This window comes from Sinohyriopsis cumingii, unplaced genomic scaffold (genome assembly GCF_028554795.1).
Source record: "Sinohyriopsis cumingii isolate HCF-2022 unplaced genomic scaffold, ASM2855479v2 utg001196l, whole genome shotgun sequence".
In the NCBI taxonomy this organism is placed as follows: Eukaryota; Metazoa; Mollusca; class Bivalvia; order Unionida; family Unionidae; genus Sinohyriopsis; species Sinohyriopsis cumingii.
In genome coordinates this window covers 866,862-930,909 of record NW_028315971.1, presented here as the reverse complement: position 1 = coordinate 930,909, position 64,048 = coordinate 866,862, and the positions used below count along the sequence as shown (strand labels likewise).

The 64,048-nt window shown below is 37.9% G+C and overlaps 1 protein-coding gene and 1 long non-coding RNA gene across 2 annotated transcripts; both read left to right on the top strand.

Annotated features, from left to right (window-relative positions):
* The first annotated feature begins 4,060 nt into the window (after window positions 1-4,060).
* Window positions 4,061-31,629, top strand: LOC149772732 (3'-5' exoribonuclease HELZ2-like). Its single transcript, XM_089947447.1, has 20 exons — window positions 4,061-4,199; window positions 7,724-8,734; window positions 9,049-9,240; window positions 9,871-9,910; window positions 11,679-11,779; window positions 12,751-12,960; window positions 13,474-13,510; window positions 14,001-14,125; window positions 14,837-14,962; window positions 15,432-15,492; window positions 15,999-19,749; window positions 21,332-21,417; window positions 22,344-22,487; window positions 24,159-24,296; window positions 25,045-25,413; window positions 25,987-26,240; window positions 26,591-26,857; window positions 27,743-27,899; window positions 28,301-28,468; window positions 28,912-31,629. The coding sequence occupies exons 2-20, from the start codon at window positions 7,952-7,954 to the stop codon at window positions 29,046-29,048; spliced, it is 7,146 nt and encodes a 2,381-aa protein (XP_089803573.1). The 5' UTR covers window positions 4,061-4,199; window positions 7,724-7,951; the 3' UTR covers window positions 29,049-31,629.
* Window positions 31,630-37,827: 6,198 nt separating this feature from the next.
* Window positions 37,828-62,125, top strand: LOC149772731 (uncharacterized). Its single transcript, XR_016417607.1, has 2 exons — window positions 37,828-38,075; window positions 58,354-62,125. It is a non-coding gene; the product is annotated as an uncharacterized LOC149772731 (long non-coding RNA).
* The last annotated feature ends 1,923 nt before the right edge of the window (window positions 62,126-64,048 follow it).

Below are 64,048 nucleotides of genomic sequence, written 5' to 3'. Positions count from 1 at the left end.
TGTTATAAGCATGTACAGGAAATTCTATGTTGCCAAACTTGAGTTCACCTATGTATTGCTGATGTTATTGAGTCCTTTCTGTATTGTCTCCGATGAAATACAACGCGGACGCAAGCGCCTATGCCAAACACATACAGTCATCGTTTATTATGTTTACCGCTGACATCGACGCAACATATTCTGGCGTTGAAACGTAACCTGAACCATGGAATGGTTAGGCTGGAGAAATATGAAGATCGACACCTAATAGTCTGGAAAGAGTCCATCCTGAACCTGTGTTGGCTTATTTTTTTAATGTATAGAGGATCGTTGCCAAAACTGTGTCGATGTCATTATTGATGGTCTTAATGTCTTTCCGGTTCAAGATCAATCGGAGCTGTGATTTTTAACACTTCATTGTCTGGTGGTTACTTTTTTCTGTGGGTTTAACCTGCAAAATCAAGTCAGCACTGAGACGTTCCGGAGGTACCCTCACGCTGAGAGTTTGATATAATTAATTACATTTTCGAGAAGACTTTAGTGGTGTCTTTCCCTGGTTTCTATGAGTCTGGAATGATTGTTTGGTAAAAATTTCGAAATCACCATTGCGTTTATGAACTCGATTGGGCTCGCTGATGAACATACACGGCTGTTTTAGCAACCGATATTGGCTGCAATGCATCAGCGATCACTTGTGCCACTTCGGGTCTTTCGGCTCATGACATGTAACTGTGCTTTTATTTCACGAAGTTGTCTCTCAGTCTGTAGTGCTTCAATCGCGAGTCATAATAGCTCAAGCATAGCAGCTTTTCTGGCGCTTCACTCTATGTGTGTTATGCTCTCACTCGGACTGTTTGAGTTACTTTGCGGTTGCCGTTGCAGTTGCATGGAAAGCATGGAAAAACATTGTCTAATTTTTTGTGTAGTATTAAACGTATTTGTTTTGTAAACAATTGTTTTCATCCTTAACAACAAGATCGTCAGTTGTTTCCTTGACGACCACATTCAAGGCATTGTCGAGCACCCGGACAACACTCAACGTGAGCAGATGTTATTCGCAGCATTCGTAATGACATGTTCTGTTGCAAAGTTCTCGTTTTCTAGGCGTGGATTGCTTCCCAATGCCACTGAATGTCTTACGTTTTTGTTTGTACCCAAGAAGTTTAAACGACTTGTCTAGCGTACACTCATTTGTGTCAGCTATGGCCTCTGATTCTTAATCTTCGTGCATACAGAATCAATTATAGGGGAAGTTGCCATTCTTCTCCATTGTTGTGAATTTTTCATATTTTGTATCAAGATCGGTGAATGTGGATGTCATCCTTATATTAATACCGAAAATATTTATTTAATTGTGGAGATCACTGGTGTACTCACTTGCAATTTCGCTATCTTCAACCGATGGTCCAGGTAATGTCAGCGACTTAAAACTTTCTTGCACATTATCGTATAATGACTTTTCACGCCTCTTGGTATAAGCTTCACCAATTTTACGTCAATATCTGTCCAGTACAACCCCGAACTAGAGTAATCTGTCAAAAAGTTCCGGATAGGCATTTGAAAAAGTTTGTTGAGCTTCTTTGACAAATCTACGCATTTATGCACAATAATGGTTGAATTGTTCATGTGACGTTACGAACACCCCATTGCACGGACAATGCGATTCCCTTATTAGCTATGCTCGTAAATCCTTTCAAAATAAACTACGCATCAATCGGTGAAGTTTTCGCCATTTTAAAATATATACCTCATTAATTATCATCTATAAATTGTTTTCGCAAAAAGGGAACAGTCTCTGCTGAATATATTAGATCCGAATAGTCGAGATCAATATAATAAATTCTCACACAAAGCAAACAATATCACTAAAATATATTATATGCAGTATAGCCGCGATCAATATATAATATTGACATGCAAAAGGAATCTACGCAAAACATGTTATAGCATAGTCGTGATTAATATTCATATTGTTGTAGTAGTGCAATGGTCTGACTGGGACGCTTCACGGTACTTTTGCTTAGAGTTAACAGCTGCGGGATTCTCTCGCGCGAGGCTCACGTGTATTGTGAGGGTAATGTCACGGGGTATAGAAGGCTTTGTTCCAGACCAATAACCGAAATCTAAACTCCCATTAATATACCACTATGATATATATGACGTAGCAGGGTCTAAGAAAATGGAAAAAAATAAATGGAGCCCTACGGGAAAATTGAATGGTAGTCCATCAGCTACCAGGAAAATGTATTACAGAACCATTCATGTCTTATCTGAGCTCATGAGGCTATCAATACATGGTAGCCCAGACTCAAGAGTCTGGTAGGTTCTGGGTTCCGGCCACAAGATTGGTAAGATTGTGGTCTCATGTATACCTTCATAAATTCCAAACTAAATCTTGTCGCAACAGAAGCCTCCGAAAACAAGTAATACTCGTGTCGGAGTTTCTATTGACGCAGGTGAGACAATGTCCCCAATATATACATCGGTTAAGAGAGGAAGCACAAACTGTTTAATTATGAATTGTAAAGGAGGTTGGAAATTGATTGCATTTCGCCTCCAGTATGCTGAGTCAACTCTGTCACACATTAGTTTGGCTTTCAACACACATCAATTCCAACAGAGATTCACCTGTACAAAAACGTAGTCATACTGATACTCATAACGCCTTGACAAATTCAATCGATTCACTGATTTAATAATTTAGTACGAGCAGGACTTTTATACGTATTCACGTTACTTCGTAAAATAATTATCATATTTCAATTGTTTGGTTCAGATTCATGTTAAAATATCTGACATGTGTCGATCGAAATGTAGAGAATAAAGAAACACACATACACACAAAAGTACGAACACGTTATAGGTGACTAAGTTATACACCGGAACCAAATACTCAATACTCTGTATCCACAGTAAACTCTCTCTCTCTCTCTCTCTCTCTCACACACACACGCGCGCGCGCACACACACACGCACACATCATTACAGTAGTTGAAATCACTTCATACTCAAACCATTACACCCGCATTCAGATCACATATAAACGTGGCATATTACGACTCTTCTCTGATACAATTAATTTATCAACAATGCGTATCAATAGGTTCAAAGTAAACTCTAATCACTGTTTCGATTCAAATCAATAAAAATAACCATATTTCCCTGAGTAAGACTCCAACTGTACATCCCTGGTACCATTTGATTAGCGCGAAGTTTGTTCGTCATAGATTATTTTGAATTTTATATTTTATTCTACTTTTCTTCACGATCATGCGTGATAACTTTCTTTCTTTGAAATTCTCTCTGTCGATTGGGATGACATGACAATGAGTCACTAATTGTGCAACATTATTTTACAACTTGCAGGTCAGTGAAACTACGTAGTTTGATAAATTTCCTTGTTATGTTTTGTATATATTAATACGCGTTTATTAGGCGAACGAAATGCGAGTAGGGTCTACCCAGATCTGGCAGAGCAGAGGTTACAATGTGTTCCTGAAATGAAATGCAGAGTGATTAATTTAGTCTCTGATCTGCCGGTGCATAGTGTGACACCACATCTGGGTATATGCTGTTTGCTGTTGTGTGCACGGTATGCACACGAAATCATGGGAAGAATGAATAGAATAGTGCAGAGCATAATGCAGTGGTTGATCTGGGTTAATACTGTTGCCAACCGTGTGCACGATGCATACCAGCTAACATATCAGCTCTCCCTAACCTATACTTACTTTATCGTGCTGTATGTGTGCCTGACAAAATATATTGATTTTAATGTCATAATTATCAAGTCAACGTCTTTAATTAGAAGTAGGAGGGTAATTTAGGGGAAAACTTGCCGATAAAGTACTTCAGTTCGTGACATTACATGGAAATCAAATATATTTTGCCAATGAATAAAGTAAATGGCACTCCCAGCTATAAACAAATACTCTCTCTCTCTCTGTTAATATTAAGCTACCTTCAAGTTCTATGTCAGTTTTATTGAATTTTCTGAAAACAAACATGACATTCCATCAACCAGGAAAACCCTCGCATCCAAAAATAGCAACAACTTCTGGAAAAACGGATCACGTGATTTAAAATATGTTATAAAATGTAAAGGAAGTATTGACAGCGATCATTTGTAAACTCGTGAAAGACAAACATCACTGAAGACATGATGTACTTTGAGATAACTTAAGATCGCAACTAGACGGTAAACAAGGCGTGTTTGATTTGTAAGTATACGTAATATAATTATTTGTATATTGTGTAACAGCAGCGGCAGTGTAAAGTATGTACATGTTAGTCCTATCAAAATAGATTACACAAACGATTGCAGAAAATATTCTCCACCTCTGTGTGTTTGTTTGTCTGTTTTCCAGTCTCTCATTCACACACTTGTGCGCAGACGCATATATACGCAAGGACACGCATAAACACAGTACTTAGGTCAGTGAAGGATGTTAGCAGACTTGTTGAAGTCACTATACTCTACTGTGTCAATATCACGGATTTATAAATGTAATCCGTGAGTTTTCTTGTTGTGAGATCGTCTGTTGTTGTTGTTTTTTTATAACTCTCACGTGATTTGATCATACCTCAGATTAAATAAAATTCAGTAATTTAAGCAAGCAGTTGATCGATCTATCGATATGTCCATCCGTCATCCCTACTTATTTTTAACGAACCAAGCAAGAGTTACTACTACGAAGAGTGTTGTTGTTGTTGTTGTTGTGGGGTTTAACGCCATTTTTCAACACACGATAGGCTATGCCTTTCAAGGTTAAGCTAATGGTTCCGACCAACACAAAAACAACGTAAGTTCCATTATCTGCAACCTATGACTTCTTATCTTTCAGTAACAATAATATTAATGTTGTTGCTGCTCCTGTTTATGCTGATGTCTTTCCTGTTGTCACTAGAGTGTTATTTTTGTGAGACTCTGACCCCCACCTTCACAAGAAAAGTCGGCCTATACACTATGCAAACGTAGATATAAAATGCAAGTTTGACTCAAATTCCCCACTGTTTTGTATTGTTGTCACGCCCAATACGCACTGGAATGGTGTCACTGGGGGTTTTGTGGCTAGCAGGCAACACTTTTCAAGCCTGAGAATTCAATAGGAACACCGAAAACAACGCAATCAAAATTATACAATGTCACTTTATATTTTCTTTCTTCAATTTATTTTTCGAGAATTTAGACAAAATGAGAATTTAAAATAAAATATAAAAATATTTTAAAACATTTGAAATTACTTTGTAGAGTATTGTACCCGACTGGCCGTTAGTGAGCAATGTTTCTAAATATAGAACACTATGTAACCCCCACAAAGCGAAGAATTTAACATTTTATATTTTAAATTATAGTAACGCTTGCCGGACACGATTTTATCATTTAGTGCTTGAGATGACGCACTTGTACAAAAGCTTATCATACTTGAAAATGTATTATAAATTAGTCTGCATGGATTCGTAGGTCTAGTATGTAAACAGTCAAACGAAGACAATCATCGTCACCAGCACATACTACTAATCTTATAACAAGAACAACAACTGCTGTTATAACAGAATCGTAGCCACTGTCTTTTCGCTTAGTGCCAGATGATAAATAATATTTAGCAACAAACATAATATACACATGTGCACTGCTGTTTATTTTAATTCTTTGTGGGAGAGAGAGATAGGGAGAGTGTTATAACAATAAAATAAAAAGGTAAAGACAACCGTCATTATGTGTTTACAAAGTTAATGGGAGGGCGAGCGGAAATAAAAAAACTGGGGGGGGGGGAGGTCTATTTTGATGTAAAGCTACTTTCGATTTCCATGCAAACGAAACTCAGTCGATCGACCTGGAATGCCCCAGATTCTAAAAATAAAACCATCAACATGCTATCTGCTGACGTAATACACAATCTGCTGTAAGATACATCAGAAGAACTGACAGCAATCATTCGTAAGCTGGTGAAAAACAGAGACCACCAAACGCCCGGAATACCTCAAGAGATCATACGGTTTATTGCCTGAAGTCAACAATCAACGTTTAAGATTTGTTTGTAAACGTGAGATCTTTAAAAATATACAAGTACCAGGAGTAGTGACAGTGACAGTACGTCCATGGTAGTGTCCTAATGTCGTGTACCTGCAGGTTTTAGCGAGGAGATACGAAAGTGTAGAATTCGTAAATATTGCAGATTTGTAATTTTACAAAATCCGTTTATTTTCTTGTTTCTGCCCGTCATCCTGCTTTTCTCTTCATCTCCCAGTTTATATCTATCGTATACTAATACCAGTGTAAATAATCAACTGCTCCCCATAAACATTAATTTATCAGTAAATAAATTTTTCTGATTATTTGAGAAAAAAATAACAAATCAATAAATTGATTGATCAGTTCATCCATCCCTCTCTCCCTCCATCAGTCAAAATAATCAATTAATTAGATCATCACTAATTGTTTCTTAGGTGATGGAAATTGTAATTTGATTGGGTATGTTCAAGTCATTATGTTTTCCATATTGAATTATCATAATCTTTAAGTAAAACGCAGATATTTTAAAGTTTTTGTTGTAATAGTTACTGACAGATACTTCCTAGTGGATGTCTGTTAAGATATGTTGCTGTCGTAGGGTTTAATGCCATTTTTCAGCACAGGATAGGCTATACGTGGCGGCCAGTGTCAGTGGTGGAGGAAGAAGCCAGGGAAAACCCCAGAAAGAACCATCGACCCACAAGAAGCTACTGGCAAGCTTTCTCACATACCCACATTGGCCGAACCTGAGACTCAAACCCACGCTGACAGTGTTGAGATGGCAATGATCCCTAACGGTGAGCGCTTTAGACCACTACGATATGTGTGTACCATTGGTCACTGTTTAGGTGCGGTGTATTTCATACCCGTCTTATGTGACGTCATTGTTTCCGCTTTGCTTCATAAAAAAAGGAGCTAAATTTCATACAAGCATACTGAGAAAATAGCAGTCGTGCTTGAAACTTGATCTATAAATATGGCATCATGAATATGTCATCAGGTAACATGGCCAATTTGATGAGCTGATGATGAACGCTTCAGTACTATTATCTGCGCCTCAGTTGGAAATTCACAATAACTGTGCATTGTACGACTCAAAGTTCGGGTCATTCAATGTATAACTAAAATAAACAGAGTGATATTGTTCACAGCCAGAAGATATAAATGTGAAGATAAAATCGCAATCAGAATTAAATTCAGTTCGGACTTAGTTTCAGATTATGCATATTTAGCTTAATAGGTAAGCAGAAAGGTGGATCTGAGAAATAAAAACATAATTGTTCTATATGTTTTATTGTTTTTACTATCATTAATGGCTTCCAATGAATGCTGCATTTTTGTCTAATTCTGGTTGAATCTAGAATATTTCGTCCTCGTATACTACAGGAAAAATCACAACACTTAGTTATTGACGCTATTTCGTTTAAACAATGTGAAATCCTGTTCACGGTGAAAACAAAATCCGGTTGAAATCGTGTACCTGCTAGAACTTGAAAAAAGTCGTGTTTGTTCAGCAAATTTTGAAAACATTCGTATACCAGATAGTTCGTCATTATCATACTTTCGAAATAACATTTTAAATCATTAAAGTACAAAGACACCATTTCTAACGAATATTTGACCGAAAACGAGGGGGCAAATAATCACCTAATCTTTACTCCTCAATATCTTTTAAATACAATCATAAACTAGTTATTCCACAAATTCCGTTTTTTTTTCTTCTTGCAGAAAGACACATCCAGTATTTGCCATCAGAAGAGAAGGGTGCCACAAGGGCAGCAGATCCACTTTTCTTGATGGGACCGTAGTGTCAATCATTAGAATACAGATTGTTTTGCACTAAACTGCAAGCTTTGTCAATAATGAAAGCTGACTTTATTTCAACCAGACATTAAAAGACTTTGTACAAATAAACTGCTTTAAAGTGTGATATAAATCTTAGTTAGAATCTACAAAATGGATCATCCGGAGGAAACACAAGCTGAAAAGCCGAAAAACTATAAAACAGAACTACAACAATCTCAAAGAAGTGGGAATAAGTCTGATATTGATAGCTCTGTATTCGAAGATCAAACGGAATTGGTTTGTGGGAACTCATTGTCATCTTGCAACAATACATTGTTTGACTTAGTTTCTCCTATTTTATCACCACAATCTAACCTGTATAACAACCAGGACTTGCAGTCTGCTGCGAATAGGTTAGATTGTAGTATTTTCAAAGACCAGTTCCCAGTTGATGATTACAGAGATTCGGGCGAAAATCGAGAGAAAGATAAAGAAATACGGGCAGATGAGGTTGTTACTCATTCGACCATTAGCCATGAAGAAGGTAATCATGTGACAAAAGATGGTTGTGCTGATTATATCAATACTATTGTTACATGCGAATTTCGGAAGCAAAAAAACGAATTACATGCAGACGGTGTTCCTCCACTGAGCCCTATGCATGAAATGAATGACCAGATGACGAGGGCTGATGATGCGGATTCCAGAAACACTACTGGTGCATTCGAAGGTCAGGAACAACCAATGGAAGACTCAGCTTTCTCAATAGTAATGAATCAAGAAACAAATGTTAGAGACGAAGTAACAGCATTTGGTCAGGACACTGTATTGCCAGCAATGGCACATTCCGAGGACAACCAGTCTGAGAAGGTTGTTGATGCTTTTTCATTAATACCGATTAGCGACAACGAGAACCTAGCCTTTTCGTTAGCAGTTGTCCCTGAGTTAGACCAGGTAGATGCAACTTGGTTTTTCAGTCAATGGCCGTTTTATCATTTGGCACTATCTTTATGTGAGACAATATGACTTCTTATATTTCATTAATAATACTAATAATGATATTGTTGCTGCTGTTGTTGTTTCTTTAAAACTGAACAATAAAATCGCAGACAATAAACTAATAAATAATCGCAGTTAGTTATATAAATGAATGAGCAGTTTTTCATTCACTGGTAGAATTCCTTCTGTAATTTTGATCAAATGTCACATTTTTGTAAACATGTTCATCTTTCTCTGGTAAATAACCAAGGAATCTGATTTTCTTTCAGACGGTAACGAGCAGCCCTAAACAAATCCTGTTGCTTTTAGAGCAAGCCAAACACGCCATTTCCAAACAAGAGTTTGGTCTTGCTGATAACATTCTCAACAAAGCGTACCAAAGTTTAGTAACCATGGCAAATAGACTAGAGGACCGGTTTGTGGCCAATGGACACAAAACATGCTCTGATCTTTATCTTAAGGTAAATCGATTGTTCTTGCTATTGATTTTAACAAATATTACTATATATTTGGAACATGTTAGTATCAATGAAATATGTGTGCAAGTTTGAAAACTGTATCGCGTATTGAAAACCAGCTGACCCTAGAAAATGAAGCTGATATATTCCAAAAGAATTTTATCCAAAATATTGCTCAGATGTAAAAGTTGCTGAATTCCCCACAAGTTATCATATATATGATTGATACTGTTGAAGTTCAATACAGTATCATAGTTTTATCCTTTATCTTTTTTACACTTTAAAACAATCACTGAAGAAATCAAAACCTTTGTTCGAAATCAGCAGTCTGGTAAGTCAACTTTCTTCTCTTGTAAGTGTGCTATTTTGGTCAAGAAATGTATTGAATACTTAGTTATATGCCTTGCTTTTGGACAATTCATATGTTTGAAAACACAAATTCAGTGTTAATTTGTGAGAATTTGTATTGGCAAGAAATTTGTTTAGTATAATGTAAATGTACAAATTTAAACGGCAGATTTACCTCATCTTTACCAATCTTACTATGGCTTTTGTTTGTTCGCTTTAGGTTTAGTTTAGTAGCTGAAAACATATATGCAATCAGTACATATTAGTAATTTATTTATTATTCAGACTGGCCAAATAAATCTGGCAATACGAAGCTTCTACAGAGGTGAGTCTTCCTTTACGACTAATATCGACTTATTCTTTATGAAAACTGAATAAATATTGCGCCAAACAATTAATAAAAAGTTAATTATCGCCAAATTAGATGTGGAATTTCGCACACCTGTATTAAAATTATACATTATGATGTTACTCTGTATGCTTATACATATAGTAAGAGGAAAACAAATTGGTCCCTTTCAATTATTTTAAATCATCTACTTTGGGGTCGACTGATCTGAAGAGTATTGGAACGTTCATGCAAAATTGCAAAACTACTAATCAGGTGTCTGTTGAGATACTTATCTTGCTAATTCTGTTGAAAAATGGAAGTGATTGCTGTTGTAGAGAAAAATTAATAAAAAGTTTTGAAATCCGTTGGTAAACATATTCATGGCCGCTATTTGATGATGTGACAGCAGTAGGAGTCACCCATGAACGATTGGTGTTTTATTTTTAGATAATCTGCCTTTATTCGCTCAGATCTTTACCTTGGGCCATATCCGGTTATTTAAATATAAATCTATATCGATGCTGTGACAATTGAATTATAATTAGAAATATATGTAGGCTAATGTTCTGTCAAAGTGGCCATAGTGTCCATTCTGAAACGTTCTTCCATAATTTGAGACAGTTGTTTTATTCACATGTTGTTTTGTTCACAGCAATAGATTTTATCTGATAATTCATCAGAAGTGAGGGGTAAAAATGCATTCATGATACATGGCATCTTAAGAAGGACTGTGATGTATATCCTTCAGACTTTTCAGGATTTCCCATATCAGAGGATTTTTTGTCACTGGTTTTAAAGAATAAAGGTTTTTCAGTTACACAATGATGCTAACTGTGGCGTAATATTTTCCTTCATTAATGTTCGTAAGCATCACAAACATAAAAAGTTAAATATCAGAGGTTTGAGATATAGTGTGAAGCAGAGGTCACCATATTGTATGAAAGGTCTTGACTGTGAAAACCGAAATATAAAGTTGTAACAAATTGTTTGTGTAAATTATTATGGGTACGAACTACGTTTAAGAACTATCGAAGATACCACAAAGGTTTTAGATTGAATTATTTTCTGAATTTTGCTGTCGTCATTCGCATATGTGTATCTCATGCACAAATTAAATACATTTCAGGATTCAATTAATATAGTACTGTTTTGCATATATATCTATTTTTAATAGTAATAGTTGTTCCTGGCGATATAAAAATCGTTTTAACTGATGAAAAATGTTTGCACACTATCTTCATATAGTTATTTGGACTTAAAGTTTGATATATTGTTAGAAACTGTCTTAATTAAAACTTCGGTTAGAGCGTCCGCCTCGGATGCTGGAGGTGGTGGGTTCGATCCCTGGCCGAGTCATACCAAAGACTCACAAAATTGGTACTAACAGCTGCCTCGCTTGGCGCTCACCATTAAGAGGTTAGTGTTAGGACTGGTCGCCCTGGTGTCAGGATAATGTGACTGGGTGGGACATCATGCTACATGTCACAGCATGATGCCCCAGTGTTAGACATCGCTATAAACTGTCACACTGCAGACATCGTAGCGATATGACTGAATTTTCTTTAAAGCTACGTTAAAAGTCCAAATAACACACACACAAATACACACACGCACACACACACACACACATAAAACTTCAAATATAATCTTTTTCTACGTTATAATTATGGAAATACACAGTAACGAGAAAGAATAGAAAACATTCCTTTCATTACAATGGAAAACCTTCCAAAGATTTGATGAAATCATTAATTTTTTCCAGGTATAAAATATTACACCCGCTGGAATCCATTTGTCCAGGTGAAAAAGGTTGAACATTTATGGACAGTGTTATTCCAGATTATGGATAGCTTCCATTGTTTGGTATGTTAAGAAATATCCGATTTCCCTTTCGTTTTTTCGTTATACTCTATATTTCACTGTAGTGCAATTGTTAAGAGTATTTGATATGGTACTTTCATATCTGAGGTGAAACCAAAGCTATGGAATCTTACTGGGCTAAAAAAAAATCACTTGGTTACCTAATAGTGAAAATCGTTGTTAATTATTTGGGGTGACCATCTCATTTTTCTTTAAAGCAGATGTGCTCAGAAAATCTAGGTTAAATGATACAATTATAACTGACTTCTAGAAGTTACTGTTGTTTAAAATTGCACCTACAAGACACGTTTCGGCCAGTAACTGAAGATCTATGTTAAAAATTGACCATATATGTTTTATTATTCTCATTTCAAAGCGTGACATACAATTATGGATTTTAATTTTTGTAAAGAAAGAGTTCATAATTTATAGAGTACGTGATTTAATAGCGTTTTCAAGGAAAAAATGCATTTACGTTTGCTTATTTGCGTCTAAAAGCAAATTTTTGCACAATTTGATATTTCAAATGTGTGCTTCAATGGTCCGCATCGTATAAATTCTTCGCAACATCTACACTGTTCTTCACTATATTTAGCATTGATACTTGTTTGAATTTGGCGCTCTGTTTAATTTTTGTATCATTTTATCACATATTAGTGATGGTTTAAAGTACGTTTATCTTGGCACAGTTCACAAACTTTATGTTCCAGCCATGTAATTTTTAATTAGCTATTGTTTTAACAAAACATTGTAAGTTATGTGGGCATTTTTCTGAGCTACAAATATTATCATTCCAATCAATTTTATGACAGTATCAGATACTTACGAGTTATGCTGCCAACCTCTTTACCGTAAACGAATACGACCTTCTTTACCGTAAACGAATACGACCTTCTAAAGGAAATATTAATAGTGACGCATCCTCCTCTGCCATCTTAGGTTCAGTCGTGAATTTATGTCTTGATAACTTGTAGGAGAAAGAATTCAGCTCTCTTTTAGAAGAGCTAGATCAAATTTCTGAAGACCTTGAGCAAGACGAAAAATGGGATCGATGTTGCTTTGTGTCTAGAAATGTGTTCACTTCTTACAAGGAAGCTGAACGTCGTAACCTTTGGAATGAAAATTATATTCGAGACTGCAAGAAAAAGACCGTTCTGCGGATGGCTAGATGTACATATCAAAAGGTAGGACAAACTTCTCATTTACAATTAAACTACCTTACAAAGCAAAGCAAGATAATTTCCATTTCACCGTGCAACGAGATTGTGCATACAAAATCAGACAAGATATTTAAATATGACAACAATTTCACACGCTTCGATTGTTTGTACTTCGACAAATGAATTTACTTTGCTAAACTTGACACCTATTTCACTCTGTCATTTTCAAGTTATATTGGCTAAGTTTCTAAGTCCCTTTTCTTGCATTCATACAGACACCTGATATTATATAAAATCTGTTTATGCACTACATTTTCATGTGTAACTTCCATTCTTAATATTTTTTTTAGGTTTACTTGTGTCTCATTGATTTGTAGCATTAGGGGGCTTTGAAAGATTTAACAGACAGTTATACACAGGAATCAATATAAGCCCATCTTCCTGGTAATATTATTTGACTTAAGAAATTCGCAAGATTATTTGGCCACTGACATTGTTAAACTTTAAAAAATAATCAGTGTTCTTTACTCATTTCAGAAACTTTTTCCTGCCGTTAATCAAAATTGTCAGTACGGTATGTATACAATGCATACAGAAAGTAAATTTCCGTTGGGACAGAGTTTATACAAGTGTTTTGATATTGCAATAGAAACAATAATATATACATGAATGACAGTTGACTTTTAGACGTATATTTTTCTTGTAAAATGTTTGCCAAATTAATAATAAGTGGTAATTTTAAATCAAATTCTGTGTTCCCCTTAAACTATCACGTAACAATTCTGCAGTAGTGTAGGCTCGTGGCAATAAAACTATTTTGAAATTTACAGAAACACATAGGGAAGGTCAGCATATTAAAATACGGTGACAGGTATCGTAATGAGTATGCATCATATACACTTAAATGTAATGTTAATCAGCAATTTTGAAAACAAAATTTCTGTTGCTTATTTTAATATTTAACAATACATAATTTTGCAATGTTCACAGTATACTCAAACTTTTATTTATGGAAAACGGCACTTTTTTGAAGATCACGTATTCTACGATATATCTTATTTCAGTCTTGGAAAAACTTTGCAATTATGACTGCACGGAAGCTATGATGCTCTGGGCTCTATCCTTGAGGGAGACAAAAAACTATGATCTTGCACAAGAAAAAGCTGAGAGAGCGTTAATAAGCTGTGCGGTGAGGATTTATTTTTTTCTCTTTTTTTAATTATGTTAACTACACAAATATTTACATATCATTTCGTTTTTGCCATCAATAGCATCAAACAAGATATTTACACGCAATATTGTTTGGGTGTTTTTGGTTCTGCCACTCAGGCTGCTTTGTCTTCATCGGTTGCATTCTTTTCATTCGAAAAAGTCAGGACTGCCTGCAAGAAGCATTCGAAATACAGACGGATCTATTTACATTTTTGGGAGTCATTTCATTATAGTTATCAATGTGCCGAATATATGATAATTGCTAATTTTTCTAAAGAAAACATATCATCACTTAGATTTGTGATAAATATATTTTTTTAAGTAAAGTCACAAAAGAATATTTCATGCTATTTTTTTTCGTTACTCCTCCAAATGATCACATTCATGAGTTTCTTTCTCAGCGGAAATATTTTAAAAAAATCTAAATGAGTTTAATGTCGCTGACCCTCGCGATTAAACTGTTTGACAGATCGATTTAAAGTGCTAGACTAACATGGTGGTATCAACATTGAATAATCAAAGATGCTATGAATATTTTAAAGCATACATGCAAGGAAGGAATGACGCATTTCATGGCCAAGCCTGGGTGTAGTGCTTTGCTAACTGAGTGTAGGACTAAACCCAAACTAATTTTAATAAATAATCTTCTTTATAATAATAAAAAATGAAATATAAATTCCCTTTTTAGTCCGAGGAAGAAAGACAGGCCATTCAAACGTTCTTAGAAAGCATAAAAGAAAGTCGTGAGCAAAGGCAGTCCGAGGACAATGAATCTGCGTGGTTACAAGGAACCAATGCTGGAAAAGACGCAGAGGTAAAACAAAAAACTCAGCAGGCACTACTGGTGCTCAAACGATACTTTCCTAAAACATTTTATAGATTAATGTATTTTCACATAGTGATTTTACACGAAATTAAAATAAGGAAGCAAAATACCTGCCAACTCATATTTCAGTTATGTTCTATTTTGAAGCAATTTGAAGGACATCGTAACAGTATGTCGAACAAGTATCAAATCAAAGCAAATATTTAACTTCCACTAGTAGTGAACATTTATTGCTCATATATTTTATTAGATTTTTTTTCGACGACATTAAACCGTGAATACTAACATTACATCTAAATTGCTCATTTTTTTTCTTACCCATTACTAATGTAGCAGTGAAGAAACATATAGGAAAACAGAACATTGGTTGGATCTACTTTGTTAGCCTTGTTTAATTGGCTTCAGAGAAGATGAATGGTCGTTTAAGGTTACGCATATCTTTCTTTCTAATTTGTAGGAAAGAAAAAGAGCAGAAGAAGCAAGAACCAGACAAGTGAAACATGCCAAGAGACGCAAACGTGTGTATATTATTACAATAATAACACTACACACATGTAAATTCCTGCTGTGTCTAGAGACATAACGGATGCTTGCGTCGCGAATATTTTCGATATATATATATGTGTGTGTGTGTGTGTGTGTGTATATATATACATATATATATATATATATATATATATATATATATATATATATATATATATATATATCTGTTAATTATTGTACAAAACACAAATAAAAAAATAAATAGCAAAGAAACAAGCAAACACAATTAAAGAAAAGCAACAACAATACACGATTGTAGCAGCTGAAAAGTTCACACTTACTTTTTAAAGGGGCATAAACTGTTAACACAAAGTGGAACAACAAATCCCAAAGGTGCCATTTTAGATAGACAAAATTAAATTTTTAAAATTTAAAATAGAAATTGTTTTAAAAGACACGTATAAGATGTACTTCAAACGAGATTAACACTTACCATTCTAACAACATGTCGATATCATTTCATTTCCTTGTTTCACAGCTGGACGGAAGGTTTGTCCAACACACAGTGAAACCCATGATCATGAAACGCCAGGGTCACCCACCAAAGAAGGAAATAGTTCATCAGTCTCTGATTTAATAGAAACAGAGGATACCACTGCGGAAACAAGTTCAGATTATAATAAAAATCATATCGAAGCAATCAATGCGATATTTAGCACCAGTGCGAAAGATCACAGAAACGGATTAAATAATTCTGTTTCGTCTGAACAAAATATGCCTATCAAGTTAGGAAAGAAAAGACGGAAAAGAAGGAATAGGAACTTGTCTGGGACAAGTTCCAGAAGTGTAGGAACTGGTGCTACTACCGCAGGCAACCTAATATCTAGACAAAGATCAATGTCTTTAAATACTGAAAACCATGAACCTATTGAATGGTCTGAAAGTGAGGATGAAAATTTAAGTTTTGGTAGTTCTGACAGTATTTATTCAGGTACGGATGTGCCAAGGGAAAAGCCACATACTGAAGAGCAGAAGGAAATGAATGCTATGGAGGTATCCTATTTTGAAACAAGCCGGATGTTTTTCGATGAACAAACAGAAAGTTGTGATGAAGATGCAATCAATATGACGAAAATGCTTCAGGAGGGACTCAAACTTAACGAAGAATTTTTGACAAAGATAAACAAGTCACCTAGGTCGCCATTTTATGAAGAGGAACTTTCAGATCAGGAGCTTAGCAGGAGAAGTAGAGAGCAGCCTAGTCGATACAAGGACTGCATTTTTCAGATAGAGTCCTCACACTTGGCTTACTGCATACCCATACACCAAAGTGATAACATCCGAAAAATTGAGATATCAGGGAGATCAAAGGCAGGCCAGGCTTTCAGCGATGACAGGGTGTGTGTCGAAATTCTAGACAGAGGCGACCCAAGAACAGAAGAAGGGAAGGCTTTTGGCAAGGTTGTGAAAATCTTGAGAAGAAATCGAAAGGAAAACATTAAACATCCAGTATATGCGTGCACAATTGACGATTTGGAAAGCCACTTGATGAAACCGATTTGTAAAACTGTTCCGAAAATCCATATTCTAAATATAAACATTCTAAACAAGTGTCCAAGGCTGAAAAGGTATAGGGTTGAATTATACAAATATAACCCTGCCACTGAAGAGCTAGAGTTTGAAGAATGGTTTGACGTTCCACCTGAGGAGCGAAACAGTTATGTGTTTCTCGTGGTCTATATCGGATGGACCAAGCGTCACATATATCCAAGAGGAGCTGTAGTAAAGATACTACCATGCGCTAAAGATCTGAAATGTGGAATCGGGTTATTGAACATTCAGTACGAAGTACCTGGTCATTATCTTTCCCAAACGGTGAAACGCGTCGAAAGCGTTATGAGCAGAAACGAAAATTGTGAGCCAACAGAAGCATTGAAGATAGGTCGAAGCGACTTAACAACTTTAAGAACATTCACAATCGATCCTCAGGGATCCAAGGATTTAGATGATGCCCTCAGTGTAGAACGGGTGGAAAGTGGTTATCGTGTGGGGGTTCACATTGCAGACGTAACAGCCTATGTTCATAAAGGGGATCCAGTAGATATGGAGGCGCAGCAACGCACAACAACATTTTACCCGGGAGTGAGTCGTCCACATCACATGATGCCAGAACCATTCAGCGAGAATCTTTGCAGTCTTTTGCCCGGAAAATGTAGGCTATCCATTTCCCTATTCTTTAACATTAACAAGGAAACTAAGGTGGTAGGAACGCCAAAGTTACAGAAGTCCATCATTAAATCGTCACGAAGGTTCACATATAGAGAAGTTCAGGACATCATCAATGGCGACAGGAAAGATTCAGATCAGGACATTGAGCAGGATATAAATATTCTCTTCAGGTTGGCAACAGTCATGAGGAAAAGAAGACTTGGAAATTCTATGTATGCAATGAGCATGGAATTAGACGAGGAAACCGATGACGATTCATTGCCCAGAAATATCGAGGCCCATTATCTCGTGGAAGAATTCATGGTTCTTTCGAATAAAACAGTTGCTGAAATCTTGATAAAAAAATTTCCAAATCTCGTGCCGCTCCGATGTCAGGACCTGCCTCCAGATGGGGAGCTACAGAGCTGGTTGAAGAGACAGGCAGAAATTGTGGATTTGCTACTTAGCCTTCAAAACAGACGTGTTTCAAATTTCAAAACACCTTCCTTAGATTCAACACACGACAATCAATCACAGCGTCTAATTGCTGTGCAGCAGAACATTTTTCAGGTTTTAAGTAGTTTACCAAGTTCAGATGCCTTAAAATATATGAAAACAGATGAACTTCATCCTTTACAATGCCTAGCACTTCAGGAATGGTATCAAATTCAAGAGTGTGCTGAGTACAGATGCTCTGGCATCTTGAAGAACAAGTCCACGGAAGGGAGACATTTTAGCTTAGAAATGAATCTCTACACACACTTTACTTCTCCGATTCGAAGATATGTTGATCAGATGGTCCACAGGTTAATTCACCGTTCCATTGATGGTAAGACAGAAGTTTACACACAAAAAGAAGTAGAGGAATTGTGTGTGAGACTAAATACAGTAGCACAGAGGGCGAAAGCATACCAGAAGAACTGTAAATCTTTGGCAATCGCTGAGAAACTAAAAGAAAAACCATCTATGTTATTTTGCTTCATTGAGGATGTTACAGACAGGAGGGTGACGTTTAGCACACCAGCTTTAAAATTTGTACATCGAAGCTTTCGAGAGCTGCCTTTCAACTTATTGGATATAAGCTCGAAACCAGTTATCAAAAAAGACACCCAAACAGATCGAGACTTCGTGACCGTTGAATGGCAGAAACGTCTTTATGATTTTCATGGTTTCTCTTCAATAGCCAAGAGTCAGAGCTCGAGGATTGACCCGAACCAGCACGTGGTTTACATCCCATACAAGGACTGGGTTCATGCTCTGCTCTCGGCACTAAAAGGAAATGCAGCTGGTATTATTGAGTCATTCAAGAACATTACACCTGGGCTTTATCGGGTGCCCAGCTCCTGCGAAACAGTTGAAGATGTCAGTACAGAAACACTTGACTCAACAATGTTTCAGTCCCATTCCAAATTCAGCACTACTTTTTCGTACGGACAGGTTATTAAAATTCAGATGACAGCAACTGCTCAGAAAGGGATTCTTGTTCCCTCTCCTCAGTTGTATGCCATGACCAGAAATGTGAAGTGTTGCTTGCAACATACAGAAGATCCTGTAAAATACCTCTATCGTTATTCAACAAGACCAACCATGGAAAGATATCAAAACGTCAAGGAATATCTGAACAGTTGGTTGCCACTTGTTTTGATGGAAGCAGCCACAACTGCCATGCGTAATGAGGGAGGATTCGTTATAAACAACCTTCCTGTCCGATTTTCAGGGAGGAAAGGACAATTTCGATTACAAGCTGGATTTTGTTTCGAGCGTAATATTGAAATCAGCGGTAGTGGTGTTTATGGTTTGGCAGAGGAAACGGAGATGGCCGGGAAGAATGAAAGTGATGAAGAAAACACTGCAATATCGCACGATTGGCTTTGCATCAGGCGCACAGAACCTGTACAAAGAGATCCAATGACTCCGAGTTCCATCTGTGTGGTCCATGCAGAGATCATAAAGGTTCAGAAAAAGAAAGAGAGGGATGAAATATCCGTTCACTTTCAAATTCATCCTCAGAGCTCTGTTCCTGAAGACGTAAAAGTGGAAAGATGTGCTGTGGAATTACTTATGAAATCAGATGTAGACAGGTACATTATTTTGACAAATTACACTAGCAAAATTCGTTCAGATATGAGTATAAAATTCTTGTAAAATTTCCAAATCTCATTCTTTCATTAGAAGAAGCGCTTACAACATTTCTTTTATGTTACAACAAACTGAAACACATTATTTCCATGCAGCTTTTGCCATGCGAATAAATGATTACTTACATCGTCAAAGAATCAATATGTTTTCAATAGATCCAATTCGTTCGGAGATAAGAACAAGATTGACTAATTTATCTTCTAAAATTTCTCGGTAAATTCTTTAAATGTTAGTAACGAAGTGTCAAATGTTCATTTGTAGAAAGTAGATTGGACTCACTACAAATTGATAAATTGTGACACACACACACACACACACACACACACACACAGATATATATATATATATATATATATATATATATATATATATATATATATATATATATATATATATATATATATATATATATATATATAAACTGAAAACGAACAGTGCGAAACTATTATCTAGCTGGCCTTAGCGCTTTCGACTCTTTAATGAGTTTTTTCCAAAGGCAAATACAAAACATTGACAAGACAAGTAGACTAGAAAATGACAACCATGCACAAATAAAATTATCTTTTGCAGCCGACACATTTTCTTTTAAATATTTCTCTAAATTTGCTAATTAGCCTATGACTACTATACAAATAAAATATTCGGGATATAATTTGCGCTTACGTAAATTTACATAAAATAATAGATGTCGTTATGGCTCATCAATTTCTAGGTCAATACAAATATTTTCGGGGCCCCAAGTGGCCGAGTGGTCTAAAGCGCTCACCGTTACAGATCACTGCCATCTCTGTCTGCGTCGGTTCGAGTCTCGGATTCGGCTAATGTGGTTATGTGAGTAAGCTTGCCAGTAGCTTCTCGTGGGTCGGTGGTTCTTTCCGGGTTTTTTCCAGGTCCTACCTCCACCATTAATACTGGCCGCCATGTATAGCCTGTCTTGTGCTGAAAAATGGCGTCAAACCCTACAAAAACAACGAAAACAACAAATATTTTCCAGTATCAGCAACAAGCTAAAACAAACTAGTGGAAACATAATAAAGTTAACATGTTTAATTCCTGTAGCATCAGCCATGTAAAGTTTCGCGAACATAACCGTTTTTCTGTTTTATTTATTTGTCTTGTCTATGTTTTGGACTTACATTTGACAAAGACTCATTAAAGAGGCGAAAGCGCTCAGGCCAGTTAGATACTAGTTTCGCACATATATATTACGTTTACATGAGTGTATCAGGTGACACGCATTTAATACCTCTCTGAACATCATCCATTTTAAAGTTTGCGTATGAGTATTTCTGAAGTGTAAGGTTCCAAGGTTCCGTATTTATCCTCAAAGTGTTTTGACGTGATATTAAATATAGATAAAATATCTTAAAATTTTCAAGTGAAAAATTCTATCCTATAGTAATATAAAGTAATAATGTTTCACGCAATTTTTAATGCATTGATGATTCTCGAGGTGTATTTAATTTTATATTGAATTTCTTTGTCTATTCCTGTACGAATGATAGCAAATATATTATATTTTAGGAGAACCGAACTATATTTAAAGGCCCTTGAGAAAGCGAATGAATTGGCAAAGAGAATTGCTTTGAACAAAGGAATACCAAAATTGGGTAGGTACAATCAAAGGATATTTTCCTTAAATTATGCTTTTGAGAAAGAATGCGAGTAGATATCAACATTTAAAATGATCCGATGATTACAAATATATTGGATAAACGAAATGACACGGATGTATATTTCAGTCTTTTCATGTTTAACCATATAAAAAAATGTTTTTGACAAACACTACATTTTCACATTTTTTATATTTTATATTGCATTTTATTTATTTTGATTTTCAATCTGTGAATTTCGAAACACGCAAAGTTACTATAAATAACTGACAAAAGATACTCTAAACCCCTTACAAGAACTACTATAAATCCTTGACAAAGCTATTCTCAATCTCTGATGAAATGTTCTAATTATATAACATAATCAAAAGGTACAGGTAATTCTAACGTTTTTCTTACATTCCTGATCAAATTTAATATTGCAATTGATTCACGATAATCGTTTACTTTTGACTCAGTTTAATATTGTCAAACGTATTCTGTGATATATGAAATCAACAATTTGTCTTCCAAAGTTTGAATATGTCCACTCTATGGATAATTGTTTTTATCAAAGTTTTAAGTTACATGATACTGAGCTTTTTGTTTAGTATTGATTTACGCCAACAACAATCTGGAATCGTCATCAAACTCAGATCTGATATGAAAAGGGCATTGCTTGAATGTAAGCAATCTTAAAAAAAAGCAATTTTCTTTCCTGTGTGTTTTCCTGAATTCAATTATTGTGGGCTTAGTTTAGATTTTTATATTGTGCTAGGTGAGCTCAGATATTCATGTACACTGCATTCGAACAAGTTTGAAAACAATATCTGTTTGAAAAATAGTCCCAACTTTAAAGGCAACGTCATCTTAATTTCACAGACTGTTCCTTCTGCATAATTCATGGATGTCTATTCATGCAATTTAAACATTTTTCTTTAAAGACAAGGATCATCAACGTCTGGCTAAAAGAATCCTACAAATGGAAGAGCTGAATGTCGGGACACTTCCTAAAAACAATACAAAGCAGCATGAAGCTATCAGCAAAACACTCGGATCAAGATTTTCTCTCATCCAGGGCCCACCAGGTACTATGATTGTTCTTCATATAGGTCAATATTACTACTTTGGTGAACAATGTAAAATGTTCGTTTAGCATAAACCACGCTGGTGCTCAAACGTTTTCTGATGTAAATGATCAATACACGTACATCACGTACATGTATGAATACATGCATGTAAATGATCAATACACGTACATCAAGTACATGTATGAATACATGCATGTAAATGATCAATACACGTACATCAAGTACATGTATGAATACATGCATGTAAATGATCAATACACGTACATCAAGTACATGTATGAATACATGCATGTAAATGATCAATACACGTACATCAAGTACGTGTATGAATACATGTATGTAAATGATCAATACACGTACATCAAGTACATGTATGAATACATGCATGTAAATGATCAATACACGTACATCAAGTACATGTATGAATACATGCATGTAAATGATCAATACACGTACATCAGATACATGTATGAATACATGCATGTAAATGATCAATACACGTACATCAAGTACATGTATGAATACATGCATGTAAATGATCAATACACGTACATCAAGCACATGTATGAATACATGCATGTAAATGATCAATACACGTACATCATGTACATGTATGAATACATGCATGTAAATGATCATTACACGTACATCAAGTACATGTATGAATACATGCATGTAAATGATCATTACACGTACATCAAGTACATGTATGAATACATGCATGTAAATGATCAAGACACGTATATCAAGTAAATGTATGAATACATGCATGTAAATGTACTAAAATATCACAGCGAATTCTGCAATAAAGGAACGTTTAGGCAACACCTATGAAACTTAAAGATTTATTCTCCTTTCTATAAAAAAACAATGAATTACTGTTTAGGCGTGAAATTTATAAAATATTAGCATTGATGATAGAATGGGGATTATGCCTGACTATTGGTGTAATCTTTCATATTAGAACAAAATATATTTTAATGCATAAATTTCAAGCCATCGTGAACTTTTTGACTTTGTCTCAGAAATGGTCTAGTTCTTAGCGCCAGAATGCTCAAGATAATTTAAAAGAATCACTCTGAATAAGAATCATTACTTTATGAAATTTTCCTTTCCTAGACAAAGTAACTAAATCTCTCTCTCTCTCTCTCTCTCTCTCTCTCCAAACCTATTGTGCTAAATCACATGTTATCTCCCTCAACACCACCATGATTTCAGAGAGACTGCATGCAGTATTGCCAATCATAGCTTACCAACAGTTTATGAATGCGCTTTCCGCGAAATATCTTTTGAGAAACCAAATTAATTTAAACAACCTCTAAGACGGAGCCTCCAAGCAAGCTAAACAATTCAGTTTGTTTTCTTGGTCAAACCGTCTTCAACTTTTTAATTTCAGCTCATATCATTCTTTAGGGGAGTATACACAAACTTGACAACATCATTGTTCAAAATATAGTATACCAATTATTTTATATTTCATGTTATTATTATTGTTGTTGTTGTTATTATTATTATTATTATTATTATTATTATTATTGCGGCATAATTTGTATATCTAAAATGTTTTATCTTGAATTTAATGGGGTTCTTTTTCTTCTTTTTAATTTACATTATTAAGAGAAAACCGGTTGAAAAGGAATGGCAAAATTGATTCTTGTCCCTTTGCAGGTACTGGAAAATCGTACACTGGTATTAAACTTCTGTACCTTTTCAACAAGATCAACAAATGGTGGGAACGAGAAGGCAATAAAAGAAAGCAAATTCTGTTCTGTGGCCCTTCCAACAAATCAGTTGATCAGGTTGCACGTAAGTTAAAAAGATTGTTATTAAGTATATTTCATGTATTTGAGGATCAATATTTTTATGTAATTTGGCTACATTTATTCAACAGGCTAATAAGCAAACTATATTTTAATAATGTTTGTTATCCACAGTGTAGTTAGAAATTGTCAATAATTATTTCTTTAAAATACTAAGTGAGGCAACGCCCTGCAGATAGATTTCCAATTTTGCAGCATTCTGGAGCTACGTAACACACTGTCACGCAAAAATGTACGAGTAAATGATTATCAAAGTTGAAAGGAAATCACATTACCACGAAATATTTAACTACTTACATGGTTAGAGTCACATACAACAAGTTCAATCGTTATTTCCTAGACTTCAGACACATTTTCCTTCTTTTTCTTTCTTTCATCACACGTTGGACATAAGAAAGAGGTCAAATCTAGAGAAAATCCCACAACACATGAAAGCGAAATAGCAAGGAAATAAACATATTTTGTACCAAGGATCATCGTGATCAGATAGATATACAATATGGAAGTGCAGTATTTTGTATGCTTGTTGCAAATATATATATATATATATATATATATATATATATATATATATATATATATATATATATATATATATATATATATGTATATATATATATATATATATATATATATATATATATATATATATATATATATATATATATATATATATATATATATATATATATATATATTCATTACAATCGGTATTAACGGTTTTCTTCTCTAAGGCTGGATGATCAACAGGCTTGAGGAGCATTGTCCAAACATCGTCCGTATGTATGGAAGATCAATCGAGGCAGTGGAGTTTCCGATTCCAGGAAAGACTTTCCTGTCAAAACGAAGCATGCGTGAATGTAAAGCAGCAGAATATATCGCAGACATATCCCTTCATCATCTCATCAGGAAGAAAGGAAAGGCTTATGCAGAGCAAATCACTGCCTATGATCGAAAATTCAAGCAACATGGTTATATTCCGGATTATAAGGAGGTCCAAGCATATGTCCATCTTCTTAAACTTGCAACTGTCGTGGAGTTGAAGAGACACGACGTGATCCTCTGCACTACCGCTGTTGCTTCTAACGCTAAATTGCTAGAAGGTTCGTGAGCTTTTTTAAGTATCTAAATTCATTTCTGCGCTTTCATACTTTTTCACATTTTAATAGTTACCTTTAGAAGAAATTTGTGCTGGTTTAGATTATTAAATTATATTAATGGTATTAAACTTTAAAGATTAACACTCCTCAAATTTCATGGTTGAAAAGCATGTTGATCGTGAAAGAAAATTAATTAAGAGATAATAATAAAAAAAACTAAAATTAAAACTTGAATCAGATTTTGGTTACAAATAGATTGCTTGTCACGTCTACATCAATGTCTTCCTTTTCAGCATTACATTAAAAGCCAAATCTCGATTCCCACATAATCATTTGTCTATTCCAAGATTTCCACTTTCTTTGCGTTACGAAAAGATGCACCGTTTCTAAACCTACCATATCAATTATGATTGTCGCCTTTCAGTGTTCGAATCTAAACGAATGAATTAAGAACTATCATACTTTTTAAACAGAGATATGCTTCAAAATATGAACGATGGTACGTTTCATTAAATGTTTTCTAGGCAACTAATATGTTCCTCTACGACTATCTATGAGTGAAAATTTTTTTGGCAGGCACTGACATCTATCAAATTATAATTGACGAGGCCGCCATGTGTCCAGAGCCACAGTGTCTTGTACCAATTATCGCAACCAAGGCAGAACAGGTCGTCCTTATTGGGGACCACAAACAGCTGCAACCAATCATCATGTGTAGGGAGGCTGCTGAGCTCGGCCTGGATAAGTCCATGTTCGAGCGTCATGCATTGTCTCAATCCCGTGACGGCAACAACGTACAATACACTCTTTTGGAAATCCAATATCGCATGGTATGCCGTATTACATTCAGTATCCTTTTCTACTGATCGATTTGAACTTTTTCTGTAAGATTTCATTTTGAATACAAACGGTTTTGACATTTGGCACGTGACTGTATTTCATAATCATTCTTGTCTAATGTACATTCCTTGAAAGTGATTTCTAATTCAGTAGTTTCTTTTTCTTAAAGCTTTACTTATCAAAGCTCCTTTAAGGTTCTGTTCGAACAATTAATTAATATTTAAAATAAATTACGGCAGTAAAATCTATCAAAATACATGGACACAATTGATACATTTTAACTTTATTATCTTAAATGGTTTTCCCTCAATGGATCCTTGTAACTATTATAATTTTTCAGCATCCACGACTTTGTGACTTTCCTTCCAAAGAATTCTATGAGAACAAGCTAGAAACAGGACATTCTTACTATTGGCAAGAAGGTATTTGGCGGGAAGGTATTAATGATCAGCCTGATATATGGATAGACCGTCCACTAAAAATGTGGTCCAATAAAAAGTTCCCCCACATTTTTTGCCATATAGAAGGTAAGGAAGACATATTGACCGTTGCAACAGAGGAAGGAAACGAGCAATCAAGGAGCAATAAAGAAGAAGTCAATCAGATGGTGAGTAAAGGTGTTATAATGGGTTTAAATACCAAACCCTTAGAAGGAAATGGTATCAGAATCTCTCCACATTTCTAATGATCTTCAAAGTCATTGGTCCTGACGTTTTTCCACTAACGAATACTTTCATGAGATTCTTTTAAAGCTCTATGTTTTACATCATCTGGTCTGTCGGGCTGTATTTAATGCAATTCTTAATTATCTGGTGGGATACATTTTGAAATTGATAGCAATTTGATTGCAGAAGGAGTGAAACCTTGTTTCATCCATGCAGATTTTATTTAAGATGTTTAGAACGCCACAGAAATGTACCTTTGTTAGCTTTAACAAAATGTTTCCCTTTTGAAATAGTAATTTATTACTAAATGTTTTTGAAGATTAAATAAAATAAATTCTCGTATTAGAGTATTAAAACCCATGAAAATAAAATAAAATCATAGAAACTTTTACTGATTATTCGAATTTCTTTTCCTCGCAAAATCAGCGGTAATATTTTATTTTCAACGGGACACAAAATATGCTCAAAAGCCAAGTCATAATATCAGCGATATTTCTGCATGAAACTACACTGAATAAATAGTGAAAGTTGAAATATTGCAATGTATAACAACTGCTATGTGTAAGATTTTGATTTGATAATCCCTAGTAAAAGTTGAAATATTGAAGTGTATAACAACTGCTATTTATTTTGATGTGACAGTCCCTAGTGAAAGTTTAAATATTGCAGTCCATAACAACTGCTATTTATTTTATTAGTTTTCATTTTTTTCTAGCCTTCTTATCTTTATAAAATTATGATTGTTAGATTATGTAATCTGCTTCCTAAAAGCAAAGATAATGTAGCATACATTTTCATTTACATCTTGTTGTTTTTCTTATATCAAGATAAAGATTTTCACCCACATGGTGAATATCGAGCTGGTAGACAGTGACCGGATCAATGTCGTATCACAGTACAATGCTCAATGCTATGAACTACGGGAAGCTCTCACAAAGCAAGGTTTTGTCAACTTCAATGTCAACACCGTGGTAGCAAGTCAAGGTAAAGTTACTCTCATTGTTTTTACTGCTGTTCCAAATTATAAGAGAGGCCTTATTAGCGACAAGTATTTTTCCTCTTTACTATTCTATGTATTTTTTTTATACAGAATTCATTTTCATGTATATTGTCAACATTTTAATATCATGATTGTGTAGTTGCAATTGTCACGTGACATTTGTTTGAAAAGGAGCATCATTCCCTTGCAAATCTTACTGTTGAATGGCTAAAATGTAGCTAAAGAAAACCAGATCAATTGGCGTGCTACAGTTTTATTATTGTTTTTTGTTTCCTCTAAAGCATAATTTAAAGCCAACAAGGACATTAAAATGACTCCTTTCCAATGCTGAGGCGATTAAATTGAAGTGAAAATATTTCCAAATTACGTATTATCTAATGCTTAGGTGGAGAATGGGACTATGTCCTGTTCAGCACTGTGAGATCACTCCCAGAGTACATGATAGAAAGCAACCCCACACTGGGCTGGTGCAAGATGAATCTAGGCTTCATTACCGATCACCACCAGATAAACGTGGCTCTAACCAGGGCAAGAAAGGGGCTTGTCATTGTGGGTAAGCTGTTTATTAGAACGAAAACTGAATATTCTTTTCATAAAATGTCACTTTTATTTTAGATGGCACACGCTTTTCCATTGTCGACAGCAATAAAGCAAACCTTGCATAATCCATTGTTAATCAGCTATGAAACAGAAAAATATTACACTCTTTTAAAACCATATACTTACATTCATTCAACCAACCCAAAGTAATCTGACTGTATAAGAATTAACGTTATTTATTTATTTTTCTTAATACGATATGTGATTATGAATTTCGAAGCGTTTGTTGCGGCAATGTTTGCCTTTTCGACTGTTTACCAAAATTTATTCATATATATATATATATATATATATATATATATATATATATATATATATATATATATATATATATATATATAAGACTAGAAAATAAAATGACTTATCTGTTCTACTGATGTAAACAATTTCGTACAGGGAACCGGAACCTTCTCCAGTGTGATGAAGTATGGAAACGTTTGATCGCCCTGTATGAACAAAGAGGATGTGTGAAGACTGCTGGAGAATTTCCTCCTAAAGTTTCCCGGAGAGAGAGACGTAAGAACAGACGATGAATGGACATGCTCAAGAATAATAACAGCATAATCCATAAACTGTGTTCAAAACACTTTCCCAGTGACTGCTGATATAAATACATATACATGAGAGAACATAGTTAATTTGAAAAAAAAATATGTAACATGAATATTATGACGCCCATGGTCATTGTAGTCCAAAGAAAGTGTTTTAGAAATACTTGCAAGTATTCTTTAATTTGGACGAATACGTACTAGGGTATATAAAATTGATATTTGTGACATTTTTTCGTATGCATACATTATCAATTTTGCCCAGAATGTCTGTACTTGTTTATGGGCACTTTTCATACATATAATTACTTCGGGTCTTTGTAATCACGGCCATTTCTACTGTTGAACAGAAAAAACTAAATAATTGAAATTTGTTATGAAGATACCATATTTTATTATATAAAATATAATTTGTCTTTAAATATTATTTTGTATAGATCTATTTTAGAAGAAAGCAACAGTGAATGCTTTGTATCTGTGCTATTTTTTCAAGGTAAATATTGAGCATGTTGTTTAAAGATTTTTTCTCCTATTATAAAAGGCGAAAACTGTTTTAGTAATAATATATCTGCATGTGCTGTGCTACACTCATTGTGATCAGCATGGCCAGTGTTGAAATACATTTTAAATGACAATTTCATTTTCATGAGTGTACGCGTTGCACAGAGCTCTTGTGATATTTTTATACTTATTTTGTATATTTTATGTTTTTGTTTTATTTTATTTAGTTTTTGGTAATATGTCATGATTATTTTGTATAGCCTCGGCTTTTTCCGTGTAAGAGAACTGATTGCCATGCAAGGTCATTAGGTACGTCACGTTATTTGCGTGTCAAACAGTCATAATTGAAATGAGTTTGACAATATCACACACGTCATGACTTATCAAGCACAAGTTAACGTAATGTATCTTCTGTTATTTGTTACTCGAGGCCACGCAAGTGTATGAGAATGATGATTTTGTCCTTCTTGTAGCTTTTGAATAGGGCATAAAAACATTGACACTATATGAACTCGAACACAAGACTTCGTGATAGAAATCTCAGCCCGCTAAAGTTCTCTGCGCTGTATACTTCTTTTGTGCATTAACTTTGCCTTAGACATATACGATTTGTGCAAAGAATGCAGGGGGTGTCGATCGATTTGTAGTCTTATATGTCAGTGACGAGAGAGAGAGAGAGAGAGGTGGGGGGGAGAGAGTCTACCATAATATCCTTTGCGAGGTGAAATATCAGAACTATTACAAAACAATTATGTCTGGGGCGGTTTAGAAATGTGAGCCATTTGAAATGCACAACGTACATATAATTGCATTAACTTTTTATTTACAATATAAGAAGCCGTGACATTTCTCTTCCATGTTTATTTCAGTATTATTTTTATATATTTTATTAATAAACGCATAAGTTTTCAATGAACAAATGAGCAACAGAGAAAACTACATCAGTGCCTATATCAAACGAAATTTATTTTAGTGTCGTGGTGAGCAAAATGTTGAAATGATTCGGAATATTTTATAAATTTTGTTTGCCACTGAGCATTTGAGTAAGATTCTTTTCATCAAATGAGACAAATAATGATTTTGTTGACTAGCCATAATTAATTGTACTCCATGACACTGAAGTGTATCTGTATACCTCAGACATTACACCTGTGCTTTACGTAACGTCACGACGCTGTGTTTGACGTCATAATGTGTTATTAAATAATTCAGGACGGCTTTATTACCCTGGATAAGGCATTAATCATATGAACAGTATATAAATTAAAACTGGCTTATCCTGCAACGTATGCAAGAAAAAGGTTTGATATTTTTTCAAACGTTAGAAAATAGTACTATTTATAGCATAAGTTCTCTGTTACTAGGGCCATACAACAATTCTGCAATTTTGTCATGCAACGAACGTATCAGAACACAACATGACGCCATGAATTAATTCAGGTAAAGAGAAGACGTAATGTCTGAGGCATCCTAATATACGTTGAAATCAGTTCACTGCACTTCATGTGCTGTTTAATGTAATAAATATTTTTCGTCATTGGATAACTTCATTTGTACATTTGGTCTCACTTCAACCCGTCGAATACGTTAAATCATTTTGATTACCAAGGCTTGCAAAGAAAAATTATTAAACTCATTTCGTAATTTTCATATTATTTGATGACTTATGTAACATTTTCTACAGAGTATATATTTTAATGTGATATTATATAGTATCTACGTAAACAAATCAGTCATGAGATTAATTTTAATACTGAAATCCTGCAATGATCATTTTATTATTATATATTATCTTTGATTATTAAGTTCGATCTTTGTCTATTTATATTATTAAGTTCGGTCTTTGTCTATTTATATTATTAAGTTCGAACTATGTCTATTTATATTATTAAGTTCGATTTTTGTCTATTTATCATTGCCACAGTTGACCAATCGCATTCCTCATAATCAAGGAACAAACAGAGAATTTAAGTTTTTGTCTTATGAATTTAATGAAATAAAACTATTTGATTTGTGTACACGATTGATGAAAAGATTAAGAAAGAAATAAAATGAATCAAATCCATGTGACATTTTGTTAATTAATGACAATTTGGTTTGTGTCAGTTGTATATAATTTAGATGATGGTGCCGTGTCAGCTAGACGATGTCGTATTACTGAATGGAAAATGGTTTTGAGTGGCTTTAAGTTTTACATCTCACATGGAGAAACTAATGTGTAGGGAACATTTCCACATTTAAATAATCCCAAACCTCTAACAGTTTTGAATATAAAAGCCATAAATTAAGACATCGCCGCAAACGTTTGACTGCGCGCAAACAGCCATTGTAGTTGTTCGCCTTGTTAGACAGAAGTTGACATGCTATGTACGTTATGTATTGCGATCAAGCAAACGTTAATTATCACTAGTACATCTGATTATGTATGATTGTATCCAAATCAACACCAACACTTACGAAATACAGATTATGTATAAATGTATCCAAATCAACACCAGCACTAACGAAATACAGATTATGTATGATTGTATCCAAATCAACACCAACACTTACGAAATACAGATTATGCATAACTGTATCCAAATTAAGACCAAAACTAACGAAATAATGATTATGTATAAGTGTATCCAAATCAACACCGCTACTAACAAAATAATGATTATGTATTATTTCGCTAGCGCTGGTGTTGATTTTGGACAACAGTGATTATGTATGATTGTGTCAAATCAACAAATCAAAAAACTGATTATTATGTTAAAGTGTATCCAAATCAACACCAAAACTGATGAAATACTGGTTATGTATGATTGTGTTCAAATTAACACCAACACTGATGAAATAATGAGTATGTATAAGTGCATCAAAATCAACACCAACACTGATGAAATACTGATTATGTATAAGTGTATACAAATCAACACCAACACTGATAAAATACTGATTACATATGAATGTATCCAAATCAACACCATTACTGATGAAATAGTGATTATTTATGATTGTGTCAAATTAACATAAACACTGATGAAATAACGATTTTAGCACAGAATCAACAAAGTTTATATTTCCATCGCTCATAATTACGAAAATACAACTTCTCAAGAACTGTGAACGAATATATATATATATATATATATATATATATATATATATATATATATATATATGCATCTAGTATACACATAATTCACGTTGAGCGCTATTTTTGAAACAATTAGTAAAAGCCACAATCAATTTGACATATGCACAAATGTATTGACCGAATTAAATGCCCCCAAAAGGCTTTTTACGTTTACATGTAAAGTCTTAGAAAAATTCGTGCAATCTTTCCCTTCACAAGTGGCGGCTTCCAATGAAATGGCAGCTTAGCGGAAACGCACGGCAGCAACAGCATAAACAAAGAGGTGTGAAAAACACAAGAAACTATACGTTCCGATTTGCTGATCTTTGTATATATGTATGATGCAAGGAATATATGAATGAGTTCCTGCTGAATGAAACAACCTTTATATAATAATAATAATAATAATAATAATAATAATAATAATAATGCGGACTTTGTATAGAGCCTAATCTTTAGAAGCTCTAAGCGCTTTACAACATTGGACAACACCTATAAGATAACAAACATATAATAATATTATTACAAAAACAAACACCATGAAATTAGAAAAAACATTAAAAAAAATAAAAAACATGCTGAGAATATTTGAGGTAGGAAACATTATTAGGTCTTTAAGTTTGTTCTTGCAGTCGAAATAAGTGAGTTTTGAGAGCCCTCTTGAATGTGATCGCTGTGTCTTTGTGTCTAAGTTCAGTGGGCAATTCATTCCATGTTGCTAGGCCTTGGTATACAAAAGAACGCTGTCCATATGACTTTGTTTTCATAGTGGGAATAATGAGTATACGATTGTCAGAAGAGGGGCGTAAGTATCTTGCTGGTGTGTACACATGGGTGAGATCGGATAGGTATGTTGGACTAGAGTCCGACAGTGAAAGGTCGCACAGAGAACAAATTTTGTGTCTGATTCTGGATCGAATGGATAGCCAGTATAGGTCCGTTATTATTATTGATGTTATTTATCCAAAGCCAGCGCCCTCAACTTTTGATTGCGCGAAAATAACCCTCATATAATATGCTCTCTACCTGGGCGCTGGTATATTTGGTGAAGAAGAAACCAGGAAACCCCTGAGAAGAACCACCATCCCACAGGAAGCTACTGTCAAGATTTCTCTCGTTCCCACATTGGCTGAGCTGAGACTCAGACAGAGGTTAGATGTAGGGCTAGTTCCTTAGACCTCTCAGCATCCCTGAGCCCCTAAACAATTTTTAAAAAAAAAGACAACATGACACTTTCAATTTGTTTTACTTTACTAGGTATTATTTAGGAACCCTGATAATAAAGACAGCGGTCTTCACCTAAAGTGTGGTGATATTCGTTTCAAGTACGTCTGAGCGAGCATCAAGAATGGTTCTATGCTGTGAAATGTGATTTGGGTCCTGATTATTTACAAACTAGAAACACATCGAATTGTCAATATTATGGTGTTTCGAAGAGTTTATTATACATGAGTTAAATTAGTATTTTATTCGTGTTATATGTCCTATAGCGAACAACAGCCTTACACTGGTTCTATACATGTATTTGAAATTAAATTACTACCTATACGATATTTTTTCCATCTATGGATAATAAACAAAATGAATATATGTTAAGTGGCGGAACATTAAGAACATTTTCCGATATTATAACTCTTCCTAGGAAGGGGTAGGGGGAAGAGAGTGTGGATTGGCTATTTTAGGCTGGGTGGTTTACATACTCTCCAATATCAACACCACCAAATATATTTAATTTAAGACAGTCTACTATTTGTAGTTTTGAGGTAGAAAAAAATGATATTTCTTATCTATTGGGACTACAAGGAGGTACGATGGCACATTACATCTTTTGACATGGTCCGAATCCCAAGGGATTGAAAATAGGTGATTTCAGCGCATAACTCTTTGATTTCTCGGTGTTCTCACCACTTTTCAACCATATTCATGAATTCGCCAATAGATTCATTTCTGTGTTGTAAAACTTTAATATAAACCAAACACTAACTAAAATCAGGATGTTTGGTTCACAAAAGAATGATCCATAAGCTTTCCAACTTGGTGAAAATAACATATTTCTTTGTAATGGATATCTTAAAGTTACGTTTCAAATAATGTTGATCAAGTAAAAAAATTTACTTCATCCCTTACATGCAAAATAAGTAACTTAAATATTCCATGTGATTTACGGCTATAACTCTTCGATTATATTGTACAGTCAATTACGGGTATGTAATCAGGGCTTTCAAACTACCAAGATTATAGAGGATTTGCATGAGTCTCTAACAAACACTACAAAAAGCTTTTGAACACACACACACACACATACGTACATACATACATACATACACATGCACACATACATACATACATACTGTTCACGACTCTACGGTCTTAAACAAAGTAACAGTAAAGAGCGAAAAAACAAAATGTGTTTTTTTGTTTGTGTGTCTGTATGTGTGCATATGATTTATATTTTTAATACAATTTAACAATTTTAGTCACATTGCAACAATGTCTACAGAGTGGCAGTTTCTAGCGATGTCTAAAACTGGAGCATCATGCCGCAGACATGTAGCTTCGTGTCCCACCCAGTCACATTATCCTGATACCAGGCCGACCAGTCCAAACAATAACTTCTTAATGCTGAGTGGCAAGCGAGGCATCTGCTAGTACCATTTTATAAGTCTTTGGTATGACTCGGTCTGTGTTCGAACCCGCGATCTCCCGCTCACGATAAAGATTCTCTAACCTTTTAGGCCACTGCGGCGGTCCACAAAGTTTTGTAAAATCAACTAATAATTTATTTCATAGAATACAAAGTGAAAATTTAAAAAGAACTTACAGAATTCTACATTAAATCCCAGATAGTTCTAAATGTTCTATTACAAGTCCCAATATATGAAGTTCCAATTTTATTCCAGTGGTATTCCAAAAAGGTTCCAAATATTGAATGTGTTGTTGTTGTTGTTGTTGTTGTAGGGTTTAACGCCATTCCCCAGCACACGATAAGCTACACATGGCGGCCAGTATTAATGGTGGAGGAAGAACCCGGGAAAACCCCGGAAAGAACCACCGACCCACGAGAAGCTACTGGCAAGCTTTCTCACATACCCACATTAGCCGAATCCGAGACTCGAACCCACGCAGACAGAGGTGAGATGGCAGTGATCCGTAACGGAGAGCGTTTTAGACCACTCGGCCACTCGGGGCCCCTTATTGAATGTGTTGATATGCCCCTAATCTCGAATGGGATAATGTGTCATTGGCCTGAATTGCGGTGATGTGTTAACAGTCTTTTGATGTATCACAATACTATAATCCAAAATGCCCTGTCTGAATTCACTACAATTCCAAATTAATGTATTAGTGAGAGTATTATTGAGTCACTTGTAATTCCAGTGAATAATAATTTGAATAAATAAATCCTCTCAAATTAAAAAACGAATACAACCATAAGAATGATTCTGCTTCAGATGCTGAGGCAAGAATGAATATTTTTTTAAGTAAACCAACATGTGATATGATCATGCTTCATGTGAATTTTCCGTCATGGATGGGTGAACTAAACATACAGAATTCTCATGATGGAAATACGATATATGAAGCCATTCATGCCTTTATGAATTCAACGAACGCTGAAGACAAATTAATTGGAAGGCACAGTGCTCATAGAAAAGTAAAGTTATGTTGTCTTTCTTTAAAATTGCACGTCTCAACTTTCTTTATTTATGAGTGTGTGCGTGACTTAGATTTTTAACGTAGCTTTAACAATTTTTCAGTCATATCACTACGATGTCTGCAGTGTGGCAGTTTATAGTGATGTCTAGTACTGGGGGCATCATGACCCAGACATGTAGCATGATGTCCCACCCAGTCATATTATCCTGACACCAGGCCGACCAGTCCTAACACTAAGTTCTTAATGCTGAGCGCCAAGCAAGGCAGCTGTGAGTACCATTTTTGTAAGTCTTTGGTATGACTTGAACCCACGACCTCCAGCATCCAAGGCGGACGCTCTAACCACTAGGCCACCGGAGCGGTTCCTTATTTATGAGATTTGACTTCTGTGATACATATCAAAGCGTTCTGTGACCAGGACTTCTCTGATACAAAGCCTACCGTTTTTAAAATATCAAAGCATCAAGTTTAACGTATCCTGATAAAAATGTGTATCCCATAAGGAAATTATATTTTCCCCCTTACCTTTTACACAGTAGTGCTAGGTAAAGGGTTCCGTATGACACTAGGTCTCACCCAGCGCGCAGCCAGGAAAATAACCTCTAGCCCAACTTAAAGTCAGTGGAAAAAGACAAAGCAGAAAAGGCAAGAAAAGGTACAAATTTAATGTTTTACTTTCAAAATGAATCATTCACAATTTCTTTCCTTTTGTAATGTATTTCTGCCGAAACATTTTGAAAAAGAACATATACTATACTTCATATCATATAGAAACCCGTGAGGATTCCCTAATTCATGATGTGGTGAACCAGACCCAAAATTCTGCTTGCCTCCGGGCTGCGGGCACAAAATTTGTCAGATTCTCATATCATGTATGCTTTTCCAATAAATGAAATATTCTAGTTATTGCCTTAGAAGGAAACAAGTAATACGTATGTCTCAACAACTTTAATCGGCTGAAAAAATGAACTTTAAAATGAATCTGTAAGGAAGGTTTGATAATAATTGCATTACGACTTCAGTATTCCAAGTCAACACTGCCCGAATTAATTCAGTTCTTTGATCGATTCAATAATTTAGTTCTCGGAGTACGTGTATACGCTTTCACGTTATTTCGCACAATAATTATCACATCGTTTATATTTTAAATTCAGAAATATGTGAAAATATATGCATGTGAATCGAAATGCAGGATATAAAAACACATGCACAAATGTAATAGGGTAAAAAAAAATATGATGCATTTGCACCCATATTCATATCACAGATTAAGGTTTTTATGCCTTCTCTCGTACAATTAATTTATCAGCGATGCTATCATCATTTTAGAACTAATTTGCACATTATATTTGATCACCATTTTAAAACATCTTTATTCGAATTCATAACAAATTATCGTTTTCCTTAAGGAACGATTCCAATTGTAAATCCAGGGTACAGTTGTAACAGTCTAACTATATTTTATACATCATTGATTATTTTCCAACTTTATACTTCGTACAACTTTTTTATCCCCTTTATCATCAGATGCGATAATTTTCATTCTTGGGTATTTGCTCTATCATTTACAATAGACTTAACAATGAGTCACAATTTGTGCAATAATATCTTCACAACTTGTAGGTGAGCTTGAAGAACTTTATTAAGTCGCCCTTTTATGTGTAGTATATATTTATCCTTGATTTTACTACGCACCAACTGCGAATAGGGTCTACCCAGATCTGGCAGAGCAGGTTAGTAGTGAAGGGGGGCACTTTACGTACAATGGAAATTAGCATTACAGACCCCCTTGGGGCACTTTACGTACAATGGAAATTTAACATGGCGAAAAATCGTGGGGCACTTTACGTACAAGGGGAATTAACATGGCGATAAATCGTGGGTCACTCTACGTACAAGGGGAATTAACATGGCGATAAATCGTGGGTCACTTTACGTACAAGGGGAATTTAACATGGGAATAGAGTTTGGGCTTGTTTAGGGACAAGGGGAATGGAACATGGGATTTTTTTTTTTTTTTTTTTTAAAATTTTTTAAAAAAGGGGTAGGCAATTCAAAGACTATCTCTTTTCGAGAAATATGGCTGGCCCTGAAAAGAGCCTTTGGTTTATGTTAATATGCCCTTAACATAGAGGGCATTTGCGACATCTTCTTTTCCTCAAACTTCGTCTTACAGCAGGGCCATACATCAGAGTCCTCTTGAGGCAACCTTGTCTCTCTATATAGACTCTTCTTATCCACAGGCTGCTGTTGGTCCTGTGGACAACGGTCCACTTGGATCGGACATACATGAGCATGTCCGTCCTGAACATCATTGTTGACACAAGGGTTGAAGATTCAACGTCGGTCCACATGTTGAGGCTCCGAGAATAGGTGAATCAATGCAGTGAACGGCGCTTATTTATAGGGACAGGAAGGATTGAAACGGATTGAGTTCATTCACCAATCCGAACACGCGTTACAGAATTCAGTCAGCCCGCATCCAATCGTAAGAGTGCAGTCTGTGACGTCACGTAGTCTATATAGATTCGCTAGCGCTTGTGTGCAGTCAATCTATGCGACAGTGATTCAACATGACGGAAACTCAGAAAACGATCCATTGGGGTGCACCAGCAGGAGAGACTGCCCAAGGGAACCCGGACTTACTTTCAGAAGAGGTGAATTGGGATTTTGTGGATTTTCTCTCCTCGCAAGAATTTGTTCCGGAACCTTCGTTACCTTCTTCATTACCGCAAGTGGAGAATTTTAGACAGAGACAGAAAGAAGAATTGGAGAAATTTATACAACGACAAAAGGAAGCCGAACAAGTTTTTCTCCTACAGCAACAGCAGCAAGAAGAAGAGGTAAGAAAAAAACAACAGCAGCAACAGCAAGAAGAAGTAGTAGCAGCAAAGAAACAAGAGGGTGAAAATGAAACGGTCACGGTACTGTTGGACATTTTAGCGGAGTTAAGAAGTCTGAAACAAATGTATCAGACTTCATTATCACGACCGAAGAGAATACGACCTTCCCGAGCTAAACACGTCAACCCTGTGACTAAGCCTACCGTACCACCCTTAGTGATTTCAACCCAATCATCATCAGCATTACGCAGTTCAGAAGTAGGCCTTGGCCGTGGCAAAGGCATAAGGCAGTTAAAGTTGATTGGTTAAACTCACCCCTTCACCATAAAGAGAAAAAGGCCCTTTTCAGGGCCACCCACATTTCTCGAAAAGAAATACAATTTCAATTTGCCAATAACTCAAAAAAACCCCACCCATTTTACCCTTATAGTACGTGTCTGTGTATGAGTGCGTGAGTGTACGTTCTTATTTTAAAATCATAACTAAAAGACTCTTACCTTATATCATTCATTTATTCTTTTATCCGTTTTTTACAATCCAATTCACAATTCACAACACAACACTTTAATAAAAAGTTCATTGACTTCTTCTTTCTCCTTGTTTAGTCTCTCTGTTTTTTGAATTTCTTCACCATCACACTCTTTTCCTCTTCTTCTTCCTCCTCGCTTTCTTCCCTTCTTCTTTTTTTCTCCTGTTTCTTTTTCTTCACCTGTCTTCTTTCTTCCTCAGAAGAAACCCTCTCTTCTTCTGAAGAATTCCTCTTTTCTTCTGACTCCTCTTGTTTCTTTTTTGGGCAATCTGGAGACCAATGTCCTTTTTCTTGACAATAATAACAGGTATCTTGACTTTTGTCTTTTTTATCCCCTGTTTTTTTTCTTTTTTGACGGTCTGGACACTCTGAAGACCAATGCCCTTTCTTCTGACAGATATAGCAAGTATCTTGACTTTTATCTCGAAAGGAAGGAGAGTAGTCCGTAGGCTGGTCTGAAGAGAATTTTCTAATGACCCCTCGCAAAGCTCTGACGAAACGTTCCATCTGGTTAGTCTCTTCCATCGTTGTGCTCGGCTTGAGAGTGAAATGAATAGTGAAAGGACAAGACACACACCCTTTTATATACGCTGGTCTGCTATGACTATAAAGTAGTTTATGGTGTTTGAACTTGAGTCATTTGACTTTTTGCTTTCAAGATGAAACGATCTAATTCATTCGAGAAGAAAGAAGAAGAAGAAAGTAAGAGGCAGAAACGTGATCTATCGCCTCGTACCAGGGCTGAAATCTTGGCACAAATTCATGCCAGTGATTTTGAAGAGGACATGAGTGAACCAGAATCCGAACCCTCTAAACCAAGTTCACCACCCTTAGTCAACCCTGAAAAGTACTATTCCATTCGAGAGACGGAAAAGCGCTCCTCTAGAAAATTTAGAACCACGGCTTACAAATACACAGTGAAGTTTAAAGATTTCAAGGCTGAAGTGCCGTTAGAGAAAGCAGAAGTGTTCATCACCGAGGTGTGGGATTCTTTGCTCACTGCACTCAAGCAGCAATGTCAACCCAAAGAAGACGATCGCTTGAGACTTTCCATACAACACGACGGTTTGAAATCCCCTGTTTGGATCGAGTTTAGCACCCCTGCAGAATTGAACGCTTCCAAAGTCATGGACAAGATTCAACACGTGCAACAATCTAATGACCAGTTTGACATCACCGATGGAAAAGCCACATTGGACATGACCCACGTCTCTCCTCCTCAAGGAACTGGACGCAAAAAGATGTTATTGGTGGACGACCTTCGCAACACCAAAAAGAGTCTCGTCCGAATTAACAACTCTCATGACCAGATGTGTTTAGCCCGTGCCATCGTGGTGGGACGAACCTATGCCGACAAGAACGACACGGTAGAATGGAAAAGAACCTGGAACACTATTCAACGATCCGATCGAGCCAAACAACGAAACGAAGCAGAACTCCTGTTGCAACAAGCTGGCCTGTCCAAAGACACACCCTGTGGCATTCCTGAGATGCAAAAATTGCAAGATGCCCTAGCTCCACGCTACAACTTGAAAGTGCACCCTCAAGAAGTGCGCGGACCTCTGTTGTTTCGAGGCCAAGACTTTAAGGACGGAAAATACATTCATGTCTATTATCACGATGAACATTTCGATACCATTACCAGTATCACCGGATTCCTGAAATACAGTTATTACTGTGAGAAATGTGACCATGGGTATAACAATCGAGAGCAACACAAGCATTGTGGATCGAAATGCACAGGATGTTTGGCCTCTTCACCCTGTCTGAGCGAAGAACCAGTGCCTTGTTCAACTTGTCTGCGCACGTTTGTCAGCCCTACCTGTTACCAAGAACATCTGAAAACGCAAGGTTCACAGAAGAAATGCGCTTGTCAACTGCTGAGATTGTGCTCTACGTGTGAACAAGTCATACGTACCAGTAATACCAAGGCACACGTATGTTCAGGAAAGAAAAAATGTCACATTTGTCACCACATCGTGGACTTGGAACACCAATGTTACGTGCAAAAATACCAACCCCCACCAGAGAAAGAGGACGGTCACAAGAAGAAAGGCAATTTCATCTTTTTCGATTTCGAATGCATGCAAGAAACCGGCATTCACATTCCTAATTTCTGCGTGGCTCATCGAGCGTGCGAGAAGTGCATTCAAGAACCTATCTTCATTCATTGCCATCACTGCAGCAAGATACCCGGAGGGCGTGAAAAAATCTTTCGGGGACCAAACACGTTAGCCGATTTTGCCCAATGGGTCTTAGACCCCGTCGACAAGACGTGGAGCCAAGAGGACATCGAACGTTACGGAGATTGTCATCGTCATGCCACGGTGATGGCTCACAATTTCTCCGGATACGATGGACAGTTTCTTTTGAGGTACTATACGGAACAAGGCACCGAGCGTCCTAAAGTGACTTTGAACGGAGCCAAAATCATTTTCATGCAAGTGGGACAAGTACAGTTTAAAGATTCGATGAGCTATTTGGCCATGCCTTTGAGTCGAATGCCTAAAACGTTTGGAATGACAGAAATGGCTAAAGGGTACTTTCCACACTTTTTCAATACGGAAGCCAATCAACACGCCGTTCTACCCCATTTACCCGAGGCTCACTATTACGACCCCGACAACATGCGTACCGAACAACGAGAAGCTTTCTACGCTTGGTACCAGGCTCACGCCTCGGACCCTTTCGACTTTCAGGAAGAAATGTTAAAGTATTGTCGTTCCGACGTGGACATTTTACGACGTTGCTGTGGAAAATTTCGAGAACTGTTCATGGAACACGGAGGGGTCGATCCTTTGAAAGAAGCTTGCACCATTGCCAAAGCGTGTTCCTTAGTGTATCGACAACGATTCATGCCTGAAAACACCGTGGCTGTCATCAGTCCTCAAACGACCCACTTTGTCAAACGTCAATACTCGGTCAAAGCCCTACGTTGGTTACATTACTTGTGCGACAAGGAAGACAAGTGGATTCAGCATGCCCGCAACGGAGGGGGCGAAAAGACCATCGGAACGTATTCGGTCGATGGCTGGGACTTAGAAAAGCCCAAGATCGTGTACGAGTTTAACGGTTGCTTATTTCACGGATGTCCCGTCTGTTACCCTGACCGTGGCACTAAAAATCAGTTTTTGCAACGGACCATGGAAGACTTGTACCAGGACACTTGTCAGCGGCGCCTAAAGTTAGAACAGCAAGGATACCAAGTGGTGGAAATGTGGGAACACGAGTACGATCACCGTATGAAAACCGATCCCGAGTTTAAACGCCTCGTGGAAAGTTACCAGTTCATGGACCCGCTGAACCCGAGGGATAGTTTGTACGGAGGAAGGACCAATGCCACCTGTTTGCTGTACCAAGCCGACGAAGAGAAAGGAGAAGAAATCAAATACTTGGACGTGTGTTCGCTGTATCCCTACGTGTGCAAATATTGTCGCTTTCCCGTAGGGCACCCGCAATTGCTGACGGAACACATCGACCTGAAAAACATTCGACAATACGAAGGCTTGATCAAGTGTAAAGTTTTGCCTCCCACGAACCTATACCATCCCGTCTTACCTCACCATTGTCAAGGCAAACTGATGTTTCCCTTGTGCCGTACTTGTGCCGAAACGTGCAACCAAGACCAACCTTGCCATCACAGCCAGGAAGAACGGGCCTTGACGGGAACCTGGGTCAGCGTAGAATTGTTCAAAGCTATGGACATGGGATACCAACTGTTAGAAGTGTACGAAATGTGCCACTTTCCCAAGACACAACAATACCACAAGGGTGACCCCACGCAGAAAGGCATTTTCGCCGACTACGTGGATGCCTTTTTGAAACTGAAGCAAGAAGCCAGCGGCTATCCTTCCTGGTGTCACACTCCCGAGGACCAAATACAATTCAAAGATAAATACTACGAACAAGAAGGCATCACTTTAGACCACATCGAGAAAAACGAAGGCAGGCGATCGTTTGCCAAAGTGATGTTAAATTGCTTGTGGGGTAAAATGGCACAACGACCGTGTTTACCGAAGACGGAATATTTGACAGAACCTTCCCGCTACTTCCAGATGATTCACGACAAAACCAAATACATGAAACACGTGGACGTCGTTCGAGAGAATTTGATCTTGGTCAATTACGAAGAAGATCTGGACTTTGTACAAGACGACCCTTTTGGAAATGTCATCATTGCGGCTTATGTGACAGCCCATGCTCGCTTAAAATTGTAAGAAGCTTTAGAACTGTTAGAAGAACGCGTCCTGTACTTTGACACGGACAGTTGCATTTACATCCATCACCCGATTCAACATCACCCTATCATCGAAGGAGACCGTTTAGGAGCCTGGACAGACGAGCATCCCGACGACAAGATTCTAAGTTTCGTCAGTGGCGGTCCCAAAAATTACGGCTACGAATACCGTGACAAACAAGGAGAAGTGCACACGACGTGCAAAGTGAAAGGACTGACTCTGAATTATCGTACCAGTCGTGTGGTCAACTTTGGGGTATTGAAAGAAGCCTTGCAATCGGGAGAGGATGGAAACTTTAAAGTGACCACCTATCAACCGAACAAGATTGTACGTTTACCCACTCACCACATCGTCAGTCGACCCCTGGAAAAAGTCTATCAAATCGTGTACCAGAAGCGAGTGCGACTTCCCAATCACTTTACGTTACCGTACGGTCACGTCGGTATTGGTCTGTATATAAAAAGGAACCCTAGACGAGATCGATAGTTCATTGTGACTACCAAGACCGAGCAAACAAGATGAATACTTTGAAAGAGACATCGTTCCAGTTTGGGGATTGTAAAAAGGTTGTATCTTCCTCTAGTGTGACTAATATTGGATGGATAAGACCCAGGCATTGCGACGGAAAATGTCCGGAAGGAAACTGCGATTGTCCATGTGGTTACCATTGTAATTGCGTAACGGAGTTTGCAGACGAGTGCGATTGTGAGCCTTGCGATGGGACCGATGCTGTACCTTGTGACCTGAGCGATGCCGTAAAGCATCATGGGAACTTTAGTGCCCCTACCCCTATCATGGAAAGTGATGCTGTGCGTGTCAAACCTGTGGGATGCGAAAGCGATGCTGCTCGTCCTCTTAGACATTTTACCGGGTTTAAAGGGGAATGTCGACCTTCACGTGTACCCCCCTACGGATGTCATCCAGCCCTGAGCAAACTCCTGTTCCTGTCACCCAACCCTCATCGAAACGAACCTGTGAAAAACGAATATTCGTTTCCTGTGCGTTTGTCGGAATACTGCGACTTTGAAAATCGTCTTCAATCGTTCAAAGGAAAATGGCCAAAGTATCTGGGAGGACCGACCCCCGAAGAATTAGCCAGAGCCGGATTTTTCTACTTGGGCGAAGGAGATAAAGTCAAGTGCTTCAGTTGCGGTGTGTCACTTCACAACTGGGAACCGCAAGATTCGGCCTACGTAGAACATGCTCGATGGTCACCGAATTGTCATTACTTACCTTTAGTGGGACCGAGACATTGAAGTAACTTTTTACCATAATAATCTGTTCATGGATACTTTACAAGAGAACATTCGTGCTTTGCCTGTGGAGTTGAGAGAACGCATTTATCGAGAACTGGTCAAAATACAAGTAAAACGTAAAGAACAATTGCATCCGATACGTCACCGGTGATTGAACCACTGGTACCTGAAGGCTATACAAGGACTGATTCAATTGAAAGTGTTCCATTGGACAGACATTGATCAACGATCCTCTAGTTTTAAAAAGGATTGGTTTGGTATGGACGATTGTAGTTACATCATTGTAAACGTACTGCATCGAATTCCAGAGGAAGAGTTAACGAATTACCAACATCTTTCACACAATGTCAACTTGGTGAAAGAGGAAACTTCTGAACGAATTGTAATGTGTAGATTAGTGACTCAACGATTTAAATTCGACACTGAAGTGAAACCATGTTTGTGCAAAGAGTACATTTCTTGTGTCAGACCAAAGAGGATTTAGTATGACCTATTCATGGATACTTTACAAGAGAACATTCGTGCTTTGCCTGTGGAGTTGAGAGAACGCATTTACCGAGAGCTGGTCAAAATACAAGTGAAACGTAAACTCAAAGTGATTCATCCGTTTTTAAATTATGCTCTGTTCCAAAGTACAAGAAGACTGATTATGAGTGGATATTACATTAGGCACAAAGTTAAACGAGGCTATTGGCTACCACCCAACGATTCCAAAAACAGTGTATATACTTATGGATACTTTACAAGAGTACATTTTGGGCTTGCCTGTGGAGTTGAGAGAACGCATTTACCGAGTGCTGGTGAAAATACAAGTGAAACGTAAAGAACAATTGCATCCGTTACGTCACCAGATTTTTAACCACTGGTACCTGAATGGTATAAGAGAACTGATTCGTCAGAAATTGTTTCAGTGGTCAGACCTTGTTCAATACTTCCAGGCCCCCGATGATTCACGTGTTGATCATTTTGGTTACTTCGAGATTCACCTAGAGCAACCCATTGAGGAAGACGAGGTAAAGGATTACCAACATATTTTACGTGGAATCTACTTAGCGGAAGAGGAAACTTCTAATCGAACTCTGACGTTTCGGTTACAGTATGCAAGATTTACATTCACTGGAGAACGAAGATCACTGGCTAGAAAGTACGTGTATTCTTTTCGAAACAAAGAGACTATAAAAACAGGCTGCTATGCCACGACTTATGTCGTATGTCATCCAACAGATTCCGTGGAAGGAACTCAATGACCATATTCAAACTGTGGATCATTACCATCGATTATTACAACAACTGTATCCATTCAATTTGGGACGACAAGTGGTGTGTGTTTTAGTGACTTGTTTTCTGGGATTTCGTTTACCAGCCGATTCTTTGTGGACTCTTTACGATCAGTACTTACCACCTTCATGGCCTTAAATGGTCACGAAAAACTCCTTTTGCTCAAAGCCTTGCGATTTCATCTGGATACTTCTCGACCTCAACAGGAAAAAAAGATTCGTCAACTTTTAGCTACCCAAGACGTGTATGACGATGTGTGTGTAGCTTGTGACTTACATCCCCATTGGACAGATGTCCGTGCCTGGAAAGAATGGGGTTTTGAGGCTTGGACCCAAGAAGTGGCCCAGTATGCACGAGAGTTGTTCAAGGAAAAAAGTTACTTTTCATCCCGTGTTAGTGACGGTGCCAGAAGAACCCGTCACCCAGGACAGGACTGTCGTGGACAGGCCTGAAAGACCCTTTCGGGAGGACACTTGTGTGACCTTACCCCCTACTATAGAACTGGTTAGAACATTACCCAAAACATGTGGTTGTTGTACAGACACTTGTGTTTATTCCACATTCATCGTTATCATGTGCCTTTTATTCTTGTACTTAAGCCTTTGGCTTTTATGTATTTTTGTCTTTCGTATTCATGTTTGAAAAAAAACATTCAATAAACGTGTTCTGAAAAAAGTATATAAACTCTTGTCTTGTTTGTTTTTCGTGTCACAAGTGACATTTCTCACACCATGGCTACCTCTGCTGTCTCTGCTCCCTCTTCCTCTACTGTCAAAGTCATCGACGAAAACTTAGATCGTGCCAGTTGGGAGGCTTTGTATCTTCGCCATCCCTTTAACATGCTCATTGCTGGACCTAGCGGTTCAGGCAAAACCGAATTCGTCAAACGTTTGATCGAACATAAACATCATTTGATCGATCGGCCCCCTCAACGGATCGTGTGGTGTTACAAAGAGTGGCAATCGGCGTACAGCCTCTTGCGAGAAAGTCAAGGCGATTCCATCGTGTTTGTGGAAGGCATTCCTAAAGAAGACGACGGCATCGTCTCTGACTCCCGTCAAACCCATTTGGTCATTTTCGACGACATGTTAGGAGAAGACGAAGAAGAAATTAAATTGTGGTTCACGCGCAAAGGGCATCACCGTAATGCCAGTGTCGTTTACATCACCCAAAATTTGTTTCAACAAAGTAAAGCCCATCGCACCATCAGTCTCAATGCGCATTACGTGGTCTTGTTTAAAAGCCCTCGAGATAAATCGCAAGTGCAAGTCTTAGCCAAACAGTTAGGAACGCCTTGGCTGACTCAGGCGTACGACGATGCCACTCAAACTCCACACGCCTATTTACTCGTCGATTTGAAACCTACCACTCCCGAGGATTTGCGATTTCGTACCCACTTGTTTCACCACTGGTGCCAAGACGGAGGGCCTGTCCTGTACACGTCTCCGTCCTCGACTTCATTTCACTCCCCATGAAAAAAATCTATAAAAACCTCAGACCCTTTTTCGTCTGTCTCACACAGTGTGAACATGACGTCCCTTCAGTCGCATCTTCCCGTCAAATTGATTCGTGCCTTGTATGGCATCAGTCGAGAAAAAGATCCACAAACACGAGCTCGTGTCTTAGAAGCTAGTCTCAAAGAAGTCTTACGATGGTTCACGGTGACAGCACGTCAAATACTCCAAGGAATCATTCAGATTCCTCATCAAACCCAACGTTTTTTCGATCGAAACAAAGTCGCTTTGGTCCAACTGGCCGATCCCCGCATCGACACTCAAACCAAAAAACAAATCATTTTGAAACCTGGAGGGAGCGGTACTCTAGGAGGGGTCATCATTCGCTCACTCTTAAGATGGGATCCTAATGCCCCCAAAGTTATCCCTAAGACAAAAGTTCAACGAAGCCCCAAGAAGAAAAAGACCAGGTCCCCAAAGAGAAGAACTTCTCCAGTGGCGGGACCCTCCTCTTACCAGACACCACCCCGAAAAAAGAAAAGAAGCCCCCAGAAAAAGAAACAGAGAAAAAGTCCTCAGAAAAAGAAAAGTCCACAGAAGAAAACTAGTCGCAAGAGAGGCACTGCGGCCAGGACGCAGCCTTACACTCGCAAACCACGACCTGCCACAGCGGTGACTGTGTCTCCGACAGCCTCACGTTTATCCACTTCTCCGTTGATGTCACCAGGAACTGAAGAGTACTTGGAGACGTTGATTACACCAAGAACTTCTCCGTTGATGACCCCCAAAAGAACTTCCCCAGTGGCAGGACCTTCCAATTTAGCGGCAGTGGCTGCTGCTCACAAAGTACCTTCTCCCAAAATCAAAGTCCATGAAAGATCGGGCATGTTACAAAGTTTACTGGATTTGTCCAAGCAAGAACTGGCTCGATTTAGTCCGTTACGTACCCCTGCACGACGTGTCATGCCTGTCCTCAAACTGATAAAACGTAAAGACAATCAGTGGCGACGCGTTCCAGTATAAAAAAGGCCTGTGACCGAGTAGGGTATCAGTGTTTTTAGGTGCTCCTAAAGACTCAAAGATGTCACCCTCCAGAAAACCCCAAGGAAAGAAAAGGAAAGGACTACCACCACGTTTAGCCAAACATGGGGACCTGTTATCTGTCCTGTCCAAAGCTTCTCCACCCCTACGAAAAAAACTCATTCAAACGGCCTCCAAAGAGGTCATCGATACCGTGTGCGAATGTTGTTTGAACGTTTTGAAAGGCACGGTCCCTTTGTCCAAACACCAGAAACAATGCTTAGGCAAACATCGTCACGTTCTTCGGAAAATGGTTCAAAAGAAAATTCCCATTCGTCAAAAAAAGAAGATGTTGGTCCAACGTGGAGGCATTTTACCTCTCTTGTTAGGCCCCATACTGAAAGGAGTCTTGGGAACCATGTTGGGAGGACTGGTGGGAGCAAGATAAAAAGGCCTTCGGAAGTCCCAAGATCTCAGAATTCACCCCTGACAACCCCATGGAAGGACGAAAACTAGCTTTAGTGCCTTACAAACGATGGATGGAATACCATCGGTGGCAAGAACAACGCACCCCGCATTTACCTCCCAATCCCAATTTGAGCGAGATGTCCCAGTTACAACACGAATTGCAGTCCTTGATGGATCGTCAAGATTTGTCCGAAACAGAAAAATCGCAAAAGTACGGTCAACTCTTGCAAAGACTGCAACTCTTTCACCAGAAAGCTTTAGACGAAACAGCTTTACCCACTCTGAAAGATTTTAAGACCTTGATGAAAAGTCCAGCACCATCATCATCATTACCACCACCACTACTGTCATCCCCAATCGTCACCAGAGATGCTACCCCACAAAGACCTGAGGAAGAAGAGACGCGCGAAGTGTTTCAAACACCGTCAGCAGCTCCCATTTCGAGTAAGATTGCAGCATCCTTGTTGACCCCGTCCCCCACACCCCAACGAGAAGAAATGAAAGCTTGGGTTAAAAAGATGATGTCCACGCCTCCTTCGACAGAAGTGAAAAAGAAAGAAGGGAAACCAGAAGCGAAAAAAGAAAAGAAAACCAAAGCCATTCCATTGCCACCTCCACCTCCACCACCACTACCTTCGACTTCTACTCCCGTAGCCCATCGGACACGTAAATCCGTTTCCAAACCACCCTTTCGACCCACCCAAAGTAGCATCACCGAAGAGTGGGTGACTTATTAACACACCAACACACAAAAAAATAAAAAAATGGAAAAAGTCTTAGCCAGCATTTACTACGATCCCTCGCATCCTGCAGGTTACGCTGCCAAAACTCGACTGAAAAGTCTCCGTTTACCTCAAGTGCAACGATGGTTACAAGAACAAGCTACCTACACTTTACACAAACCCATTCGACGCAAGTTTGCCAGAAGTCGCACACGAGTGGAAGGCATCGATCATCAATGGCAAGCCGATTTAGCCGATGTCTCTCATTTGGCCAGCTACAATCGTGGTTACAAATATTTGTTTTGTGTCATCGACGTCTTTTCCAAATTTGCCTGGGTCGTGCCTTTGACTTCCAAATCCAGCAGCGAGTTAGTGCGAGCCCTGCAACGGGTGTTGAAACAAAGCGGTCGTCGCCCTCTTCGATGGCAAACGGACAAAGGCACCGAATTTCTGAACCAAGCTTTCCAAAAAGAATTAAAGAAACGTGACATTCATTTTTTTACCACCGAGAATCCCGAAACCAAAGCCAGCATCGTGGAACGTTTTCAACGCACTTTGAAAGAACGCATGTGGAAATATTTTACGCATCACCACACTCTGAAGTACATCGACATCTTACCGCACCTGGTGCAAGCGTACAACCAATCTTACCATCGAAGCATCGGACGTGCCCCGCAAGACGTGACTCCCGACAACGAAGTGCTGGTGTTCGAGCGCCTGTTCGGTACGTCCCCGACGAGGGCTGTCCCCAAGAAAAGTGGAGAGTTGACCGTAGGAGATTGGGTGCGCATTGGCAAAACCAAACGCACTTTCGACAAAGGTTACTTACCTAACTGGACGACCGAATTGTTTCGCGTCACTGGACGAGTACATGGCCGTCATCCTGCCGTCTATAAATTGGAAGACATGAACGGAGAAGTACTCAAAGGAACGTTTTATTTGCCCGAGTTACAACGTGTCACCAAAAAAGAAGACGACGTGTACGACATCGAAAGCATTCTCGAACGCAGAACCCGTAAAGTGGGCAAACGACGTGTCAAAGAAGTGAAAGTACGTTGGAAAGGATATCCACCCAGTTTCGATTCTTGGATCGACGCTTCGCAAGTCATCGACTATAAAAAGAAGAAGTGACCATCATGCCCTTTCACACAGCAGCAGACGCAGCTACGTCGACCAGTCCTTCTTCCCCTAGTTCTTCTGTGCAAGATTTACAAAAACAACCCTTGTGGGTGTGGTGTGGAGAACGTGTGCCTAAAACGCAAATCGTCTTTTTCTGCCAAATCTTCGTGGTGTATTGTGTCATCGGGGCAGCCATCGCCAATTTGAGTTTGCAACAAGGAGACAAACAATTGTGGACCATTTTATTGAGCAGTTGCATCGGTTACCTGCTTCCTAATCCCTCCCTGAAATTCTCCTCGAACGGGAACGTTGTGTCCAGTGCCAGTCACCACTCCAACAACCACAACCAGAACCCCATTTTGGGCGGAGGCACGCCTCTGACATCCAGTAATATCCCCTCGGACAGCCACAGAACTCTGGAATTATGAGTCACCAAAACCAATTTTACTTAACCTTACCCAGTGACAGTTCCATGGAGGTGTTTCCCAACAACACGTTGTGCTGTTACACGGCCAAATTACCTCAAGCCATCCCCTTAGATCACGAAGCCCATTGGGAAGTGGCTTTAGTGGAAATGATTCACCCAACCCAAGTCCACAATATCACTGCCCAGCAAAATTGGTTTAAGGTGGAAGTTCATGACAAACAATTGCAAGAGGAGTTGGATAAGATTGGCACATATACCAATAAAACCTATGATGACAAAACTAAAACGACCACCTACAACTTGTTCATTCTCCCAGGCTATTATTTCAGTGGTCATCATTTGGTCAGCGCCATAGCCTCCAGGTTTAATGGCGTGTTCCATAAAGCTTTGGGGAATGTCCAAAAAAGTGTTACCCTGGAATACCACAAAATAGCTCGTCGCTTTCTGATGAAATTTTCTGAGGGGTCCAAAAAATTCATGTCTTTCTTATTTTGTCCTGAATTGTTTGACATATTGGGCGGTGACGTGGAGCTGAGGAAGACAGGAGAACAAAAAAAAAGCCCCGAATTACCAGTCATTCATGACAACGACTCTTTTGCCAGGTATTTTCGTTTCCCGGTAGAACTGAACCAAGGACTGAATTTGATCTTTGTGTACTCCGATGTGGTGGAATACAACGTGGTGGGACACACCTCCGTGCCGTTACTGCGTGTCATTCCTTTCAAAGTGGATTCTGCCACAAACGCTGACGAGGAAGGTGGAAACACTTATCACGTTCACCGCGAATTTGTCCATCCTCACTATTTGCCGGTCAACAAGTCGTATTTGGACACGGTCAACATTACTATAAAAGGAGATTTGGGACAAAATATTCCATTCACCAAAGGAAAAGTCACGGTGAAACTCCATTTTCGAAAACGGTTCTCTCACGACTCGTAAGTCATGTATCCAGTGTACCAAGGGGTGGCTCGACAGCGAGGACACGGTTTAGGAGACATGTTAAAATCGGCCTTTCGTTCGGTGGCCCCGGTGTTGAAACCAATGGTAACACGAGGATTGCACGCCTTGAAAGATGCGGCACTGACACAAGGCAAAGAATTTCTCCAAAATGTCATCATCGACAAACAAAACCCTAAAGAAGCCTTCATGAGGGCAGGCAAAAATGTCTTGCTGCAAACGGGTAAAGACATTTTAGGCCGACGAGACACACCTATAAATGCCCTGCACGCTACCGAGTCAGGCATTCAGCAAGGACAAGGCAGAAAGAGACGACGAAGAAAACACCCTTTCACCAGACTTCAAGCGAGAAAAGCCAAGAAAAGAAGAACCGTTCGAGACTTAGACGTTTTCGATTATTGAGGAAGAACAAAAAATGATGCACCGAGAGTCTTGTGCTTGTTCCAAGACGGAACTGGATATGTTTGCCATGCCCCCCACCATGATGACGATGCAAGAATCCCAGTGGGTGGAATTTCACCCGGTCTCCTCATTGACCGATTCCGCTCCCATCGAGTTTGAAATCAAAGGACAGCCCGAAGATTACATCGATCTGAATAGCAGTTACCTGTATTTGAAAGTCAAAGTGATCAAAACTGACAACACCAATCCTGGAGCCAATGATAGGGTAGCGCCCGTCAACAATTTCATGCATTCCTTGTTCAGCGAAGTGGACTTGTACTTGAATAACAAACTGGTCAGTAGCAGCATGGATACTTACCCATATCGTGCCTACTTGGAAAATCTCTTGACGTACGGAAAAGAAGCCAAGAATACTCATCTGGATGCTTGCATGGTATGGAAACCTGACACAGCAGGTGTAGGCACGTTTAGCGATACAGCCCTGACAGCAGATGACAATCCTCACAATGTGGGGTTTAACACACGTAGAACTAAAATTCTGCAAGGGCGAAGTTTAGAACTGATGGATCGTTTGCATTTGGACATGTGGTTACAAGAAAAGTATTTGCTGAACGGTGTGGATATCCGCCTGAGACTGAATCGTAGCAGTGCCGCTTTCCATTTGATGACCCATGCCAATGAATACAAAACTGTTATCCAAGAAGCCAAGCTCTACGTGCGTCGCGTAGAAGTGTTACCTAAAGTGGGAAACGATATCAGTCAAACGTTAAGCAGAACAACTGCCAAGTATCCCATACGACGCGTAGAAGTGAAAACGTTCACCATTCCTGCTGGACAGCAATCCATGATCGAAGATCATCTGTTCCAAGGACAGTTACCCAAGCGTTTGATTGTTGGTATCGTCAAGAATACAGCCTTCAACGGAGTCCACAACGAAAATCCTTTTGAGTTTAAGCATTACAATGTGTCCAAGATCGAAGTCAGTCGCGATGGCAAGACCTTGTGTACCCGACCTTTCGAGCCTAAATTTGGTGACGGGAATTACTTGAGATCGTACTTGTCCCTGTACGAAGCCACGGGACAGTTAGGAACCAACACCAGTCACGGCATTACGTACGAGGATTACGCAGGAGGCTACGCTTTGTGGGCTTTCGATTTCACTCCAGACCAAGGCAGCAACGAGGGACATTTCCACCCTATAAAATCTGGCCAGATTCGTGTGGAAATTCAGTTTACTACAAATCTAACAGAGACGGTGAACGTCGTCCTGTATGCAGAATTCGACAATACCATAGAAATCAACAGTTTGAGAGAAGTCATTCTAGATTACTAGAAACCATGGAAGACTGTTATCCCTCTTTACCTAGTGGAGAAACTTTGGACATGGAATGTGAGGAGACCCTGGAAAAAGAAGAAGAAGTGATCATGATGAAGTCGAGATGGCCAGAACAAGAAGCCCATTTAGTCTCCTGTTTTGCCAAACACTTGGTCGACAAAATGACGGAATTGATCAAGAAAAATTGCTATGGATGTCAAAACGATCATCCCAGTCAAATTCAACACGATAAATGCCTGATGTTGAGTCAAGAAGAAAAACTGGACGAGTATCTGGACGATGCTTGGAGTCTCATCTCGAACAAAGACGTGTTGCACCAGTGGTATAAAGACTTGCGTGAACATTCTTGTCCACCATTAACCACTCAAGAGATCCATCGTATCGAAGCTCTCCTGAATCAGAGTGAGGAAACAGAACGAATAACCGTTTATTCGTCAGACATTTTCAAGCAAAAAGTCAGGATCGAATTGACGACTTATTATTACCTGTGAAGAAGAAAAAAACACAAAACAATGGATACCTGGGAACTTTATTACCTTTTGAACCACAGTTCGTATACGTCTTCTTGGAATCCTGTCGTCTGTGCTAAAGATGAACTCCCTCATCGCAAACCTAAAGACCATCAAGCTTACGTGATCAACACGGACGACAGTCATCTCCCAGGAACCCACTGGGTAGCCGTTTACTTTCCTCAAGAAGGATGTGTGGAATATTTCGATTCGTACGGATTGCCCCCTTTGGAAGACGATATCATCGACTTTATGAGAAGAAATGCTCAAACCACCCGATTCAATAACGTGAAATTACAAGGCACAGATTCCTTGGTGTGTGGACAATACTGTGTGTATTTTCTGCATCATCGCAGCCTGGGCTATTCCTTAGAACATTTAGTGACTCATTTCGATCCTCGTTCTTCTGCTAGAAACGATGTGAAAGTAGATCGATGGTTTTGTGACCATTATGCTTATCTTTTGTCTCAAGCTAGGAAACGTAGTGTCCATCAATGCCCTAATGATTTCCAACAGTGGAAATCACAATTTCATTCACAACGTTGTCAACCCTGTTTAAAGTAGAGTGTGAATTGAGAAAAATGTTTGTGATTTGAAAAAAATTGTTTGATGTTAAAGTGTTGGATTATTGTTAAAAATGTTGTTGTTTAGTGTTAAGTGATTTTTGAATAAAAAATGTTGTGTTTAGAAAAAAATGCCTTTGTAGTTTGTTTAGCTATAAGAATGTTGGATTGATGCTCTTTCATTTCTTACTATCCCTCTCATGAACGTTGCGGCTCGAAAACCGTGTGGGGGATGTTTTCCTTCACGTCCGCGCTTTAACTTTAAGAACCGGGTTGTTCCCAGTCTAGCCATCCATTGTCGACTCATCCTCCTAAGAAGATGTGCTCCAAACTAGCTAAGCTCAACGAAGCCTACGTGAATCTGCATAGGGTCAGACACAGTCTGATACCGAAACCAGAAGAAATAGAGAATGTGAGAATGTTAAAAATCACTGAAGACCTGATAGAAGAGCTCTTCAGAGAAGAAATGAACAGGGAGAAAGAAGAATGGACAGAGAAGTACAGACTTCAGAGACAGCAGCAACAGCAGCAACAACAGCAACAGCAGCAGCAACCTGAAGCTGACAGAGGCTTTGTCGATTGTCGTATCGACACCAAAGAATTCTTCTTCTCTTTCCGAAGAAGCAGACCTATCGCCAGAAAGTCTAACTAAAAAAGAATGCCATAGCAAAACAAAAAACAGCCCTTTTCAGGGCTACCCAATACTCTAGAAAAGAAATAAGGATCGATTTGCCAGTGTGTGTAGGTAGAGTAGTGTGAAAATAAACACTAACTCTTTCTTAAAAAAAATGTGAGGGTATGTGTTTGTAAGTGAAAAAAATAGGTTGGTGTGGATAGTAGATTAAAATGATGTTTGTTTTTTTTGGGCTGTTTGAGGTGTATATTTGGGGTTAGATTGGATTGCTTTGTGTATGTGGATAGTCTATTGAAGTGATTTATAAAAAATTTTAAAATAGTGATGGGTAGCATAAAAAGTGAGTGAGTGTTTCTTTTAGGTCCGCGCGTTGTTGTTTTTTTTTTTTTGGTTCATGATCTAGGTAAGATGAATTTTATGTTATTAGGGGGATGTTTTCCTTCACGTCCGCGCTTTCACTATAAATTGAAACTCGTTCGGCAGTCCAGCTACCCTTGTTGATTGATCAACACCAAAAATGAACACGAGACTGGAGAAACTGTTGGAGCTTCATGTGCATCTGGAATATGCCAGGCGCATATTAAATGAACTGGCCGCGGAAGCCATTGTCGAGGAGGGAAGGATAAGAGAGGAGGAGAGAAGATATAAAGAAGAAGAAGAAAGAAGATATAAAGAGGAAAGAAGAAACAAAGAAGAGGAGGAGGAAAAGGAGAGAAGAAATTTCAAAATCCCAGAGAGCGAAAATTGGGATTCTGAAGCGACATATCCTGCCTCTGCTCTCTCCCCCCAAAAGGTAAAAAGTAACTGGGGGATAAGATGTGTATGTGGCGCCAGGCCTGGAAGGTGCCACCATTAACCAGGTGTCCATGAAGTTCCAAACAAAACAGCCCTTTTCAGGGCTACCCAATACTCTAGAAAAGAAATAACGATCGATTTGCCAATGTGTGTAGGTAGAGTAGTGTGAATATAAACACTAACTCTTTTTAATAGTGGAAGGGTATGTGTTTGTGTGATTGTGCGTTTGTGTGAATAGTAGATTATGGGTTTTTTTACTGTTTCTTAGCGTATGTGAAGAGTATAGTTAGGGTTTTATTATATGAAATGAAAAAAGTAGGGGATGTTTTCCTTCACGTCCGCGCGTTGTTAGGTCATGATCTAGGTAAGATCAATTTTATGTTTTAGGGGGATGTTTTCCTTCACGTCCGCGCTTTCACTATAAGGACCCACAGTGTTGGTCGTTCGCACCATTCTACGGAATAACGGAAAGAAAATGGTAGCTGTATCTGACCTGTTCAACAACTTGAGACACTATTATTACTGGATAGTAGATGGAGTATATGTTGTAGAAAGAGTAGAAAAGGAATGGAAATATCCAGTTACAAGGGATTTTGTGACCAGACAAGTGAGGAGTCTGAAACTAGCTATGGATCTCCTTGACGGTATGTTACAAGAAGAAGTGAAGAAAATAAGAGGATTAATTAACCCTCCCTATGTAAGAGTAGGTAGCTTGAAGGAAGCTCTAGATAATACAACATTAGTAAGATGCTTCCTACAAGATATCTTAGTTTGGAGTGAGTGGTCTTTTGTGAAATGGGGTGTTGACCAACTTATAAAAACCGAGGAACTTATGAAACGAGTGCTGACCCAAGAAGTAGAGAACATAAAGGAAAGGTGGACTAAAGAAAGAAAGGAAGAACAGAATAAGAAGAAGAAATTAGAATTCGACCAACTGAATAACAACTGGATGAAAATACAGGCCAAGTTCCGAGCCATGGGTCACCCGGACTGGATACCAGAAACAGAAAAGAAAAAGAAGAAAGGAATGATGGATAAAATAAGAGGATGGTGGAAAAAGTTAAGAAGTTAAAAGAAGAAGAAAAACCCAAAGGCCCTTTTCAGGGCCAGCCATATTTCTCGAAAAGAGATAGTCTTTGAATTGCCTACCCCTTTTTTAAAAAATTTTTTTTTAAAAAAAAGAAAAAAATCCCATGTTCCATTCCCCTTGTCCCTAAACAAGCCCAAACTCTATTCCCATGTTAAATTCCCCTTGTACGTAAAGTGACCCACGATTTATCGCCATGTTAATTCCCCTTGTACGTAGAGTGACCCACGATTTATCGCCATGTTAATTCCCCTTGTATGTAAAGTGCCCCACGATTTTTCGCCATGTTAAATTTCCATTGTACGTAAAGTGCCCCAAGGGGGTCTGTAATGCTAATTTCCATTGTACGTAAAGTGCCCCCCTTCACTACTCAGGTTTATGTTGTTTTCCTGAAATCATATGTAGAACAATTAATTTAGACTGATCTGCCAGTGCATAATGTGACGGTTGATCTGGGTTTATGCTGTTGACGGTTGTATTCACGGTATACACGATAAATCATAAGAAGAATGACTTGTGTAGATCTTGCATACTGTGATGAGAGATACAGATTTATGCTGCTGGCATTTGTGTGCACATACACGATAAATTATAGGAAATATGAATAGTGTACACTGGCTTTGATCTGCCGGCGTATCGCTTTGATCTGCTGGCGTATCGGTAGATCTGGGTCGAAAATGTTTATCATTGTGTGCACGGTATACATTAAAAATATAGTACGTTACTCTATCATATACTGTATTAGCTGTATGTGTATGTGTCTCAAATAAAATTCATTGACTTTTCTGATATAATTACACAAAATAATGTCGTAGTAAGAAGGTGATTGAGAGAGTTATTGTTGTCGTTGTTGTATTGTTTAACGCCATTTTTCACCAAAAGATAGCCACTATAAATGGTTGAGGAAGAACCCGGGAAAACCCCTAGAAAAAAAAAAGAACCGGCCCACGATAAGCTAGTGGCAAGCTTTCACACGTACCAACATTGGCCGAGCCCGAGACTTGAACCCACGCAGACAGAGGTGAGACGACAGTGATCCGTAACGGTGAGCGCTTTAGACCACTCAGCCACTCAGGGCCCCTGGTTGAGAGAGAAAAGCGTCTTAACTTCTAACATTATATATATTATGCAACTTCTGAAGTAACCGGTACTCCTAGCTGTATTTTTGAAAACAGTATTTGTACAATGCATATTATAACTGCACCATCCCCCTCTCCCTCCCTCCCTCTCTCCCCCGCGCGCGCGTGTGTGTGTGTGTGATTTGGACCAGTCCTAACACTAACCTCTTAATGCTGAGCGCCAAGCGAGGCAGCTGTGAGTACCATTTGTGTGTCTTTGGTATGACTCAGCCGGGGCTCGAACCCACGACCTCCCGCATCCGAGACGGACGCTCTAATCACTAGGCCACCGGAGCAGTTCTCTCTCTCTCGATCGATCTACCAGGAATGCCTCATATCCCAAAATAAAATAACTTTTGGGAAATCTGCTACTGTCATTTGAAACCTATATTACAAGGAACACGGAAGAATTGACAGTAATCATTAATGTTCTTGTGAAAGACAGATCACTGCAGACTTCCTGTACCCTGAGCAATTTATACGATAAGTAGCTTAAAGTTTTTCAATATATACAGGCTTTCGTGGTTTGTACGTACACGATAAATGGTAGTACATTTTAGAATAGAAGTGACATCATCTAGTGTGTACATGTTAGTGTGTACGTGATAGTGTGTACATGTTAGTGTGTACATGTTAGTGTGTACGTGATAGTCCATCCAGGTAAATAATTGCATGCCTGTTCTCGTCAGTTACTCAGGACGAAAATGATACACAAGTTTACTTGTTACTGGTCAGTCTGTTTTCTTTTTCAGTTCTCACATAATCTATATCCCATACATGATTGTTCCAAGCGTATCATATAAACAGACAACTTTAGTTAGAGTAATGAATTCGTGATGTGGTATTTAATGGATAATGCGTGATTATGGTCACATAAAACATCTCGTCTTAAGTATAAACAAACTTTTATTTGCTAGCACGAGAAATAAACATAAGGGTGCATACATGGGCGCCCGCATGATTTTTGCAGGGCTGGGATGGTCAGTCAGTCACGGTCGGGAGAATTAGTTGCGTATTTCCGTGCGTAAACGCGGGAAATTTTATTTGCGGTATGATTTCCGGGGGTGGGGATGGGGTGGGGGCTCACGTGACCCCCTTGACCTATGCGAAATCCCTGTGTGCGGGCGCCCATACTCGGTACTAAAATTCCAGTGTAGGGCATTTTTGTCATGCTCAGCCGTCATCTTCCAAAATTGGTATCACTGGAGTTTGTGCTTCTTGCTGTCACTGCAATTTGTGTTACTAGCATTCAAGATTTGTAAATCCGTTTCAATCAATAATAATACTGGGATTAAAATGTATATTCACTGTATGATTTAAACGTATAAAATGTTCACGCTCTATCTATTTTTAGAGAATTTTATAAACAGGTATTTACTTTCATTTTATGACAATGAGAACATATTGATGGTTAATCGATTGGGAAATAGCCAGACAATAATTCTTTGATAGGTCTCTGAACAGCGACACATGTCAAGGCACAGCGTCGACAATGCTGGGAAATGTATAATTTATTACTGCACGTGAGCACAACCATGGCCTCTTTGAAAACAAAGACGAATAGTTCAATAGTTGTTTCAGAATCAGTCCAAAGACTGTTAGTACTGGTGCAAGCTAACATTGAGGACGCACTGATAGGAAAGATAAATTAAAGAAAGACAGAAGAAATAATGCAAAGCGAGAGAAACAAACTTGTGCCAAAATGAAAGAGGTTTTGTAAAATCTTAGATTCGAAAGTAGAAGTGTTCAATGAGATCATCTTGACCTTGGGACGTTTTTTCAACAACGTCAGTAAGCAACTTTACTATTTAGCATAAGAAAATAATAGAAATAAAATAGAAAATAAATGTCTGCAGTGTGGCAGTTTATAGTGACGTCTAGCACTGGGGTATCATACCCTCAGACACGTAGCATGATGTCCCACACAGTCACATTATCCTGACACCAGGCTCAACAGTCTTAACACTAACCCCTTAATGCTGAGCGCCAATCGAGGCAGCTGTTAGTAGCATTTTTGTAAGTCTTTGGTATGACTCGGCCGGGGTTCGAACCCACGACCCCACCCACCCACCCCTTCTGAGACCGACGCTCTAACCACTAGGCCACCAGAGTTGTCTAAAGTAACTATAAAACCTGCTACTAATACCATTACTACTACCAATAGCTACCCTTAGATCGATGGTTCTTCCTCCACCAAATAAACTGACCACCACGTACAGCCTATCATGTGCTTGAAAATGGCGTCAAGTCCACACCACCACCACCACCACCAGCAATAATAACAACAACAACTACTGCTACTACTACAACAACAACTACTACTACTACTAATAATAATAATAATAGAAACATTACTATTGTAGCGATTTCGCTTTGCGCCGAAGTACAAATATTAGTGACAAATATAAAAGACACATCTGAAATGCTATCTGTGTATTTTCAGAAAGAATGAAGGGAATTAATTATCGAATGGAGGTCTCCATTTTGATGTACAGCTATTTTAGATGTCCGTGTAAACGAAACTATCAATCGATCGACCTGGATTACACTGAATTCTAAAAATAAAACAGTCCTCATGAAATCGGCTGACGTAAGACACAATCTGCTGTCAGATGTAAACAGAAACAGAAAATACATTATTCGTAATAAAGACAGGGACCGCCAAACACATGGAATACCGTTTATTATTTTTAGCAAATGTAACATCTTTAAAGATATCAGATCTACTAGTGTATTAAGTCCATGGCGGTGTTTTATTTAGTGTACATGAATGCTTTAGCTAATACATCAAAAAAGTGTAGAATTCGTAATATTGCAAATTAGTACAAAAGAAAACATAATCATTTTATTTACTTGTTGCCGCCTGTCATCATGGTTTTCTTTACATCTCTCACTTGATATGTCATTCATGTCATCATTTATTTTACATCTCTCACTTGATATGTCATTCATGTCATCTTTTATTTTACATCTCTCACTTGATATGCCATTCATGTCATAAACAAGAATAAAGAACTTTACTGTTTCATTTCCATCTTCAGTAATTCAACATATCTAATTGCTCTATTGCAGTCTTAAATAATCAGTAATTCAACATATCTAATTGCTATATTGCAGTCTTAAATAATCAGTAGACCAATATATCTAATTGCTCTATTGCAGTCTTAAATAATCAGTAGACCAATATATCTAATTGCTCTATTGCAGTCTTTAATAATCAGTAGACCGACATATCTAATTGCTCTATTGCAGTCTTAAATAATCAGTAGATCAACATATCTAATTGTTCTATGGCAGTCTTAAATAATCAGTAGACCAATATATCTAATTGCTCTATTGAAGTCTTAAATAATCAGTAATTCAACATATCTAATTGCTCTATTGCAGTCTTAGATAATCAGTAGACCAATATATCTAATTGCTCTATTGCAGTCTTAAATAATTAGTAGACCAACATATCTAATTGCTCTATTGCAGTCTTAAATAATCAGTAGATCAACATATCTAATTGCTCTATTGCAGTCTTAAATAATCAGTAAACCAACATATCTAATTGCTCTATTGCAGTCTTAAATAATCAGTAGATCAACATATCTAATTGCTCTATTGCAGTCTTAAATAATCAGTAGACCAACATATCTAATTGCTCTATTGCAGTCTTTAATAATCAGTAGATCAACATATCTAATTGCTCTATTGCAGTCTTAAATAATCAGTAGACATATCTAATTGCTCTATAGCAGTCTTTAATAATCAGTAGACCAATATATATAATTGCTCTATTGCAGTCTTAAATAATCAGTAGATCAATATATCTTATTGCTCTATTGCAGTCTTAAATAATCAGTAGACCAATATATCTAATTGCTCTATTGCAGTCTTAAATAATCAGTAGATCAGTATATCTAGTTGCTCTATTTCAGCTTAAATAATCAGTGAATCGATATATTTAATTGCTCTATTGCAGTCTTAAATAATCAGTGAATCGATATATTTAATTGCTCTATTGCAGTCTTAAATAATTAGGAAATCGATATATCTAATTGCTCTATTGCAGTCTTAAATAATCAATGAATTACTATAACTTGCTTATCTGGGGAAACATTTATCAATTAATAGATGGATCATATCGTTTCACCATCTCTCCCACCTTCCGTCCATGCGTCAGACTAATCAATTAACCATATAGGATACTTAACACTACGCGATGGGTTTAATAACGGACTATGCAAAATATGTAAACATAGGAGGAATTCTGAAATGAGGGGTGTTGTGTAATCCGGAGCGAGGTGATGGTGGCCGTACAAAACTCATTGGATATGACCAAAAATACTTTTGTGTCCTTTGCTTGTTAGAAACGTGAACAAAAGGTACATAAATCGACTGAAAGAAGGAGCTAATAATCTTAGAAAAATTCAACTCATTGGACCAGCACCAGCACACAAAAACCGCAATTTCTTTTATTTGACCCACTATGTTACTGAATAATAATAATAATAGTAAATGTATTGCTTTTGTTTCCAGATTGTCATTAGAGAAACCAAACTTTTCTTTTTCGAAACAGATGCATGCAACATAAAAATTTGGATTAGGAAAATACATAAATATTGCAACTAAAATTCCCAAGTGCTGTTCACTATCATCAAACTCAGAGTTAAATAGAGACAGACATTTTTGCAAACAACATAGTGTTGTTCTGTGGTCTTTGTTTTACTGATTACTTCTCACAAAGTGCATAACGTGACTGCAGTTCTAGGTCTGTGCTCTTGGAAGCTGGTCTCAACTTATAAGCTAGAATATGCTGTACTTATAAAAATAACACCGTGTTTCTACGTTCTTGTATACGATTAATTGTTTATTACAGTCAGAGATGCCATCCGTGTTATATGGATATCACTCAGAGTATGTATTAATCCAGACAGTAGATTAAAACGTACATTAATTATGACTT

Bases quoted from the DNA above. Each gene is read 5' to 3' on its own strand.
- LOC149772732 (XM_089947447.1), top strand. From the start codon at position 7,952: ATGGATCATCCGGAGGAAACACAAGCTGAAAAGCCGAAAAACTATAAA. The intron at 9,911-11,678 runs GTGAGTCTTCCT...AATTTTTTCCAG, and splicing joins AATACGAAGCTTCTACAGAG to GTATAAAATATTACACCCGC. The intron at 14,963-15,431 runs GTAAAACAAAAA...TCTAATTTGTAG, and splicing joins ATGCTGGAAAAGACGCAGAG to GAAAGAAAAAGAGCAGAAGA.